A 72,089-nucleotide genomic window follows, 5' to 3' on the forward strand; every position below is an offset into this window, starting at 1 on the left:
TCAGGGTCTACTGCTGCCACGGGGGCATCTCTAGTCTTCCTTCTGCAGAAAGGGTACATGCCATCTGAGGGCCAGGTTGTGGAACATGCAGCATGCCACTACAATCTGGCAGACCTTCCCGGGTGAGTATCACAGGGATCCACCTGTCAGATGGAAGCACCTGAACCTGGCCTTCAGGAGGCTGAAGGTTCTCTCAATGATCCTTCTGGTTCACCCATGTGCCTCATTATAACGTTCTTCTGCCCCTGTCCTGGCATTCCTCACAGAGGTTAGCAGCATGATAGGTTTGGGTAGCCAGAGCCACCTGCAAGTATGGAGGGACAACACTTAGCCTCACACAATGCTATAGGGATGACATCTGAAGGCATACACTAACATACAGTGGGTGGGGACCATGGCTCACCTATTAGCCACACCCTGTGCCTCTGTAATTGGGCCATCACATTTGGGATGCTGCTATTCCTCAGAACAAAGGCGTCATGCACCGACCCAGGATACTTAGCATTGACATGAGAGATGTACTGGTCCACCAGGCACACCATTTGCACATTCAGTGAGTGCAAACTTTTCCTATTCCTGAACTCCTGTTCATGCTGGCAGGGGGGGGCAAACACAATATGTGTTCCGTCAATCACCCCAATAATATTGGGGATATGTCCCATTGCATAGAATCCGGCCTTCACTGTGGCAAAATCTTCCACCTGGGGGAAAGAAATGTAGCTGCACATATGTTTTACCAGGGCAGACAAAACTCTTGCCAGCACGATTGAGAGCATTGGCTGTGACATTCCTGCTGCCAAGCCCACTGTCACTTGGAGAGAACCTGTTGCCAGGAAATGGATCACTGATAGGACTTGCACAAGAGGGGGATCCCAGTAGGATGACAGATAGCAGTTATCAGGTTAGGCTCCAATTGGGCACACAATTAAGTTATTGTGGCCCGGTCCAGTCTATAGGTGAGTATGATGTGCCTGTCCTCCAGTGTAGCCAAGTCCACAAGGGGTCTGTACACCGGGGTATGTCTCCTCCTCCTATTCATCCACAGCAGTAGTTACCTAAGGGGCACAAGAGTGAGTAGGCTGTCACAATTTGAACATTGGAACCACATCTTCAGTGTACATAGTGCAGTAATGGGATGGGACAGTGGGAATGGCGAGGTATGTGCAAATCCAGGCTGTGACACAGTTAAGGTTGATATGACCCTTGTCCGCCACCATGAAATGGCTACCCCCTGTCCTGTATCTCGGGAGAGGTGGAAGAGAGGTAACTCCACTGACGTTGTGCGTCGTGGCATAAGGCGGGCTTTCACCATCGTGCAATTACTCATTGGATAATATGGGGCTCTAGGAGTACTGTGGCCAATGGGGATCTAAGCCGGCTGTGACGGGTACACCGGCGTGGATGTGACCCCCATTTTCTATCTGATTCCTCATTTGGTTCCTCGCCTTCAACGGGGGAACACCTACACTGCGTGTGCTGCTGTGACCTGTGTCTGGAACTTACCATGGCCCGTGTGATTGGGGAAGGCCCCTGCCTTCACATCGGAAGAGTTGGAGCAATTGGTGGATGGGGTCCTACCTCAGTACAGACTGCTGTATGCACCTCCAGACCAACAGGTGAGTACACTTAGGGCACGATGCATGTTAGAAGGATGCATGGAGATGTGTGTGCAAGCATCGTGTCATCGGGGGAAAGTCTTGTGGTGCTGTACATGGTGTGCGCCAGCTGATGTGTGTGCCAGTGGTGATGGAAAAGGGATTGGTGGGCCATATGTGTGACAGGCTGGATTGTATGGTTAATGGTGTTCTCCTGTTGGTATTACCACTATAGGTCAGGGCCCATCAAAAGAAGGGATTATAGCGTGAGGACCTGAGACACTGGGTACAAAAGACTGCGGAGGCCCAGCTAGAGATGGCTTTCCAATGAGGAAGGGGTGCCCGGTGGAACCTAAACCCCCTGATAGACTGCATACTGGCAGTGGCCTACCCAGAGCTGGATGGGCGCTTGAGGGAAACATAGCAGCCACAAGGGGGTGAGTACAGTGGGCATTACTAAAAATGTTGGCAGGTGGCATGGGATCCGGGGGGTGGATGTCAGTTAGTGGGTGCCTCTAAGGCCAGGCCAAACATTGCAGCGTGATTCAACTGTAGGGTAATGGGTGTATGGCAAATGCAGGTAACCTAGATTGTTAGCATTCCATGTCAGTCAGGGCTTTGTGGGTCCCAGGAGGGGTGCAGTTGGTGGTGAGTGGCCTTCAGCTTGCCATGGCATTTACCCAAATCACTGGCAGTGTAATGCATAGTGCTGAAGCCTGATCCCTGTGTGTGACCGTACTGTGTATGCCAACTGTGGTGCAGTAATTAGCCCAGTGTTTCCTTTTTCTCTCCCCTCCCTTTCTTCTTCTGTCATCCTGTCCATTTGTGCATTAACATCATCTGGCGGAGGAGCAGGGGCACCGGCGAGAGAGGGAGCTGCATCCCAAAGGACTCAGGAGGTAGAGTCCACCGACGCTGAGGGAACCAGTGGGACGGAGGGGAACACCTCGGCAGAGACAGGAGGTGACAACACAGACTCAGATACCTCCTCCGATGGAAGCTACCTTGTGGTGGCGGACACCTCCTCCCAGTAGCCCCTCAGCGAGTTAACCTTTCCCGCTCACCCAGTAGAGTGGGCATCTCCTTCGCCTCAGCACCTCAAGCCCTGCCCCAGTGAGCCCTGATACCCTGAGTGAGGAGGTTATTGACCTCCTGAGATCCATCTCTGTAGGGCAGTCAACCATTGTGAATGCCATCCAGGGGCTGGCATCCCAGATGCAGCAATGCAATGCATCCCTGGAGGGCATCCATAATGGTTTGAGGCCCAAAAGAGATCAATTCAGGCTCTGGCCTCCCCTCTGATGGCAGCCATTGTCCCTGTTTCTACAGTCCCCCCTCCAACTACCACTTCCCAGTCCCAGTCTCCTCAACCCCAACTCATCCAATGCACAAATACAGATGAGCATGCATACAAAACAACACCCAAGAGTGGCACAGTCAAACACAGGCACCACACTTCATTCCACAAGCGCTCAAGCAAACATGAGACATTTGCAGACACAACCACATCACTGCCTCCACTGTCTCCCCCTCCTCCTCCTCCACCTACCTCGCAGTCACGCCCACACTCACACCTGCATGCACTGCATCAACATCCACCACCAGCATCACCACACCAAGCAGCATACACACCTCACTAGCAGACACCTCCACAACATCCATGCACGCGTCCCCTGTGTCCTCACCCACCCAGTCTGCCCCCCCTCCTAAAGGACACAAATGTAAGCACTCACACACCCAACAGCCATCCACCTCACATCAGCACAATGCCCATGCACCTGCACCCAAATCCAGCAGACATACACCTCCTACAACCTCTCTCTCAAACTCCACTCTCATCCTTCCTCCCTTCTCCCGCCCCACCGTCCCTAAGAAGCTTTTCCTTGCCCAACTTTACATCTTCCCTCCACCTCCCCTCCATCCTGCCCGTAAGAGCAGGTACCCTACGACCTAGCCCAGCACCTCATCCAAACAGTCCACGCGGACAGTGGTGGCACCACCTAGTCGTGGTGGCAAGTCAGTGAAGAATCCCACTCCACCAGTCAAGAAGGTTAAGGATCCTACACCTCCTGCCATGAAGGGGAAGGAGCCTGCACCTCCTGCCATGAAGGGGAAGAAGCCCTCGACCCCAGCCCGGAAGGCTAAGGAACATGCGCAATCTGCCATGAAGGGGAAGAAGCACTCATTCCTTGCCAGGAATGGTGAGGATCCCACGCCTCATGCCATGAAGAGGAAGAAGCCCTTGACTCCAGTGGAGGCTGTCAGGATGACACCTCCACCACCATCAGTGGTCACAGGGACCCCAGCGCCAGCTGAGGAAGTCCATCCCTCACCACCAGCAGAGGCTGGCCAGGAGGCACCTTCACCTGCCAGCAAAGTGCAGCCCTCACCTCCAGATGACACAGTGCAACCATCACCACCAGCGGAGGGCATGTACGCCACCCTCCAGGGGCTGCTGTATGAGTGGCCCCCTCGGGGAGCAGTGGGCATGTTCTCCACATTAGATACTGTGGCCCTGCACTCCCCAGCACTGACAAATGGGCATGGAGCCCCCGCCAGAACCAGTGAGAAAGACACCCACTCCAGAGACGGTGGCCTTGCACTCCCAAGCACTGCCAAATGGGTATGGAGCATCATCCAGAAGCAGTGGAAAAGACACCTGCTCCAGAGACTGTGGCCTTGCACTCCCCAGCAGAATGCATCGAGTCCCCTCCAGAACCAATGGGAAAGGCACCCACTCCAGAGACTGTGGCCTTGCACTCCCCAGCACTGACAAATGGGTATGGAGCCCCCTCCAGAACCAGTGGGAAAGACACTGACTCCAGGGACTATGGCCTTGCACTCCCAAGCACTGACAAATGGGTATGGAGCCCCCTCCAGAACCAGTGGGAAAGACACCCACTCCAGAGACTGTGGCTTTGCACTCCCCAGCATTGACAAATGGGCATGGACCCCCCCTTCAGAACCAGTGGGAAAGACACCCACACCAGAGACTGTGGCCTTGCACTCCCCAGCACTGACAAATGGGCATGAAGCCCCCTCCAGAATCTGTGGGCTTGTTCCCGTATTCGGCTGAGGTGCCGCCCACCCCCATCCCCCTGAGGTGCCTGCCCACTTGCAAACTGATGCCCCTGCAGAGTTCTATCCGGATGAAGTCAGGATTCGAGTTGGGCCTTGGACTGTGCCCTATGGCCATGTGGGCACTTAGTACAGTGGACTGGGCAGTGGCCCTTTGTGTACATTTGTACATATCTGTTTCACACACAATTGGATTACTTAGTAGCTGTTTATATCAATACATTCTCATTAGTGCATTCTTGTTGTCCTTGCATTATTCTGCCGTGTATCGGGTGCAAATTGTTTTTCGTCTGCAGCTGGTTATGTGTATGGTGTGTGTGTGTTGGGTGTGTGTCATGCATGTGTGTGTCACTCTTGTTTTCCTCCCTCCCTCCCTCCCTTGTGTACTAGGCGGCTGTACTCACTGTCGTCATCTTCGTCGGCATTGGCGTTCCAGGTGAAGCATGAAGTAGATGCGTTCCGGTTCCATGGTGGCATTGTTCTTCCCTGTGTCTCCGATGGTGAGTCCTTGCTCTTCTGTGATGCGTTTCCGCCAGGCTTTTGATGGCGTTGGTACTGCCCCGGAAAACGTGGCAGATTGATGGGTCAAAATATGGTGGGAGGTACTTTGTCTTCCACCTGGCTGTTGATGGCTACTGCCGTGGTGATTGTTGTCTCTGCCCTGGTGGTTGGTGTGGTACATTGGCTGTCTATGGGAGCTATCAACTGCCATGACCATAATATGGCTGTAATTACCCCCAGCTTGTTGGCGTTATTACCGCCACTTTATCACTCACAGCCTGGGTCATAATGAGGACCATAGTCTTTGATCTGTCTGTACTACTCAAACAGACTTTGCAACATGAAATAGGTCGAGTTCCAGTGTGTTGGCACCTCCTGCATGAGGGCTTTAACTGGTATTCTATTAGCATGCTGAGTGATCCTCAACATCTTCAGGGTTTTAAAAGAATGACTAAAACTAGTTCAGATCCTTCTGCAGGTGGTCAGTATGTTGCTGACTATGTCTTCTTTTATTTAAAGTCCTCCACAATATGATTGAGGCAATGTGCCAAACACAGGACCCTGAAATAGCCATCATCTATCATGGCTTGGCTATATTACTGCCATTGTCCATGGCAACAAATCTAGTTCTGAGACCTCCAGGTTGTAGCCATTCGCACACCTTGCTGTTAAAGTCTTTCAAGATGTTTTCAGTTGTATGTGATTTTCCATGTGAATATAGCTGCTGTTGCATGCTGCCGAATGCCTTTAAAAATATTTAAGTGCTGAGACCTGTAAATAGCTGTTGCCTAACCTCCATAAAAGAGATCCAGTGTGCAGTGATACACATGTAATCAGTTGTATGACAACTGGTCCACACGTCTGTCGGCAGGTGGATAGTGTGAATGGCACTTTGCTGCATAACTTGTCCAATCAATTGCATCTTATCTTGATGGAGCACTGGAACAACAACTTTGGCAAAATAGTTCTGACTGGAAACCTTCAATTTCGAGCAGATGGCTGCTACAAATGCTAAAAATACCACTCCTGGCACAAAATTAAAAGGTGGAAGGTCCAGGGCTATCATTTTAGCCAGGTTCTTTTTGTACAAATGTGTCATTGGTAGTTGCATTCGTATGGCTCCTCCTGCCTAAACATGGCAGTAATAGTAGCTTGGATTGCTTCCTTTTTTGGTGTCACTGACACAGACAACATCTGAAAAGAACCAAGAGGTTGTAGACTCAATGTGTGTTGTGGAGTAAACATCACTGTATATGGTGGTGTCTTCACCTGAGTTTTGTGCCATGTAGCGGTTGCTGCAGCGGGTGATGCTAGTACACTGCAGGGGACGGAGCAGCTTTGTGTAATGTTGTTATCTTCTTCTTCCTCATCACCTACTATCACCGTTATTAGAGCTGATTCCTCTCTCTAATCACCATCACCAGCTACTTTTTAAGGTGCTCCTCCCACTGGATTGTGTGATTTTTTTTATATGAGTTGTTTGGCCTCTGGTACGCTAGTGTGAACTCAGCTTACCTCGACTAACACTCATGTGCCAAATGCAGCATATTGCAATGTTATCCCCCTATTTGTTGATTGTGAAGAATTTCCAAACTGGGAAGGAGAACCTTTTTAGTGTGCCACTACCAATACCTGAAGGACTGGAGGTAGATGTGGATGCAAGTCTCAGGGGGGAACTTACAAAAATGGAAGATGACTATGGTGGTGGAACCAGTGCCACAGCAGGTTGAATATGATGGGTGATCTCTGTGTCCTCTGAGCCGTGTTCTATACTGACAATCACTGTCTCGTCCTCATTATTGTCCCTTTCTATAATTCTAAGGCCCAGATTTAAGAGGGCTTACTGCCACTCCAACACCACATTAACGTCATTTCTTTCACGCTAATGTGGCGCCGGAGGCCAAAAACGCTGTGCCATATTTACAAAGTGGTGTAATGCTTGCATAGAGATATGGCCTTAGGCTTAGGTTGGGGTGTTGCCCTTGATGCAGGAGTGCCGCTCCCAACTTTCTGCCCAGAGAATGGTGTGAAAGGCACACCACATTTTCTGAAAAAGAGAAAAGGGCGGTATACCAGTGGTGACTTCTCCTCCTTGTTAGCTGCTAGCAAGACCACCTTTCTTCGTTACGATCGTCAAGGTCTGTCATTTGCCCTGAGCTACACAATCGGAAGCAGGCAGGGGAGGACTCAGGTAGTGTGGTGTGATGTAACCTAACTTTGTGAAAGCCTTCTGTCTGGCAGTACTGTAGGTGGTGTCTCTTGTGCACCTAAGCAAACAAACAAGCAAAACATTCAGTGAAACACAGCATTTTTACAATTTGAATTATTCATACAGACAATAATGAGATTATCCCAAATAATTAACAATAGTGTATCCATTACAATCCAAATCCTATAATAATATTTCAATTAGGGTAGCAACAATATACATATTTAAAAGTGTGCTTTATATGCCTGTAAGGGGAGACGCCTGCTGCAGGCCGATGGTTGCAAGAAAAAATGGAATAATCAAAACAAATTAATGCTGGTGAGCAACTATGGTCTAAGAGACATAGGGCACACAGGAGGTGTGGGGAAAAATTAAATACTAATCCTTTAAAAAGTGAATGCTAGTATGCACCTATGACCTAAGAGACCTATGGCTATAAAAGACAGGGGTCAGGGAAAAATTAAATAATATAAAAAAAACATTTGCTAGGGTCTCACTATGGATTATGAGAACTCCTTTGGGAGGCAAGGATGTGCAGGGGAAAATGAAAACAATATATATAATGTTATATAAACACTATCCATACATACTACAATGTTCCTCAAGCACCTTAATCTGATATCAGGGAAAAAGTAAAAAATTGAACAAAAATCAAAAAGCCATAGCCCTCTTCTATCAATGTCCCTAGAAAATGGCTTTGACAACTGGAAAAGGGGATTTATCACACTGACTGACTACACAAAATGGTTACTATCTACATTTTCAAACACCAATTAGCAATGAAGCATGGACAAAAAAGAACACATGCAGGCCTATGGGGAAAGCACAGTGGCTGACTACACAAAATGGAGCCCAGCTAAATGGTCAAACAACAAGCCAGGAGACAATGACAACAAAGAACACATGCAGGCCTATGGCAAAAGCACAGTGGCTGGATACACACAATGACCCCCAGCCACATGTGAAAAAAACAATAAGCAGTGAGGCACGGAAACAAAGAACACATGCAGGACACTGACAACACAAAATGGCCCCTATCACCATAACATGAAGAACATAGAAGAAATGGGGGGCTATGGCAAACAGACTTCTCTAAAAAGAACATTTTAGTCTAAGGTTTTCAACATTGTTGGTATTTTTTTGCTTTTTTTAATTGCATTTCAATACCCAGGATAAAAAAGGGACTCAGAACTTGAGTGCACCAAACTCCGATCTCCTGATACTTCTGATCCACCACTGTCTTCATAAAACGAGGCATACATTGCTCCCAAATTTTCACGACTTTGCTGAGGATAAAGCAGCATGTCACCATCGTTTGAAGCTGGGGAAGCCTTTAGAGTTAGCCTTGGGGAGGTGGCTTGGCATAGGGTCTCCAGGAGCTAAGGGTTGTACAGCAGATAATGGTGATGCCTGCACAGCATTCCATTGTAATTCTGCTTTTGCAAGCTGCCCGGGTTGAATTGTGCGCAGGTGATTCATCATGCTTGATGTGCTGTGGAAATATTGATGAAAAAACCCACACTAAATATTGCTTTTTTGTAAGGGGGCTCTTCTTGGTCTTCCTCCTTCTCCTGATGTTCCCTCTCCTCTCTGAAAGTCATTTGGATTGTGGAAATTAAAAAAGAATCGCCCAAAAAATATGAATGGCCTGAGGACAAAACTGTTCCTGGGTTAGTGGCACACACAAATGAGAAAGTGTATGAGGTAGGTGCCTGCAAAAGAAGGTGGAGACTGTTACATGTATATTTACATTATTCCCTAAAAAAAAGCCCATAACAGATAGCTATTGCCTTTGGTAAGTGAATCCAACTCAGAGTTCAATGCTTTACAACATGTAAAGACACACCCTTCGCATTAAAACCAAATTAAGCAAGAAAAAATCATGTCACAGTTTAAAATGCACACTTGTTGAACTGTATGTAGGTCTGCATTATCTCCGGAGTCCCTTCCCACAAATGACTAAAGAAAGCTTTCATCCTCTACATATATAAGAATAGGGAGGCCTATAGAAGACATCATCCAACTACTCTCGACTAAAGCAGACCTGTTTGCTTAGTCAAAATGTCAAACTCATGCAATTATTCAGATGGAACTCATTTAACCACATGTATTATAGATTGAGCACAATTACGGTTGTATAAAAAACACAAGGGAAAATCTGTATGCCTAGTGGGCTTCAGTAATCACATTTATGTTTATTGTGCAATATTAAAACAATAGTAAATAATTTTGTGTGTGGCATGAACCCTAAGTGAAATACCATCATTGAAAAACAATGTGCCAAACAGTGAATATGGAACAGGTTATTGTTTACACAAACAACAATACAATGTATGATTTCCAACAATGTGACAGCTCAATGTATAGTTCACAAAGTGATGTAATCATTCGTAGTTTGTTTGTGGAGATGTCAATGGACAAAAGATAACCTGAGGAAATCGACCAAAAGATATAAAAAGAGGTTACGACTCGATCACTCTAAATTGAATAATGAGTGATTACTTGGTAATGGAAACCTACTTTATCCAGGAGGACATACAATTTATAGGGAGCCAAGGCTTAGTATGGTAAATTAGAGTTGTGTAAATTAGAGTTGTGTATTAGAGGATAATAATTACTAACGGGGATGAGCTTTGGTTAAGTGAAAAAACAAATAACACAAAGAGTATGGGGTTTCATGTAGGTACAAAATAAAGTTAAATTGTACTAGACCGTCTGTATCTCCTGGACTTCGGGATCTATGTGTGTGCTGAATGTGGTTATCACATAAGGCTGAGGGGAATTTCTCCTTACGGACTAGGTGGTGTCACACACTATATAGTGTCATGCTTCATCATATGACCACCTGCCCCCAGCCAGGTAGGATAGTACCACCTGGACGGACTCAACCTTGTCACTAAAAAGAACTTGGAGGGAGTGTTGAGATAAAGTTTATCTGGATAAAATCGGGATCCAGTTGTACTACATAGAGTCTAAAATCACCTAATCAATCTCCTGTGTAACATTACACCTTTATTGGCGGGAGTTGTTGGTGAGATTAAAAACACAGCGGGATGTTTCTAGAGAATAATGACTCGAAGAGTCACCAATTAATCACTAACCAACATGTTTCTGCCTACTACTAGAGCCGAAGATGGTCTGGGGAATTCGCCGGGGCCTAGGATCCCTATGTTCATGCACTAAAGAGTCATATGCTGAACAGGGGGGCCTACCTCGATAGGAGGTGGCTAAGTGTATATAATGAGAAGGGCCGACGTGTGGGTTGCTTAACAGGAGGGGCCTGAGGGCGAAAGAGAATAGTACATTAAATATGACGTGCAAATTACATATACGTGAGATTAAACAACGCAAACCACTGCACACGGAAAAGTGAAAAAAACATGCTGTACCAAGTGAATAACCATGCTGTTCCTTACACCCATTCACACTAAGTAATCTAAAGTGTAGGGTATCAGTCCTAGGTACTACTAGAAAAGAAAGTATGTTTTCCTACCCTGTAATTATAGGGCAAATAGCCCCTGGTCTAGGGCAGGGGGGAGAGTCCCCTTGTAGTCACAATCTATATATAGGAGAGAATCGAATAGAAGTAAAACTTAAGTGAAACCCATACAGCGGAGATAAGGAGATAAGCACTGTTAACACACTAGGAAAACAGAGAGGTAAACGCAACCAAGGACCTGAAGGATACCAAAAGCATACCAAAAGTATTTGGGTGAATTTCAGTGAGGCCCCCACCTAATTTGGAGGGATCATTGTGACTTTAACATTACCATATTTACTCTTGAAATCCTGATAATGGTAATGACAATACATTAAATTAAATGGAGGAATAAACAATATAAATTGGTTAAATCAAATAAATCAGATCTTATCTGTCAGGTTCGTGGTTGCCACGCAGGGACGCTGTGGATGAAGCCCCGGCAACTTACTACTCCAAAGGGTGACGCTCGCTGGTGCACCTAATCCGACTTCCTCCCCAGCCGTGGATGGTAACTGGCCAGGGAGCGTCAGAAGATAAATGGCCTGCCGCCCTGCCGACCTGCAGCCCAGCACCCACGCTGACATGCAGGAGAGCGTTGGGAGTGTGGGCCGCAGGCCGTTACAGCATGCCAGAGCACCCAGACCATGTGTGCATGGGACATGTAGTCCCTAGTGTCAGAAGGAGGACACAGGGCACAGCAGCGCCGCAAGTGCCTCACTCAAAGAAGAATGGGACAGGTAGTCCCATGCTTCCCTACATTTGTAGAGGATAGCGCTCTATAAAGAAAAGAACAAAAAAGGAGAATAGACTGAATGGAGAGGGAGAAGGAGAGTTAGAAAAAGCAAAGAGAAGGAAGAAAAAACATAGAAAAATGGGGGAAGGGGACTCGGCAAAAATAGGGGTGGGGGAGAGATACCAGGGGTGTGGGAGGGAGATAGAAATCGAGACAGAATGCAGAGGGGAGGAAGAGCAGAGAGGCAGTGAGAACAAGTAATAAAGAAGAGAGGGAAATAGGGGTAGAAGAAGAAGAACTTGGAGAAAAGTTAAATGGTGAAAAGAAGGGGAAATTAAAAGGGGTACAGAGAGGAGAGAGAGAAAATACTGAATAGAGTGTAGTACAACCCTCTTATTTATTTAATGAAGACCATGGTATTTCATCATTGAGTCCTATTTCTTCCACTGGTTCTGGAGGGGGAATTGTGCCCTGTGATGCAGATCTTGGGGAGTGCATGGTCACAGTCTCTCACCTGGGTGCCAGACCCACAGGATTTGCTGGGGCCAGGCTGCACAACAGCCCATGGAGGCAGGACTACACACTGTCCGTCGGCAGTGACGGCTGCTCAGTGGTGGTAGTGGTGGTGCTGGTGGCGGTGCTGGCAGTGGTGGGGGGAGGCTCTAGCCCATCCCCTGCAGCCTCAGACGGCTGCCCACTGGGGCTGCTGCCATTGGTGCTTGTGGCGGTGCTGGCAGTGGTGGGGGAAGGCTCCAGCCCTTCCCCTGCAGCCTCGGATGGCTGAATCACCATGGTTGGAGGTGGGTGCCAGCACCAGTCCTCTTGTCCTTTCTGACTGCTGGTGCAGGCCCCTTGCCCTTCCTTTCAGCAGCTGGGGGTGCCTGCTTGCCCTTCCTTTCAGCAGCTGGGGGTGCCTCCTTGCCCTTCCTTTTAGCAGCTGGAGGTGCCTCCTTGCCCTTCCTTTTAGCAGTTGGGGTGCCTCCTTGCCCTTCCTTTTTGCCGCTGGGGGTGCCTCCTTGCCCTTCCTTTTAGCAGCTGGGGGTGCCTCCTTGCCCTTCCTTTTTGCAGCTGGGGGTGCCATCTTGCCCTTCCTTGCAGCTCTTGGTGCAGGCACCCTTTCAGTGTGGCTGCCTTGTGCCGGGATCTTCTCCCACCTGGAGCAGCTGTGGACACTACTGTGCCCGTGGACTGGTTGGCTAAGAGTACTTGCCTGGCATTTGACCACCCTGGCCTGAAATAAGGGATTGAGGGGAGGGGTAGGGAAGAGGTCAAGGGCTGAGAGGAAAAGCTTCTTAGGGACATTGGGGTGGGAAGAGGGAGATGGTTTGGGAGTGGAGGAAAAGGGAGTGGTTGTAGGATGTGTAGTCTGCTGTGTTTGGGTGCAGGTGCATGGACTGAATGCTGTTGTGAGGTGGATGGCTATTGGGTGTCTGAGTGCTTGCGTTTGTGTACTTTTGGAGGAGGGGGCACAGACACAGTGGGAGAGGACACGGGGTACGTGTGTCTGGAAGTGGGGGTGGTGGCTGCCAGTGAGGGGTGTGTACTGATAGGAGTGTGGTGCTGGTGGTAGTGGATGAGGATGTAGTGCATGCAGGTGTGAGTAGACACGCAACTGGGAGGGAGGTGGACGACAAAGAGGGAGGGAGCCACAGTGGAGGCAGTGGATGTTGCTATGTCTGCTTCTGGATGGTGTTTGTGGGAGTCCCTGTTGGATGAAGTGTGGTGCTTGTGTTTGCCATGTCCACTCTTGTGTGTTGTCCTCGGTGCATGCTCGTCTGACTGTGTGCTTGGGATAGGTTGGGGTTGAGGGGAATGGGATTGTGTAGAGGAATTTGGAGGGAGGAGGCTAGAAACAGGGACAATGGCTGCCATCTGAGAGGAGGCAAGAGCCTGGATTGATCTATGTTGGGCCGCCAGGCCAGTGTGAATGCCCTCCAGGAATACATTTGTCTGTTCATTTGGGGTGCCAGCCCCTGGATGGCATTCACAATGGTTGACTGCCCAACAGAGATGGATCGCAGGAGGTCAATAGCCTCTTCACTCAAGACAGCAGGACTAACTAGGACAGGGCCTGGGGTGCCTGGGGCGAAGGAGATGCCCACCCTCCTGGGTGAGCGGGCACGGGAAACTCACTGAGGGGCTGCTGGGAGGTCGGTGCTGGTACAGGGGTGGCGGCTGTACCTGTAGCTGGGGTGGGCACAGAGGTGTCCGCCACCACCAGGGAGCTTCCATCAGAGGAGGAATCCGTGTCAGAACTGTCCCCTCCTGTCTCCGCTGTGGTGCTCCCCTTGTCCTCCGTCCCACTGGTGCCCTCACCATCGGTGGATTCGCCATCCTGGGTCCTGTGGGATGCAGCTCCCTCCATCACAGGTGCCTCTGCTCCTCCACCAGATGATGGTAATGCACATAAGGACAGGGTGACAAAACAAAAAGGGCGGGAATAGACAAATGATACACTGGGTCAATGGCGGCACCAACACCACTGTTGGCGTACACAACACACTCACACACAGGTAACAGCCCTACGCACTAGACAACGCACTACCAATCACAATGCTAGTCACCACGCCATGGATAGGGACACCTAACACCAATTGCAGCATATCTGAGACCTACAGCCCCCTTCCCAGTAGTGGATGCCTACTAGCTTGATTGGAGTACATTCACATCAGAACCCTGCCCAACATGGGACCAACCCTGCTATACCAGGTCTGGCCTAGGGGTACCCACAGGGCCCACACCCTCCTCCTGGATCCCACCCCACCAGGTGCAAGTTGTATAGTAGGGTACTGTACTCACCCCCTTGTGGCTGCTGTGATGCCACCCAAGTGCCCATCCAGCTCTGGGTAGGCCACTGCCAGTATGCAGGCCATTAGGGGGGTCAGGGTTCGATGGGCACCCCTTCCTAATTGGGAGGCCATCCCCATCTGGGCCTCTGCGGTCTTCCATGCCCAGCGTCTCAGGTCCTCCCACTGCTTCCGACAATGGGTGCTCCACCTACCGTAAACCCCCAGGTTCCGCAAGCCCCTGGCTATGGCACCCCATAGACCCTTCTTTTGATGGGTGCTGACCTGCAGGGAAATGGACACAGGGAAAGCTATTAGTCTGTCCGTCCTGCCTGTTACACTCATGGCCCACCGTGCCTCTTCCCTTCTCCATTAGCACAGACATGGCCCAGCATACATGCTGTACACTGTCCATGGCCCACCCCCTACATATGGCCTTCACACACAGCACTCCATGCATACATGCACCATGCATCGTACTCACGGTGTACTCACCTGTTGGTCTGGAGGCCCGTACAGAATTTGGTACTGGGGTAGGACCTCATCCACCAGTCTTTCCAACTCTGCCAAGGTGAAGGCAGGGGCCCTTTCCCCAGTCACACGAGCCATGGTAGATTCCAGACACAGGTCACAACAGCACATGCAGTGTAGGTCCTCTCCTGTTGAAGGTCAGGTAGCAAGTGAGTGAACAGATAGAAAATGGCAGTGACGTATGCGGCGGTGTATACTGTCTCCGCTGGCGTACATCACCATTGGCCACTATACCCTCTAGGGCCCAATGTTATCCAATAAGGAGTTGCACAGTGGTTTCCGACTGCCTCCCGCAATGGAGCACAACGTCAGCGGAATGAACTCATTTCCACCTGTGCCTCCATACAGGACAGGCGGATGCTATTTCGGGGGGGGCATGCCATGGATCCTAACTGCATCACAGTACACAAATGCACCATTTGGACATCTCCAACAATATAACATTACAATCACTACATGCATTGAACTGTAGTGGTTGGAATTAAGAGATAATGACCAACTGCTCAACATTTTGCCCCATAGATTGGAACCGCTGCAGATGAATAGGAGATGGAGAAATCAAAAGCGCTTTCACTCCATGAATGTGCAGATGGTATGCCTGGCGGACAAATACATCTCCTACGTCAGCGCAAAATATCGTGGGTCTGTGCATGATGTCTTTATCCTGAGGAATAGCAGCATCCAAATTGTGATGGCTCAACTCCAGAGACACAGGGTGTGGGTAATAGGTGAGCCCTGGTTCACACCCAGTACATGTTGGTGTATGGTGTGGGCCCTAAGGCTTAGTGTGTGGCTAAACGTTGTCCCTCGATATTTGCAGGTGACTCTGGTTACCCCAACCTCTCAAGGTTACTGACCCCTGTGAGGAATTCCAATTACAATAAGGCACATGAGTGAACAAGAAGAATTACAGAGAGGACCTTTGGCCTCCTGAAGGCCAGGTTTTGTTGCCTCCATCTAACAGGTGGATCCCTGTGCTACTCACCCTAGAAGGTCTGCCACATCATCGTGGCAGGCTGTATGTTGCACAACCTTGCCTTGCGTCGCCAGGTGCCTTTGCTGCAGGAGGAAGAGGCTGGAGATGGCCGTGTGGCAGCAGTGGACAGTGTGGAAAGTGAAGATGAGGAGGCAGAGGATGAGGACAACAGAAGTGCAATAAATCATAAATACTTCCAATGACACACAGGTAAGACGGTGTAAATTCACATTTAATTGACAGTTTTGTGTTTGACATTGTCACTGGCAGGCAGTTTTTTCCACTTCTGTGGCCACTCACTGTACCCTTCGGCATCTCTATTTGCAGATATTTGTGCCACACTCTGGCTCCTAGTGTGTTGACTGCAGACAACCACAGGTCTTTCCTATGTATACATTACTTAAATCATTTTACATACTCCATACCTGTATTTTTTCAAAAGGGTGTTTATTTAAGTGCTAAGAAGTATAGTGGGTAGTGGAATGGGCTGGGTTGATAATGGAGGAAAGTCCAGGGTAGAATCCAGTCTATTTGTACCACAGGTGCATTGTCCAAGAGGGCATAGGAAGGGGAGCAATGGCAGTTCAAGGTGGACAGGGTGACAGAGTGGGACGCAAGGGGGACAATCAGGAGAGTGTCATTTTCTGGTGGGGGTCTCTGGCTTCTCCCTGGATTGCAGGGAATGTTTGGGGGTGGTTCTCCTTCTGCAGGGGGAGGGGTGATGGTGGCCTGTTGTTACTGTGGTGGGGTGTTGGAAAATGGTTATTGGAAAGGACAGGTAAGTACCTACACTTAGCAATAGGCCACTAACCTCCACTTAGGTCCAGTTAGGTCTCAGTAATTAAACCTAGCTCAACCCTTGGTAGCTTGGCAACGAGCGACAAGGCTTAACTTAGGAAACAAAGAGTAAAGCATTCAAATTTCACAAAACAGTAATTAAATGAAACACAGGAAACATTTTAAAAATCGGAAATCAATGTATAAAAATAGATTCTATTTTTATCTTTAAAATGACACCAAAAGGAATAATTTTTTAAAGAATTGATGCTCCTAGCACATAGAAGCAACTAGTGCTCGAAGGGTTAAAAAAGGTCACACTAGAAAGGAACAAAGTCCAGAGTTCAGGCCACCCATGAGGTAGCACTGTCACACTTACTTTCAGAAGTGTTTGATTCAGGAAAGTGATCCAAAGCACCAGCCAAGGGTTCAAAGGTTCTGGTGTGCCGCTTGGGGTCTGGGACTACAACTCCCACAATGCACCACTTCAACTTATGGCGTTGCTCCAAACGTCTCCAAACTTCTGGATCTTCTTCCAGAGGTCCTTTTTGTGTCCTTGAAGTGTCCACAACTTTATTCAAGGTTCCAGAAGCTCTGAGTTTCTCACTGGGAGTTGGGACTACAATTCCCAGAATACCCCTGGTCAGAATCCTCAAATGGCCACTGGACGATGGTCAGCTGGGCTCTGCTTGCAGGACTTGATGCAGGGGACTCTGGGCAGAGTCTTTGTACCTGTAGCAAACAAGGAGTCCCTTCTTGAAGCAGTAGAAGACAGGTAAAGTCCTTTTAGTGGTGAAGCCCAAGTGTGCAGCTGGTGCAGGCCTCCAGAGTGCAGTGTCCAGGTGCAGGTAAGGGGTTCAGCAGGGCAGTCTTTCTTCTCCTGTAGTTCTTCCTTGTTGGAATCTGATGGGGATCTGAGGTGTGGGTGCAGGTTTGTCAGTTGTATCCTTGCTCCTGGGTGAAAAACAGGGGGGTCCCGGTTCTCCAATCAGGGGCAGGGTCCTTCCGCCTGTGGTGACTACTTTCAGGAAGTGTGGCAAAAGTCAATCCCAGGGAGCAACATTCCTCAAAAATCCACCATGGCTGAAAGTGATTTTTGGAGGTTAAACAAGTGAGCTCACCCACTGGTGTGGCTAAAAATCCAGAACACACCCCTCTCCTGCCCTCTCCTAATCTAATCAAGGGGGCACTTAATTGTCTGGGTTTGCAGGATGTGAGGGTGTTGCTGGGTTGCTCCAAATGTCCTTCTTTGCCTTTGAACACCAGTTTGGCAGTCCTCACCCTTCCTGCTCTCCCACCTGCTGAGGGGAGATCTCCTCCCCGGGCACATCTCTTTGTGCAGAGCCAGGCCACTTCACACCCCAGAGGCTGGCCAATCAGAGCACAGCAGCAAAAACACTTTAGGGCTGAAGTTGGCAACTTTTCAGGTAAAGTTTAAAACTCTTTACCTGAACAAGTTATATTAAATCCAACAACTGGAAGTTGTGGGATTTGTTATAACAATTAATTTGATACCAAACGTCTGGTATCTGTTACTTAAGGGGATTTTTATAATTAAAATAAAGTCTCCCCATTTTAGCCTATTAAGGCCATTCACTACAATGAGGGAAAATGAATTTGGCTATTTTACCTCACCAGAGCTTATACAATTATTTGTGTAATGTTCCTGCTTATAGTTACATGGTACCCAGACTTAGGGGCACATAGGGCACACCTTAGGGGTGACCAATATGTAAAATTAAGGTAGTTTAAGACTTTGGAACTACTTTTAATTCCAAAGTAGAATTTGCACGTAACTTTCATTTAAAAGCAGCCAGCAAGGCAGGCCTGCCTTTAAAATGACACTGGGCACCTCAGCAGTGCACCTATGGGTGCGCTACCTATGCTAGGGTCCCTCAACCCACATGCCCTACCATATACTAGGGACTTATAGGTAGGTTGACTTAGCCAATTATAATTAGCCTAATTTACATACTGATTTTACACAGAGCACAGGCCCTGGGACTGGGTAGCAGTACCCAGGGCACCATCAGAGTCGGGAAACACCAGCAAAGAGTGGGAAATGGGGGCAAAAAGTTGAAGGGCCTCTGCAATCAGCCCTGTTCTCTCACACGGGGCCTCCTGTCCACTAGCGGCAGCGAAGGTGGAGGGCTGTTCAACGGTTTGGCTAGTGTCAGGGGCCTGGTGATGTGCCACTGCCTCCCTCATACTGTTGGTAATGTCTGCCAGCAACCCTGCAATGGAACACCAGGGTGGTGTTGATGGCCTTCAATTCCACCCTGATCCCCAGGTTCTGTCCCTCCTGCAGCCGGATGTTCTCCTGCAACTTGTCCAGAATCTGGCCCAGCGTATCCTGGGAATGTTAGTATGCTCCCAGGATCGCGGTGAGTGCCTCCTGGAGAGTCGGTTCCCTGGGCCTGTCCTCCCCTGGCACACATCAGTCCTCCTAGCATCCCTGTTGTCCTGTGCTCTGTCCCCTGAACTGTGTGCCAACTGCCACTGACCCCAGGTCCCTGATCATCCTGTGTTTGCAGGGTGGCCTGGGGTTCCTGTAGTGGTGGACATACTGCTGATTGACCTGTCCTGGGGACAGAGGTATGGGCCCTCTGGGTAGGTGCTGTGGTGGTGTTTCCTGGGGGGGAGGCTCTGCGGTGGAGTGTGACTGTGCCTGGGTATCCGACTGTCCAACGATCCCTGATGGACCAGGTTGGTCATCTAGACCCAGGCAAGCAGAGCTGCTGTCATCATTGTGGGTCTCTTCTGTGGGGGGACTGGATGTTGCTGGCACCTCTTCTCTGATGACATTAGCTGGGGTACCTGTTGTGATGTGAATGCAGTGTTATTGTTTCTGCGTGTGACATATTGTGCATGGGTGTGTTGCCCTCTATGGTTGTTGTTGCCCTGGCAATTTTTCCATTGTGTGAGTTACTATTTGTTCGGCTAGGTGATTCTCTCCAGTGTGCATGCAGTGATGATAGGTGTCCATGCAGGTCTGTGAGGGGTGTCCATGCACTGGTGTTTCATGCAGAGCTTGGTATTGGGATGAGTGGGTTGTGATGGTTGGGTATGTGAGAGGTGGTGAAGTGATGGGATTGAGGGTAAGGGTGGGGGTTTGTGATGGCATACAGTTGGGGGGTGATAATAATAGAGAGTTGACTGATCAAAGTCCAGTCCTCCTGCTACTCCTGTCAGGCCCTCAGGATGCATGATTGCCAAGACTTGCTCCTCCCATGTTGTTAGTTGTGGGGGAGGAGGTGGGAGTCCACTGCCAGTCCTCTGTACTGCGAGTTGGAGTCTTGCTGCCATGGAACATACTTTCCCCCATAGGTCGTTCTACTTCTTCCTGATGTCATCCCTTGTTCTGGGATGCTGTCCCACAGTGTTGACCCTGTCCATGATCCTCCGCCATAGCTCCATCTTCCTAGCAAAGGATGTCTGCTGCACCTGTGCTCCAAATAGCTGTGGCTCTACCCTGATGATTTCCTCCACAATGACCCTCAGCTCCTACTCAGAGAATCTGGGGTGTCGTTGTGGTGCCATGTGTGTAGTGTCAGTGGTGTGGGTGAGGGGTGAGGGTGTGTGGGGGTGATGTGCTGGGGTGTGTGATGTAAGGTGTGGATGGTGTATAGATGATGATATTATATGGCTCTGGTTGTGTGGGTGCTCTTGCTGTATCTCTCTCTTGTGGCATTTGTTTGTATTCGTAAAGGGGTATGGTTAGTGCTGTTGTGTGTTTTATAGTGGTGTCGGTTTATGGGTGTGATGTGTGTATGTGTGTCAGGTGTGTGTAGTTTGAATTGTCCAATGTGGTGTAGTTTTGTTTGTGTGTGTATATTTTGAGCGCTGCGGTATATCCTGCCAATGGTTTACCGCCATTGAATGTCTGCTGCGGTGATTCGTGTTCGTAATGTGATGGGCGTAGTTCTGTTGGCGTATCGGTGTGGGTTTGGATTCTGCCAGTTTATCACTGACCTTTGGTCTGGCGGACTTGTGTGTGTGGCTGTATAGTGACGGATTGGTATGTGCGTGTCATAATATGGTTGGCAGTTATCCGCTGCGGCGGTGTTATGTTGGCGGAAGTCGACATGGCTGTATGTGGAATTTACCACTAATGTCATAATGAGGGCCTATGTCTCCTAGATAAAGACGCTGTCTCCTTGTAAAGTACAATAAGATCGGGGGTCACGGACCACAACGGGAAATTGCTATCACAGCTAACTGGTGTTCAAATCATCTTAACACAACAGGAGAGGAGGGGAGAAGAAGTTAAGACCCCATACTGCTTCCCATGGGAGCGCAACAAATAACACAAAGAGTATGGGGTTTCTTGTAGGTACAAAATAAAGTTCAACTGTACTAGACTGTCTGTACCTCCAGGGCTTCGGGACCTATGTGCCCTCTCCCGTTGTGTTAGGATAAGTGGAATAAACAACATGAATGTAGAGGTTACTGTAAAAATCAAGAAATAAGGCCTACCCAAGAGAATATGGAAACTGCTCTCCGATATGGAGTAACCGCTGGTGTGAGCATTAATAAGAAATCAATATTGATGGGAAAAGACCTGACCTGCCAAATAAATCAACCAAGTTTTGAGGTCAGTGCCAATTTACAATTAATAGTCAGAAAGATCAGAAGAACAGGAAAGGGGAGTATACCCTGGAAATAGATACGTCTATATGAAATTAAAAGGCTCCTGGTAGACCCTCATAGAGTGTGGTCCAACCAACCTTCACTGTCAGTGCTGTGGTGAATGCCACCTACAATTATGTTGCTCACAAGAAAACGAGGCGAAGAGCGTGTAGTGTCCTCAAGGGTCGTTGTGGTCCAAGCATAGGGCTCAATACTTCAGGGAGGGACGGGGCAATGGTTAACAACAGTAAAGTGGGATCTCAGAGAGCTTCACAAAACTACTTTCTCTACACGTAATGAAGGTCTCTTAGAAATAATGGTGAAAAAAGGGGGGTAAAAGAAGGAAGTGTGCTAGAGGAAACTTGTTAACCTTTTTGATGTTAGAATGATCAAGATTAATCTTAATATTAACACCAAGTTTTGAAGAAGCGGACAAGGCAATTATGGTCGTGTTAGAAACAGAAATGAGAGGTAAAAGAAAAATTGCAGATACACATTAATGTGGAGATTCTTGTTAAATAAAGACGAAAGGAAACATGTCAGCAAATCTAGTACTCACATAATGGAGAAAAAAAATAAAAAGGAATGATAACATATTTTTTTACAAACTTCAAAGAGACAGAAAAGATAATTCAGGAATAACAGGCAAACTAAGAATGTGTGGATCCAAAAAAACACAAATTTACAAAAATGACTAGTATCTTTATATATGTTAAGGCACCAGAATCAATACGATCAGGTAAGTGTGTTTTGCAAAAAAAATATTTACAGTTTTGAAAATTTTACACTGCAATATTTAGAAAATGCAATGTCATCCTATGGAGAGAAACACAAGTACTGCATTCACGTATAGTTCAGTGACTTATGGGACCAAGTTCCTGGACTTAAGGTAAGTATTGGGTAAGGGTCAGGTCCACACCAACAGGTCACACTTGGTGGTACTGGGGCGGCCGAGTGCAGACGTGTAGTGCGGCATCAGGTACCTAAGATTAGTCAATGAGAATCGGTCCGGATGAAAAGAGGCTGCAGGTTTGAATAGCGAGTCCAGTCGAGGAGAGCCAACAGGTGGGTTCCAGTGTTGAGATGCTAGGGACTGAGGGACACCTTCGGTCCTCTTCTTCATGGGCCAGGGGTGATGAGTGCAGAGATTCCCTAAGGCATCAGGTTTTCTCCACTTTAAACATTTGCGGTTGAAGGGGCATGCAGCCAGAGGCTGCAGGTGTCTTTGGTGAGTCCACAGTGGGAAAGTCCATAGTAAGCTTTCTCTCTGAAAGGCTAGGGGACCACCTTGGCACCGTTGGCCCACTTCAGCTCGCTCTAGGTGGCACAGGAGTGGCGGTCCTTTCAAGTGTCACATTTTTGCAGTTCAGAGTCCTCTCAGATCTCTTGGGGTGACTGCAAGATATAGATAAGCAGCTCCACTGCTTTACAGGAGCTCCTGGGTCTTTACTAAATGAAGGCAGGCCTCCGAGGCTTTTGTAAGCACAGTATCTCGCAGTATGAGTCGACTTTGGCGCAAATCGGTGGGAACAGCAGAAAGGCAGGCAGTGCAAGTCAGGTATCTTCCTCTTTCTTATGCTTTTGCAGCACTGGTGTGTCCCTCTTCCTCATAGGTCAGCAGGAATCTGATTTCCCTGTGCCAAGGGCTCCCCCAAATACTGAATTTAGGGGTGTTTTGGGGAGAGTAGGGCAGTAACCGATGGGCTACTTATCCCTGGGGTTACTACACCCCCTATATGACCACTTCCATTGGGAATTGGACATAACCCTGTCCCAGAGTTCCTAAATCTGCCCACACTAAGATGGCAGATTTCTAAGTGTGTGGGCATATTCATACTCTGTTTGTGCCGAATGTGAGTCAAACATTTTTAAGCACATTCGGCGCAAACCGTGCACCATATTTATACAATGACGCCCGCGAATGCCAAAAGTCCGCCGTGTGCATCATTTTCTGGATGCGGGAAACCACCTTGCATTAATGACATGCAAGGTAGCCATTCCCGTCCAAAAAATGACTTAAACACCTGTGTGCCATATTTATGCTACCATGCAAAAATCCTGCATGGCCGGGAGGCGGAGTCGGAAAATGGCACACAGACAGATTTGCGTAAAAAAATAACGCCTGGGTGAGGCCAGGCATTAAAATGGGGCAAACACATCACTACTTAAGGAAAACACACAGAAACAACAGCAGAGCTCCAAAAGGAAGATATGGAGGTGTTTTTCATCCAGTATGCATGCCGATGCAGAGCACAGGACCAACAACAGCAGCTTCTACAACACCAGCAGGGACCCCAAAGGCAACGCAGAAGGCAGGAGAGGAGATTCCGCACAAGGACAACCCTTCTGGGACTCCGGCAACAAGACATCATCCAGAGGAACAGACTAAACTGGCAAGCCATTCAGCAGCTGCTGCACAACATCGAGCCACAGTTGGCACCCAGCTTGCAGACACCCCACACCATTCCACCAGAAACAAAGCTGCTAGCTGTACTCCACATGTTGGCAAATGGCTCCTTTCAAACCACTGGTGCCATGATTGCCGGGATCTCACAGCCCTCATTCTCTGCCTTCCTACCCAAGGTATTGGATGCCATCATCTCCCTCACACCCCACCACATCAGCTTCCCTAAGACACATCAGAAGCAGCAGGAGACCAAACAGAGCTTCTACCAAATCAATAGCTTCCCGCACGTACTTGGTGCCATTGACTGCACACATGTACGCATTGAGCCACCTTCTGCAACCGAGCATCTATACCGCATCAGGAAGCACACACACTCCATCAATGTGCAGGCCATTGTCGATCACCGGGGATTGATCACCAACATCGTGGCAACGTATCCTGGGAGTGTACATGATTCATTCATCTTCCGTCACTGCACCATCAATCAACACTTCCAGGATGGACGATATGGAAATGGCCTACCTGTTGGTAAGTACAGAAACCCAGTTCTATACACACTGCACAGCAACCCTGTAGGACACACAACACATACAACACTACATTGACACGTGGCCAGGAAGACACTGAGGTTGTGACACTGCTAGGCATGTGTGAAATCCTGACCCATTTGGATACACACCTATGGACAAATGACAGATCCAAATAACAACAGATGCCACTCCACAGACACAAGGGAACAATTTAAAATAACACAATGACAATGACATGGCCTTAGCTGGCAGTACAACTTGGAAGATGACTCTTTCAATATCACATCAATAACACTCAATCAAACACCCTTCCAAGCAATAAGTACTGTGTTAGGGGTGTGTAATGTTTTTCGCTGTAGGTCAAACTCCATGAGAAACATAGCATGATGACGATGATTCTAATGAAGGTAACATGGAATCATTGAGGCAGTACCAATATCTCACATCACTCCTGCTCTGACATTGCCCACTACTAATAAGCAAGTGGACTGTGCTAAGAACACATATTGATGTGACAATATTGAAAGTGCACATTCCTACACATACGGTTTGAGACAATTACACATATACACAACAGATGTACAGGCATATGGACCTTCTGACACTGTAAATGGCAACCTCACAACCAAGTTAGCCAGCTGAAGTGGAACAGGTTCAGTAGTATAGGTACACGTTTGAACCTGAGTCAACTTGGCAAGGGCAGAGAAATAGGTCTGCAGAGAACTTGTCACACATGGGATATTTTTGCATAGTCAATTGTCAACACTTCAGTGCTGACAACTTATGGAAATGTGTTGTACAGTGTCACCTTGCCAAATCTAACGGCCTCACTGATGTTTAACTAATTCTATTGCATATGTTAAATTGGATGGGATGTCCAGGCCATATAGATGCAACTGTGTTACCACCACTGTAGAACTGATTCTGTGTATGGAAGTATCATCTCACCCCCAGTTAAGACACATGGACACCTCTTTCACATGACATAATGCAAGGGAGTACACAATGTACTGCAACTCTACAAAAATACAGCTGACATCCGGTCAATCAGCCAAATACCAGTTCAGATAATGAAACAACCCAATGCTGATGGTACATCCTAGAAGCCTAGGATTCCACACAATAGCACAAACACAGATGAGTCACAGACAGCACAAGAGAACAACTGCCATGCAAAGTAATAATCATGGTGCAAGCAACATCAACATTTTCTCACTCATTTTCTCTTTCAGCTGATCAGGGGTATGGGATCCAGCCATGGATCATGACCCCATTTGCAAACCCAAGCACAGCATCAGAGCGTGCCTATAATGAGGCACATCGGAGGACATGCACCATAGTCGAGAGGACCTTTGGCATCCTGAAGTGAAGATTCAGGTGCCTCGACATCACCGGAGGCAATCTCCTATACTCACCAGAAATGGTCTGCAAGATCATTTTGACCTGTGCCATCCTGTACAACATATGTGTAAGGAGGAACATTCCGCTCTATGAACCCAACCCACAAATGCCTGAAGATGAGGAAGAGGAGGACGTTGTCCATCAACATGAGGGGGACCATCCAAACACAGCTGCAGGATTGTGTCGGAGACAACACATTGTCCAAAATTTCTTTTAACTCTACTCACCATCACCACTGTCTTACCATATGTCAATAAACACCTATTCTAATCACTATATCATGATCTGGGTAATCATTTTTGCATCACATTATCCCTAAGAATCATAATCAGAGAGTAGCCTCATGGAGCATTGCAGAAATACATATTAGGATACTGAAAAATCAACATCACATTTGATCGGTATGAATAAACACCCAACTTCACACACCTTGTAATGACATATATCCTTTCCATTTCACATTTGAAGGGCAATAGCAGAGGACCATCGCTATTTCACACATACATGTTGACAACATGGTTCATTGCAGCATATGGAACACAACTAAGACACCGTCATTCACTAAGGAAATAAAATGCCTCATGCATGAAGCAGTGGATGTGCTATGGCATTGGTAACAAGAAGTTATGACTAGACCTTTGACAGCAGTAAGTGTGACATCAGCTATCTTTGCAAGGAGTATGTGTGACAAGAAATCCATGTAAGCAGCAAATGGATAGCACGAGTCCCCCAGGTATGACTAGCATTGCTCACAAGACATCTACTGCACATGCCATCCCAGGTCATAAGTCCTGTCACTGCCATGTTCTCAGTCTCACCCTACACTTCTTCAGGGGGCCATGGAAAAAGAATATTTGTACCCAGACTCACATTCCGACTCAAATGTGCTTCCCTCTTCAGTATGGTATGCCATAGTCATTGTTCTTCTGTCTGCATGGACTTCTGGTCGAATAATGCACTGCCTTGTAGTCTGTAGGACCTGTAATCACCTGTCCATTGCTTCCCATGTGAAAGATACTGTTGGCTCTTTGAACTTGATTCTCACCTACAGGACTTGCGAGAGACTGAAGCTGCACACAATAGTGTGCACCTCCATGCAGACCAGCCAATTGAACACGCACTGCCTAGCAGCTTCCTGGAACGGCATAGAAACTGCCAGTATATGTATAACACTGTTATGCATTGCCGTAGAAATCACCTGGGTAACACAGACCTTGGGTTATTGTGTTACGTTCCAACACACAGAACAAATACAGTTTTCATTTTCCACAGAGTTGTTCCTGCTTTGACCAGTCTCAGTCTGCTCATTGTATATTTGCCTTGTTTATTGTCGTTCTTGATTGACCCTGCATTCTGTTAGCCTGACTGGTCCCTGTCTTTGGTTCACTATAAATGTTCCCTGTGGCTACATTTGTCTCATAGTTGCTTTTCATGCCCTCGCTCTCCTCCTGGGGTATTGTGTCATGTAGGTCTACAATGAATACTCAAATACATTGTATAGCGTAATCAGTTTACTTATCATATAATGGGGTGGAGCTTGTCTTCAAATAGCCTAATCATGTCCCATCCCTTGTCTGGGTTTCATGTATGCATGAGTGACAAATAGTGACAGTGTACCATGGCTGTATGCATGGATTGGGTATGGTGCCTCCAGCACAATAAACAACTTTAGATAATGTGCATGAAATGTCAACACATGTTTGTACCCTGACAGTCCACGCACTGATTCACATTGCCCCTAACAAATTGAAGGGATTTGCGTGGTGAATAGCTGTAAGATTAATTAGTACAGAGACAGTGATGTTCCCGGCTGCAGTGTGAATTTTAGAGGCCACCCTACATACAAATGTTGTGATAAAACCTGCCAGTTTAAAATTCCTGATCCATTAACCCTGTGAGCACACCAAGGTTGCCCTGTTGTCAGTCTCATAAAACGTCTGCAGTGCCATAGCCGGACTATCCCCATGTGTGTTCTCAATTCCTCTTCAGACTTCCTTCAATTCAGCTGTGAAGGATACTTTGTTAATGCAGGAAATGGCTCCACAGACTCATGAGTATGCCTGCACGTAACTGTGACAACATGGACCCCAATAATGACACAGGGTACACATGGCCCCACACACTTGAACTGGGCACCTTTGGTCAATTAACCACTGGAAATATGTGCACACGTGCTTGGTCTGCTGATCCTCCACTGCCACAGGAGAAACATAGGTCATTTATGTGACTCAAACTGTGGTGTGACATTACATTTGTGGATTGGTTTTGGGACTCTGTGTCACAAACACCGTACCCACGTAGCATTTTGCAATGCTTGACTCATGGGTAGTATACAAACAAGTGCCCAGGAAGTGGTATCCAACATTCCAGGACATGTGAGGGCCTAGTCTTGGAACTTTGCCATGATCAACCGTCTTCTATCTATCCTGTGCATGGTTTGTCTTTGGAGATGCTTATGTCCCAAAAAGCCTGGGAAGTTCACACAGCATTTGTTGCTAAGTGTATGACAAACACATTTCCTTTCTCATTTCCACACTGAATAGCATCTGATGGTTGGCCACATTGAGAACACATGCATACAAGCACATTTAAGAAAACACGTCTTGTGATGTTCACACAGTGGGACAACTACATTAGTAAGAGCCAATTCACACACATTGACACACAGGCAATGAGTTACTGTATTGAGTTCCGTATTCTTGCTATCCTCTATTGACACACAACATGCCCAAACTGGGTAATACCAATTTGTATTCCACACACTTGGCCATCTATTGCGTCAGTGAAGAGTGCAAATCTGGTGCAACAACTAGAGGATCATGGTCCGCAGTAGTATGATCTGTCACATGTGCCCATACACCGGAATGCACAATGTAGTTGCAAACAGTGTATCTCTGTATAGTCACACCTGTAATGTACTATAAAAATTGAGAAATGACCCAAACCCAGTAAAAGACAGAAAGTTTGACACATATGCATCAAAAAAGACACACATGTGTCAAAAAATGCTGCGTATGCGTTGAAAAATGACGTTCACTGCCATGATACATCCATTGGCCCTGAGCGGTAATTCCCACACTGTACCCCATGAAATTGGTTAAGTGTGAAAAATGATGGAAAAAATGGATGCAGGGTAATTTCTAAGCATGTGCGTAAAAAAAAATGACGCACAGACCGTAAGCGTTAAAATATTGTGATGCATACGAATAAAAACGCACTGCATTTGAGGCAGGAAGTGATGTAATAGGATATTCTGTTTACAGAATTGGTACAGTGGGTGCACTTTCACTTTCACTTAGCAGTCTGTGATTTTTCTTGACAGTGTGGCTGTGTTTGGACTTGTCTCTCCGTGCATATTGTGAATTTGTCTCCTATATGGTCTTTATATTGTCTTTTGGTGTTTCCTAAGTGTCTGTGTTATCCGTGTAAGTGTATTTTTGTCATTTCTGGTGTTTAATTTTGTCTTTGTACTGCTAGGAGTCTGTTGTGGGTAGTGTTAGTTTGGGGATAGTTGGGCTGTTTTACTGTTAGCTAGTTTTCTTTTCCCTCTCCTACTTTCCCTTCATTATCCTCTGTACCCCTTTATTACTTCTTTTTTTTCAGGCATGTTGGGTAGTCCACGTCTTGGTAGGATGGGAGAGGAGGAGCTGGGGGTATTTATTTGTCTGGTGTGCCACTTCCCCCCATTAATGATTGAAGCAGGTGGTCGTGTGATACGGGGTATCACACAGAGGCAAGGGGGCTCTGGTGGGCAAATGTCCTGTATCATCTAAAAAGAATATACAACACACTGCGCAACAACCACCAGCTAAAACGCTGTTGGGCTGACCTGGTTGCCAGGGAGCAAGACCTGCTGGACCACCTGGGGATTGTGATTGGTGGCCCTGTTGGTGAGTACAATTCAGAGTAATGTGCACATTTAAATGATCTGTAGTGACAGTAGCAGATTTGTTCATCTGCTGCAGGCAATGTTCTTGGATATGTGGAATGCAAGTTAAACATACAGTTGCCGTGAGTTATACAATAATTCCTACACATTACCATCATTTGTTGATGCAACAGCTGCACTAACTTACAAAACACAACAGGAGCCTGTAAATTTGTGCTGCCTTATGGTCAATCGATGATGCAAATGTGGCTCTAACCTATGTTTTATGCATGGTCTGTGAGTGTACCAGGAAAGACGTTTTTAATCCAGATATTTTCAAGAAATAATGTGTCTCCCAATTATTTCTGATACATCTCTGAAATGGATTCTGACACATACGTAACAAGTTATATATCTGACCTCAGGTAACATCTTAGGCTGATAATTGGACTTGGTTGTGCTGCAATTAAATTAGGGATGGATGCCAAAAGTAATGCACATGGGTTCATATCAAAATGTTTGGTACAACTTACCATAGCTGTGGCACATAACATGAAGCAAATGATACAAATTGAGGGGTAACAACTATCCATGGCCCTCTGTCCATTCTACTGTGTGTTTTACATCGGTCTTAGTCACAATAGCTGGCCCAAGCTAATGCATTTGCCATCTGTGTTACTCTATTGCCATGTACTTCTCATAAGTTATGGGATCATCATGGGATACCTGACATTGGGGAATGCATGTTCACAATGGACTAAGTGCATGATGTCATGCAACGGACCACTGACCAATTCCATCATACATATAAAGTTGACTAATACTTAGCTAGTTTAGTTTGACACACCCATGTTGATCAAGTGCATCATATGTTTAATAACTAATCTCCCAGTATGGAGGCTATCACTGACATGGGTGTATGCTAAGATCAGTAGACCAGCATCCCTGTGACTGCTGTCATTCCAAAGGTACATACAAATTGAAAACTACATCATCATGATTGACACACTGGTACATTTGCAAAACCATGTATTACTAATATCACAGTGTCAGTTTGCTGTATATCCGCTGATCAACCAAATTGGCAAATGTAAGATGATGAATGTGGCTCATCTGTGATTTCCGAACCCATATTGGGTAAACAGGGCAATGAGAGACACATTTCAGGTGCAATGACTACACCTGTGTCCATGCAGTCTGTCATGGATGAATATAATATACACTGTCAACATATATCTCCTTGTTGTATCCAAATATGAAAACTGGACAATCCATGGCTAGCCTCAAACTGTCACGAAAAAATGCACAGGATCCCTGCCATCATGGTGTCATAGGGGGCATATGTGGCTCAGGGTACCCTTTTAATGTAGCATATGTAACCTAGACACAACACAGGGCCCTACATGTAAGGGACCATAGAAAGCATGATAAATCATGACTAACTTAACTTAATTCAACCCACAGGTGTGTCACACAGTAAAGGATTGTCCTTTGATGCCCAAGCCACAATACCTGAGTGACTGGTAATGCAGTCCTCCAGGAAAGTGGCTTTGCATGTCTCTCATTGATACACATGATGAGAGGAGTACACTCCATAAATGAGTCTGCAAACAATTGATGGAGCATGTTTGCCACCACATGATAGTTAGGGCCACTGCATGTGTGCAGATATGTGTGTATCACTCACTGGAGTGCCCCGGTCTGTACATGTTTGCAGTGGTATGTCGGTTGCAGTATCATCATGCCTGAGAGGCTAGACTTTCTGATTAAACCTTACACACAGTAATTATATTTGGAATTGTTGTACAGTGCACAGACATGAAGCACATTTCTCCCTTCCATGCTTTACAGGTGGACCAGCCCCCAACACAATCGGAGAGGTGGCTCGATTTGCGGACCCAGACATCTCCAGTAAGTGTTGATATTTTTGTTCTGTGTTGTCTGCTGTTGTGTGATTGACTCCTGTGTGTTGGACACATAGCATGTGTTGATGGGCTGGTAAATGATCGGATATGTTACTTGAGTGGAGTATAATTTTGTTTCCATCTTTGAGTTGGACAATCATTAGCGTACAGTCATATTTTGGGATTGTAGTAAACATATATTAAGTTTGCTTGCAGATATTCAATGGGATTCAAACATGTTTATGGCTACTCTGGATGTGGTTGCTTTATATACCAGTATTAAACATGAGATAGGTATTCAATTGATTAAGTATATGTTGAACAGGAGATCAGCAAGTTTGATGGAACACACTGAGATGATATTACAAATGATTGATCTTATTCTCAATCACAATTATTTTCTTTTTAAAAATGATTGGTACAAACAGAAACAAGGGGTGGCAATGGGGTCAAGAGTTTCTCCCTTGTATGCAAACTTATTTATGGGATGGTTTGAAGATGGGTGTGGGGTCCAGGAGCAGCGGAATGGCAGACACACATCCTATACAGGGGGAGATATATAGACAATTGTTTTATGATATGAACAGGGAATGAAGAGACCTTAAAAGAGTTTTGCAATCATCTAAACAACAATGAAGTTAACATTAAGTCTACTTACAAGTATAGTCCTAAATCTATAGATTTTTTAGATGTGGAATTATTTGTAGAAGATAATAAAATTGAAAGTACACTGTATCGTAAATCAACAGCATGTAATACTGTATTACATGCAACTGGTGCACACCCGAAGACACAGCTAGATGCAATACCGTTTGGTGAAATGGTCAGAGCCAGACGCAATTGCACTGTATTAAATACATGGGGCAAAAACTCATAGATAGAGGTTATTCACCAGATGTTGTTAAAAAGTCTCAGCTTAAAGTATCTAAGATACCACGCTCACACACGTACAATGTACAAAAGTGGAGAATAAAAGTAGAGAATAAAGAGAATATAGATGATAAAAAGGTGAGGGTAATATTGGATTATACGGACAAGTCAGCTCTACTACTCAAAATTATGGATAAACATTGGCCAATTTTACTACAAGACCAAACTTTAGAGAAATACATTGGATGGAAACCGGACATATCATGTGGGAGAGGAATGACACTTAACAATATTCTTAGCCCCAGTTAGTTGAACGATAAAATTAAGCCAAATTGATGTAATGTACACAACTTAGGTTTTTACAGGTGTGGTAGTTGTGCAATGTGCAGTAAGAATTTCAAGGAATTGACAATACAAAATTTGGTATAAAAACTCACATTAATTGTAAAACTAAATTTGTTATATATATGTTGATATGTAAATGTGACAATATATATGTGGGCAGTACTATTTGTCCCCTTAACGTGAGAATTGCAGAACATTGGAGAGCCATAAGGCAAGAGGATGAACGTTACCCGATAGCCTCACATATGAGATCCTGTAAGACACAGGAAGTTCATAAAGATTTTAGTTTTTTTAGATTTGATTACTGTGAAATGAATCCAAGAGGTGGGAATAAGGAATTGGCATTAAGAAGGAAAGAATCAGTTTGGATTATGCGCTTAGGAGCAGTAGAACATTGTCTAAACTCTGACCATGAATTAGAATATTTTCTTGGTGATAGATAAAAAAGGAGTCTGTAAGAATTAACAATGATAATTGTGAGATTTGCATCTGCACAGGGACAAACTATTTGTATCTTAAGATATTAGGGATGTTAGTTAACAGTATATAGTATGTGTTTAGAAAGAGCAAATTACTGTACTTAATTGACTCAGTATGCATCCTGAATAGCAGTATATAAACACTTTAAGGGAATTTTCCTTTGGTGATTGCGTGTAATTCGTAATATATATTGTTCGCATGAATGGCGCGAGGAGATAATAGAAGTTATTTAGTACAAGGGCTTTAGGACAAACTAGAGAATACCCTGTTATTTAGAGAATAGGGTACTCAAATTATTTGTTACCTTGATTGCGTTCAGTTGATTTTAATATATGGAATAGTCTGTCTTTTATGTTTGTGGCTATAGGGGGCCGATTAAAATATATTTAATAGCTCAGTATATTTTGAATGCGTGTATCCCATTATATTAGGGGGATTTATGTAATAATTCTGACCTATTTAGATGGCAAATTCTTAAGCACAAAATATTTTCAAACGAACGTGATGAGAGCGCAACATCAATGCAAGTTCGCTTTCTATCATTACAGTTCTAAGGGGCGGGCTTATAAACACGGAAGAACAATGCGTTTTCTCTCTAACCCATTTCTCTGTAGTACTCACGGAGCGCAGAACGCCTGACTGCAGGTATGAGAATGTTACACTGGTAATGGGAAAAGGAATGGAGTAGCAACTAATATTAGATAGTGAGTAATTACTATAAAACCTCTTTTCTTAGGATACGCTCGCTTGATTCAAGGGGCATCCACATTAATAATAGCACTGAAACAAACACAAGAAGGTAAGCGAGGTGAACACCACCATACTAATTGTAAGCACAGGATATGGTCAATATAGATAATATTAATTTACTATACAATTCCAGATCACAGAAAAAAATCATTCAATAATTACCAGCTAATTACAAATCTCTGCGTGTGACATCATCCTTTTTGAGATAAGGTATCAGTCACTATATTTTCTGTAGATATGGTCTCTTTTAGGCTTCTGGGATTAAGTTTATAGAAATATTTACAATACATCATTTAGCAAGACTTTCACGGATTGACTGTATGTATAATTGAAGGAATCTATGTATAATGATGGGATGTGTTATGCGGGTTTCGCACAAATTGGTCTTTTCACACAGAAATGAGCAGATTTGGTATTAGAAGTTTGAAACTTGGAGATGGTCACAATATTCAGAATCACGGTTTTCACAAAAGAATCGATACTAGCCACATTGAATGGTGAGGGGTTAATTATAAATATATGTATTATGGAATGTTATTGTTTGTTGTAGAGAGTCCTGAGGAAGTCAAAGGGGTATTCCCCAGACGAAACACATGTTGACTGGGACGATGTGTAGGGACTGTGATATGAACACTTTTGGACATAAGAACTACAGAGAAGAATAAAGAACTCTGTGGTTTAACTTATGGAAGAATATTTCATGTACGGACAGTTATAATTATCATAATATTGTATCATAGGGTTATTATTGAGTTCCGCTCAATTTCATTCTTGGTTAGAATAGGCTGTTAGTTTAGTTAGTAATAGTGGGTGGGGGGTGGGTGTATGATACTTTTAATATATATTTTTTTATGTGTGGGTTGGTGGGTGTTGGATGATGTTGGGGTTTTGTGTTAAAAAAAATAATAATAAAAACAATATTTAAAAAAATAAAAATCCCAAAAAATATCTATTTGTTTAGTATAAGATAGTATGTGTTTAGGTTAGTATATGTTGTCCTCCATGTCTTATAAGGGGGTGGAGGGTTGATGGTTAGATCGTTTAGTTAAATGTGATAAGTAAGTTTAGCTTAGGTTAGTTAGGGCCTGTTATGGGTAATGTGTAGTTAGGATAGTTTAGGTTACGTAAGGTGTTTCCCCAGGTTTTAGCTTCCTTTTTTACTGTTAAATAAATATTTAGGTAATCGCTTACAGTATGTGTCACATGCTTGGGGATCAGAGCCTTGGCACGGGTGAACAGTGTCTCTTTAGTATTTGCATTTGTGTCCCATCCTGCAAGCAAATCCCAATTGAGCTGTTACATTGGCAGCTACACCAGAGCTACTTTGCTAAGAATCTGCCATCCATTGCAACCACCACTCAAGGTTACTATGGATCCCAAAGTGTTGTTATTTTTTGAAGTATGTTTTCAATCTGACGTACTTTGCGACCAGATTTGGTATTGAAGACACTGTGTTAAGTCTGCCTGCAGCCTGATGTTCAAGTGAAGCCTTTTAAGGTGAGTGGTAGTATGATCTCATGTAGTATGGTATACATACCTCACACCTATCATTTGTTACATTGTTCAGCCAGATTACATATTTGTACGTACACTCATATACATCCATACATGCTGTATGGTGTGTGTTAGGAAAAATGAGTCAAATGTCACATACAAAAAGATTGGCTTGAAAAAAAAGTGGAAGGCAATAATTTTGGGCTTAGACATCCCTTGAGGAAGCGTTATTCTGTCCAACACAGCCTTATACTGTATAGTTTCTATTTCTCTCATAATTAACCCTCAGGAAGGGCGCATGATGGTACAATCCAGACCACAGTGCATAGTTATAAGCCAACATTCTTTCAGGTCAGTTGTATTGACATTCTAGAATTATTGACCTGAGGTAAACATCACTGATCTCCATCACGGTTGATGTGTCACATTACACAGAGACAAAGTTGTGGTGTAAGTGCTATTGTCCATGATTGTGAGTCCATTAGTGTGACAAATTCCATTGTGATCCTACATAAGTGCAAAAGGACATGTCATAGGACATGCTGGGGTGAAATGTCAGACAGTGCAGAGGGACAGGATGTGCCAATGAGTTAGTGAGAGACAATCAGAGGGCAGGGTGACAAGATAAACAGTGAGCTGGAAAACAGTGCTTGTGAGCAACTGTTGCAAGACTGGCATGTTACAAAGCACAGGACCTTGGTTATAGGTGGCCATGCGGCAGGGACTAGTGCTACCGGGTACTCTTAAGGGGGAAGGTGCTCTGTTCCACGTCTTCATCTTCTGATGTGTGTGTTGTCTCCTCTGCCCTTGGTGGTGGTGGTTGTGAAGGGGCAACACACACCTCAGTGTTTGAAAACGTGGAGTCAGACATCCCGGTAGCTGCCAACTGTGGGGCTATTAAGGGCAGTACTGCAGCAAGGTGGAGCTGCTGGTTCTTAAGTATAGCAGCCACATCACTGTGGTAGGCAGCCAGGTTGGCCCTGAGGGGGTCAATATTGCATTCGTGCACACATTGACCGGATTGTTGTTGGAGGTGTTGTGTCAACTCTCTTGCAGCTGTGCTGATTTCCTTCACACTTTTTCGAGTTCATGCAAGATTGATGTTCGCCCTTGCATGGCTGCTGCCTGTTGTGCAATTGACATCATGCACGAATGCACCCCCTCTACGCTGGCTGCCATATTTTCCATCCTCAACCACACCTCCTTAGCCAGCTCCCGCTGTACTCCAACTACAGTTCTCTCAAAGCTGGTGCCAGTGTCGTCAAAGTCCTCAGCTGGGTTGGAGTTTGCAGGTCGTACAATTGGGGTGGTGAGTGGGTCCTCTGTGATGGCTGCTGTATCTGTGCTCCTCCTTGCGACTGAAGGTGGGTTCTGGAGGGTCCCAAGGACATCTTGGAGGGTCTGCTGGTTTGTCAGCTCGTCATCCATGTCATCAGGGAAGTCCAGGACAGGCATAGCCCCAGGAGAGCCATCGTCCTCTGCAATGAGATATGGTACAATTAGTGTGTCTGTGTTGTGGGATTTGTAATGTGGCATGCCTGCCTTCCTATTTCTTGCACATTGTGATCTTGGTTACGGTTCAATACTGCTATCTTTCATATTAGCATTCTCCCATGGCCTTTGCCCCACCTGCATGTAAAATGTATTGTGGTCAGTTTGGGGACTTGTCAGCATCACATCCTCTTGGTTTTGGTTCTGGCCAAATTGTGAATTGCCACCTTCTTGTCCGACTCAACCCTCCGTCTACTTCCATTCTCATGGTGAGGCCTTGCACTGGCTGTGGTTGTTCTGATGGTACTAGCACCACACATCACAATCTGGAACTGACACAGTCTCAGATATTTCACATCCAGCTATATGTTGCTGAGACCTAGCATATACTATGTATAGCATTGGCATGGCACACTACAAATGTCAGCACTGGTAGTGTAGAATGTTGATGTTGGGGAACGTGTGCTACATTGGATTGCACTGATGGTCCTAGCAGTACTCCATTTCCTCTTCTGACTGTGAGGGTGGATTTCACTAGCCGGTGACATATGTCCTCCCCCTCAATGCTGTTGTCTGAGCAGTATGATATTTGGGATGTTGCATGGTGTCATTGGAGCTATTGTGACCCAGGCACAGAGTGGACCCCGACATATGCAGCATGGGTATGACATTAGTGCTGTGTACCTCATAATGTTTATGACAATGGCTAATGTTTGTAGCAACTATGGACAATCACATTTGACAGGATTAGAACATTTTTGTTGATTACAGGGGATTGATAAAGTTGTCATCCTGAACCCTCTAATTTGGGTGTGTTTGATCCATGGGGACCTTACTGGCATTAGCTACTTGACCTGCACCCCCACAGAGGTGGTAGTGGCAACTGTTGTCAATGTTAAATTCCACTTGCAGATATGGCCTGAGACTGTTAATTGAGCCCTAGTTCATGTAGGGAGAATACCAGCTGACGTGTGACAGCAGGCCAGTTTTACGTTGTACCCTAGCCTCCTGGACTGGCTTTACCTTTCCAACATCCTTGGCATGGCAGCATACCCCCATGCAAAGGTTGTTGGTGTAGTGTAGTACTGTGCCCCAGGATTCCTCTGAATGGGCCATGCCCCGTGCCTTGCCCCTTTACCCATTCTACTCCCTGAATAGCATGACTTATATGCATTTTGTAGTAGGTATGTCTCCCTGCTTGCAGTTAACATTTGTGCATTTTAATTCCCCATGCGACTTACCCTGCATCTGTGTTGTCTCAGGTACTCTGCGCTGTCATGTACTTGAATCCCTTTGATGATCTTCTCAGGGATGACGGCTGCCACCATCTCCTCCATGTGGTCCCAGGCCTCCTGCGGTGCTGGACTCCGACCTCCAGTCTGCAGTGCTGCCTTCCTGTTCCTGGCCATCTTTTCTTTGGTCCTGCGCTTGCAGTCATGTCAGCGTTTCTTGCACTCGATCACTGTTCTCCGTACTTCTGCCACACTGTTTATTTTGTCAAAAATGTGTTGCCATATTTCCTCTCTCCTACTGATTGGCAACTTTGAGGTGACAAACAGTTGGTGCTAGTGTTCCGTCACCTCTTTCACCAGAACTTCCTTCTCCTCTGCACTGAAGTAACACTATCTTTTCTTCTTCTCCCTGTCCTGGGTCTTCTGTGAGTATTCCTGGCTGGTTCCTTGTCTGTTGTCATCTTCCAGGGGTCTGTGCAAGCATCTGGGATCCATTTTGTTTCTCCTTAGCATATTTTGCTGTTGTTGTGCCGCTTTTTGACGCAATTGCGTCAAAAAGGCCCATATCTGGTTTGCGATGTCGTAAACCAGCTCACTCGCCTAGTTAACGTCATTTTTCTTCACAATGTGACTCATTGGTTTGAGTACAAAAAAATTACTCACACCAGTGGTTTGCGCCTCTGTGCGTCAAAGTATACATTTGACGCCTGAGCACCGCAAAGAAATTGCGTTAGCGGGCGGTAAAGTTTTTGAAGCAAAACTACGTTGGTGCAGTTTTGCATCACAAAGTATAAATATGGCCCGTAGTGTCTACATCAGGCAGCAGACCTTAGGAGTGGAATTAACCTGAGGGGTGGATACATCTCTCTGAGTACTTAGGCCCTGATTTATACTTTTTGAGGCAAAACTGCACTAACGCAGTTTGGCACTAAAATGTTTAGCGCCGGCTTGCACCATTTCTGTGCACCAGCCGGGCACCATATTTATGGAATGGTGCAAGCCGGTGCAAAGGGTGGGCTAGTGTAAAAAGAAATGCCATTAGTCGGGTGGGGATGGCGGTATGGAAGAAGGGGGTTTTGCACCAAAAAATGACGTTAGGCAAGTTAGAGTCAAAATAAATGACTAACCTGCCTAGTGTCATTTTCTGACACAAAACCATCCACACCACATGACTCCTGTCTTAGAAAAGACAGGAGTCATGCCCACCACACCATTGGCCAGCACAGGGGACCAGGGTCCCCTGGGCATGGCCATTGCACCCTGTGCGATGGATGGGGACCCATTCCAGGGCCACCAATGGCACTTTAAAAAATAAAATAAAATAAAATACTTACAGTACTTACCTGTACTTACCTTGGATGGGGTCCCCCATCCTCCGCAATCCCTCTGGTGTGAGTGGGGGTGTCCCTGGGGCCTGGGGAGGGCACCTGTGAGCTTACTCCACGGTGTTCCACCATGGAAATAGGCGCACAGGTCTCCTAACGCCTGCCCTGACCCAGGCGTTAAAAAATGGGGCAAAGCAAGCTTTGCACCATTTTTTGATCCCTCCTCTCTCCTGCGCATGATTTTTGCACATGAGTATAAATATGGCATTAAGGCCATAGAGTCTTTTTTTTGCATACGAACGCCTACCTTGCATCTCATTAAGGCAAGGTAGGTTTCCACGTCCAAAAATGACTTTAACTCTATAACTTTCACGCAAGACGGGTCTAGCACCAAAGTATAAATATGGAATTAGTTTTGCACCGAATTAGAGTAAAAAAAAATGACGCTAATTCAGTACAAACAGAGTATAAATATGCCCCCAAATTCCCCACCTTTCCCAGTGCCAGTGGGGCAGGGGGGTCTGAATCTCTCGTTTGAGTGAAGGCAAATCTCTATACGAAGGGTGGTGGGCTTTTTTGAAGCCCTTGTCTTGGAATGCAGCTTTACAGGTCATCCTTTTGGGTTGGGTGTGTAAATCCCTCACCCAGAGCGGGCTTTGCCTCTGACTGCCCAAGAGCAAAGGCTGTCACCCTGGGGGGGGGGGGGCAGAATCTTGTCTGGTGTGGCAGGCTGGCTAAAACTAGCCTCTCCCCGCAGGGTAGTTGGTAGCTTTTCAGGGGGCACCTCCAAGATGCCCTCTGAGTGTATGTATTATTAAATCCAAAACTGGCACCAGAGAGGATTTATTATTATGAGATGTTTGATACAAAACATCCCTATTTTATTTTTGATAAAGCCAACATGAAGCTGGGCAACTCGTATTGACCAGTCTCCAGCACATGTACTTTAAGTGGCTGCCCTGCTCACTCACTATGTCTAAGAATCGACAAAAACATAGTAGGGGCATATCTGCTCTTGCAGATATGCCCTCACATGTAATATAATGCACCCTGCCTTGCGACTGTAAGGCCTGTTTTATGGGTGACTTATATATACATTACACCCTGTGTTTGCGGACAGGGCCAACAAACTATTTGCCATGTTGTGTTTTTACTTTTAACTGCAGCAAGACACAGAACCTGCAATGACAGTCTGCATGTGCTAGGATAGGGGTCCCGGAGGGTGGCACAATACATGCTGCAGCCTTTGGGGAGCCTCTTTGGAACCCATGCCCTAGGTACTAGGGTTACCATTTACTATGGACTTACAGGGTGGGCAAAGATATTGCCAATTGCGGAACAATTGACCAGTTTTAGGGAAAAAGGTCTGGCACTGGGTCCTTGGTTAGCAGGCACCAAATGAGCTTTTAGTCAAAATTACACCAATTACCAGGCAAAAAGTGGAGTGATCATGTCAAAAAAGGGCACTTTCCTACACAAACCTCACCAAACAAAAGAGAATGATACTAAACTTTCCCAAGAAAGTCTTCATTGTCTCAGTGGAAGAACCTGAAAGGTCATCTGCGTTTGCGTGATGAGTCCTAGGTCTGTGTTCCACTATAAAGTCCATTTCATGTAGGAATATGGACCAACTCAACAGTTTGGGGTTTTCATCTTTTTCATTTGCATCAGCCATCTGAGAGGATGTGGTCAGTTAAAACCATGAAGTGAGAACCAAACAGGTATGGTCTCAACTTCCTCAGGCACCAGACCACAACAAAGGCTTACCTCTCAAAGGCACTCCAATGCTGCTCTTTAGGGTGTAACCTCCTGCTAATAAAAGCAACAGGTTGGACATGGCCATCATCAATGGCCTGGGATAGGGCAGCTCTTATCCCATGTTTAATGGCATCTGTCTGCACTATGAACTGCTTAGAATAATATGGAGCTTTTAGAATGGGTGCTGAGCACTTTGCTTCTTTCAGAGTGTCAAAAGCTTTTTGGCAGCTTACTGTCACATTTACTTTCTTTGGCATCTTTTTGAAGGCCATTTCTGTGAGGGGTGCCACAATGGTACCGTACCCTTCCAAAAACCTGCTGTCGTACCCAGTCAAGCCAAGGAATGCCCTCTCTTGGGTCTGGGTAGTTAGAGCTTCCCAATCCAGAATTGTTTGGATCTTGACTTTTAGTGGTTGAACTGGGCATCCAACCACCAGGTACCCCAAGTATACAACCTTGCTCTGCCCTATCTGGCACTTGCTTGCCTTGATAATGAAGCATGCACTTCACAGAGCTTCAAGGAACTTGCTGAGGTAGATCAGGTAATCCTGCCAAGTGGAGCTCAAGACAGCAATAACAACAGGACATGCTGCACTAAAGGCTTCCATCTCAGCACAGACTTTATACACCAACCTTTGGAATGTGACAGGGGCATTCTTTAAACCAAATGGCATAACAGTGAACTGGTGAGGTCAATCAGGGGTTGAGAATGCTGATCTTTCTTTTGCTCCAGGGGTCAGACTAATCTGCCAGTACCCTGATGTCAAACCAAAAGTACTGAGATATTTGGCTGCCCCTAACTTGTCAGTTCATTTGCTCCAGGAATAGGGTGTGCATCTGTCTTGGTGACAGCATTAGGAACTCTGTTGTCCACGCAAAACCGTAGCTCTTGTTCACCTCCCTTGGAATGAGGTTTGGAGTCTAAGACCACCGGGCTGCCTAGGGACTATCAGAGGGCCCAGATAGCCCTGAATCCAGCCTCTTGATTATTTCAGCTCTGATGCTATCCTTCACTTGGTCAGGCTATCTGTATATTTTGATTTTTATAGGCATATGGTCACCAGTGACCACAACATGGACACACCAGTTAGTCTGACCAGGGATGATGTAAAATAACTCAGCATACTGCTGTAGGACTTGCCTGCAGTGAGCTTGGTGCTGGGCAGTGAGGGTGTCTGGAAAGACAACTCCATTGACTAAACCATCTTTGAAGCTGTGGGGGAGGAGGTCAGAGAGAGGCTCACTCTCTTTTTCTCTCATCCTCATCAGTGACCATCAGCATGGCAACATCAACCCTGTTAGGGGAAAGCTTTAGGAGGTTCACATGGCTCACCCCATGAGGGTTACTGAGAGTGCTTAGGTCAACCAGATAGGTGACTTCACTCTTCTTTTCAAGTATAAGGTAAGGTCCACTCCATTTGTCCTGGAGAGCCCAGGTTGTCACAGACTCAAGTACCCACGCCTTCTGTACTGGGTTGAACTCCACCATTGCAGCCACTTGGTCATGTCAAAGCTGCTGGAGCTCTTGGCTGGCCTCAAGGATTTTGGATGCTTTTTCCATGTACTCAGCCATCCTTAAACATAGGCTAAGCACACAGTCCACAATATCTTGTTTGGGCTATTTCAGAGGTCGTTCCCAGCCTTCCTTCACTAGTCAGTGTGGTCCCCTTACAGGACTGACCAAACTGAGGTTCAAATGGGGAAAAACCTACTTACATCCGTGGCACTTCTCTGTAGGTGAAAAACAAGCATGGTAACAGGATACCCCATCTCCTTTTGAGTTTTTCAGGGAGTCCTGCAATAATGCCTTTCATGGTTTTGTTGAATCTCTCAACTGAACCATTCCCTTGTGGGTGATATGGGTAGTGAACTTATAAGTCACTCCACATTCATTTCACATTGCAAACATTGTAGACAAGTTACTACCTCTGTCTGATACCACCTCTTTAGGGAAGCCCACTCTAGTGAAAATACTGAGTAGGACCCTTATAACGGCAGGAGCAATGGTAGTCATAAGGGGTATAGTTTCAGGGTATCTGGTCACATGATCCACTACCACCAGTATAAATCTGTTCCCTGATATTGTTGTAGGATTCAGGGGGCCAACCACATCAACCCTTACCCCTTCAAAGGGAACCCCAACCACTGGAAAGGGAATTAAGGGAGCCTTTGGGTGGCCACCTGTCTTGTAACTGGCTTGACAGGTGACACAGGAGATACGAAACTCCTTCACCTTCTGGGATATACCTGGCCAGTAGAAGATAGGTACCAACCTACTCTAGGTTTTGGCCTGGCCAAGATGCCCATCTAAGGGGATGTCATGTGCCAAAGTGAGTAGGAACTCTCTATACAGCTGACGTACTACCATTCTCCTAGTGGCACCAGGTTTGGGGTCTCTGGCCTCAGTATACAGGAGCCCCTCCTCTCAATAGGTTCTGTGGGAGCCACTGAAATCTCCCTTTTCCTGGTCAGCAACTTTCTGTCTCAAGCTCTCAAGTGTGGGGCAGGTCCTCTGTCCCTGCACAGCTCTTCCTCAGAGGATCCCGCTGGGCCTAGGAACTCTGCTGTGTAAAGCCCAAGTTCTTGAGGCTCAATTCCCTCAAGGGCTGATAGGTCTTCTCCCTGAGGAGAGGGAACCTGAGCTTGGGGCTCCTTGGAAACTGGATTACCAGATGTCCTGCTTTTTCTCTTGGAGGGCTGTGCCATTATTCCAGGCTCCAGTACTTCTTTTTCACCATGGGCTTTGCATTGTTCTCTGATTTTCACACACACCCTTTCAGGTATAGCCAGTAGAGCTGCAAGGTTCATTCTTTCAACGGACTCCAGATAATTTCCTACCATCATCTTTTCTGTCCAGTATCCTCTCCCCACTCTAAAGACCCACACACAACAGGCATGCAGTCGGTCGTCGCAGGGTACCACTCTTCAGCAACTTAAAGATACGCTTGCAGGAACACAGGATGGAGACTCTAAACTGCATGCTACACACTGCTAGAGAAATCTGTTGTGCACAGGAGTATTTTTTGCACTGGGAAGGGACCGCATACCCTTTCTGCATCATGGCTGGCCTGGACAAGCTACTTGCTGCAGTGTGGCACTCTGAAGTGTGTTCTCCAAGGGCTTGTTGGATTGCCCCCTGTTCTACGTGGAGGTCCCTGTGACATCGATGACCTCCTGCGAGGGACCTACAACTTCTACCTGTGTCAACTGGAGAGCATTGCCTCCTACACATCTACATTGTCTGCTGGATTCCAACAGGTAACAGCATTGTGAGCGTAGAACTAAGTATTTCACCTGGAGACCTGTTTTCCTGGTGCGGAGCCTTCAAAGTACTGCCTGCAGTCAAGGAGTGTGGTTCTTCATTGTTGGGCCACAAAATGCATAAGCTTCTGATCGGTAGTGAGTGTATCACCAGTTGCCAAACCCTGCATGGCCTGCTTTTCTCGAGCATGCAGCATTTCTCTCATGCATTCTCATTGTGTGTGGTGTCCGTGTCATTGGTTGCGATCCTCGGAGGTGGGGATGTACCTGGAACAGTGCCACATTCACTCTCATGCAGAACCATTGAACTTGCCTCTCCTTGTGTGTGTGACCAGATTTTTCTGGTGTGGTTCAAGTCATTGGGGTATCACCGCCAACAGACTGTCGGTGAAGACCACCACATTATGAGTGTGGTGGGTTGGCAGAGGCCAACCCACCACATCTCCACTCATACTGCCATGGTGGTCATAGCCACTTTGCCAGAGATGAGCATCTCCGACCCAGCAGTCCACAGAAGACTGCTAGCGGTATTAGTAGATGCCTTTCCTCCAGTGTTTTCACAGCTGCAGCACCGCCATGAAAAAGCTGGCGGAAAGGCTACCGGTGACAGGGATTTCTTCCCTGTCACCGATAGATGACTCACCCAGACTACCGCAGGAAGCACTGAACCCCCACGCCCCCTCCAAGCACAGCATTCACTCCCCCTTCCAGACACAGTGACCAACTTACCTGGTCTGGGGAGGAGGTCGTCTGGCAGGGAACGGGAAGGTCTGCTTTCTCCACCGGCAGCGCCCCGCCTTCAGGACACCGCCAGGCTGTATTACAGCTTTAAATACGGCTGGTGGAGTGCTTCTGGGGGTGTGGGGACAGTTGTGGAACCGCCACAGCGTCTCTGCCCACCAGCACGCCTACTGTGGACTTCTGCCCAAAGTGTGGTAGAAATCCAGCAGTACCCGTAACATGGTGGGCAGAAGACCACCAGCACTGGTGGTCTGCTGGCACCCACGGCTTTGGCGGTCTTCAAGGAAGACCGCCAAAGTCATAATGACCACTATTGGGCCTCATTCCATGGAGGAGCGGTATTGAAACTAATTGTGTGTTCAGAATTGTCTGGTGCAGATCAAGTCATTGCACACCAGACGTTGTGCCTCTTTCCAGAGAGGCACTGCATTGATAACTTTTCGTGTGCAAGCAGAATTGTCCAATGTGACTTAGTTCATCATGCACCAGATATTGTGCCTCATTCCAGGAAGATACTGCATTGGTCACTTTGCAAGTATGACCGTAAATCATTTGCTGTGACTCATGTCATCTTGCACCCAACATTGTGCCCATACCAGGAGGACATGGAAATTGGCAACTTTTTGTCGGTGATCGGAATCGTCTAGTGCACCTCAAATCAGTGCTCACACAACACATCCTCTGGTGTCCCTCTGGTGGGGCTAGGGAAGTGCACCTGTGGGCCCATTCCTTGGTTTATGACCATGGAAATAGGCCCAAAGCTCCCCTTATGCCTGCCCTGTTCCAGGCGTCAAATAATGGCTCTAAGCAAGCTTAGCCCTATTATATAAGGCCCTGTTCCCCAGTGCTTGATTTTAGCATGGGGAGATAGCAATGGCGCTAAGGCCATATCGTCACTTTTTGACTGGGAACACCTATCTTGCATCTCATTGACGTAAGGTAGTTTCCAGCAGGCAAAAAATGACTTTAGCTCCAAAGTATAAATTTGGAGTTAGGTTTGTGATGAATTTGTTTAAAACAAAATGACTCAAATTCGGTGCAAATGGGGTATAAATTTGCCCCCTGGTATATTACATTTTTGAGATGTGCCCTTTTGGTAGGATTGCATGCTGTTATTCCCAACTCATGAAAAAATGCCTATGTACAGAGAGGTTGCATCCATGGTAAACATGTGATAAATGTTTTACCAAGTCGTATTTTGTAAAAAAAAAAAGTCTTTGGTATATTGTAAGTAGGAGCTGAGTTGTTTGACATTGGGTGCTAGAAAGATGTCAATAAATTTAGATTTTTTAAATAAAGATCCCATGCTGGATCCCCTATGCATGTTTCTAGCATTTTTTCGCTCCTGGGAAGAAAGTATATAGTGGGCATAGTGGAGAACTGTACCATTAAAACCTATCTTCCTCCTCACTCAATACAAGAGATTTATTAAAATGTTCTAGTGTCTCAGTATACATCACTGTTATTTGTTTGAACAACTGTATCAGCATTTTCTTATAACACTTCTCACCATTTAGTTGTCTGTAAACCTCTTGTATAGTGCTCATTTTAGACTAAATGACAAAATTACAACCTTTATCTACATTTCTTTTATGATGATGTTATCATTTTTACGTTAAGGGGCCTTGCATTCAGAGTTGGTCTCTGGTTTTTAGTTTCCCATTGTTATATTTTTTTCCAGATCCTTCATTGCACATTGAACAACTCAATGTTGTTCTCCGGTGGCAGAGTGGGGCAAAATGTGGATTTTTCCTGCAGCCTGATCAGTCACCCTCCTATTTGTGCATTGTCTAATTCTTGACACACCAGTTATTTTTTGTTTACAACATATTTTATAGATTTTTACAAAACGTACTCCAGTAAATATCTCTGGACTAGGTTTAGGTCTCTCCCTTATAACAAGACAGAGCATATTCATTTACAATATGCCAATCAGACCGAATCTTTGCATTTTTGGGAAGTCTATAGATTTGTGCACTGGCAATTTTAGTATCATACAGTTTTCTAGTCCCATGGCCCACAGCTGTAGCAACAGGCAAGACATGATTCCCTATTCCCTCCCAATGTACCACTTTGCCACCAAAAGTTCCAAGTGAAGAAAAACTGACTGGACTATGCTGAATTCTAGCTTATCATTGACGTGTAGTAGTGTAAGTTTTGGTTCAGGTTGTAATGGTCAAGCTTAAACTCCTTTCACCGTCCTCATCACCCACCCAGCAATTATTGAAGTGCAGTGCCAGACCAGATAGTGGGGAGCATCTAATATAATTAGGAGAATAATAGCCTTCAAAAGTGCTATAGTTTACTCTGAGAAATCACCAAGTTCCCTATCCAAATCCACCTGAAAGGGATCAAAGTCTTGTGTGAGTTTCTCATGAAAGTTTGGTTAATTCTGGAAATTTGTTTGCATCAAATCTCTCCAGTGAGTATCATGGCCTCTAAAGGGTTGTGGTCTGGGAGGATGGTTAGATTTCTAATGTTAGGGTGCAGGACATGACAGAGTTTGACATATAGAAAGAATTGTTGTTCATGCATCCCAAGGGAAATCTGTAAATGCTCAAAGGAAATCTTTCTTCCAGTGTGGAAACGCCTATTAGATCCCAGCCTTAGAATTTCTTGAGGGATGCAACTTCCATGAGCATGATCCCTGCCCAAACTGGAGCACCCAGAGTGAGATGGCCATGACACGCCAGGTGTCAAGAGTAGCAAACCAGAGTTCCAGAACCTGTCTTTTCATCCATGGCAACAATTGTGTAGGGTGTGATTCATGAATATAGTGAAAGAATTGGGTGTTGTCCATAGCCCAACTTTCAGGTGTGAAGCCCAGGTCAAGTTGTGAGGAAGGTAACCAACAGCCTAATATGGAAAGATGTGCCTCTATATAGTAGAACTGTGCATCAGCCGCACTTCACCCTATGGTGACTTGTAGCACTTAGCTCAGAGCAATTCAGTGTGTCCCCCCACCACTGGAAAGATCTTCTAGTGTCTATGACTCAGGTGAAGATGGTGCTAACGATTTTCTATGGGTAGTGCTGTACCTGATATGAGAGTTGTGCAGTGAAATTAATTTGAAGATGGCAGCTCTACCCATTAGGGACAAAGGAAGAGGGGGATCAGAATGTAATGTATGCCTGTAGTCTAGAGACCTGATGTAATATATTTCTTTACCAGGCCCTCCCCTTGCTATCCATGATATATATTCCCAAGTACTTAAAGCCATCTCTTGATAGCCAAAGCAAGGAGGCCAATTTAAAATCATCCAGTTCTGTCTTGACTGGATAAACCATTATTTAGTTGTGCTAGTAGTAATGCAATAAATTCTCCAAATATTTGCATGATGTGAAGTACCTGCTTTCCAGATTCAGCAGGATCCTGAAGAAATATTTGTAGGTCTGCGCATAGTGAGACACTGTCCGACATCTCATCTGTCCTTTCAAAGTCCAAAACAAATGCATCTATTCAGAGGCACTTGGTGAGAGGTTTTGTTATCAGGGGGAAAAGTAAGGGTGAGGTTGGGCAACCCTGCCTCTTTCACTTCTCTATGGGGAATTAATCAGAGAGTTGAGCCCCTAGACGAACCCTGGCATGTTGTTTGGTATAGTGGAGAAGGAGAGGATATAAAATGTTATCCCTCTAATTGGGCTTTGGAAGAATTGCAAATAAGTAATTAAAAGTAATCAAGTAAAAGGCCCAGACCACTGAAGCCCCAGTGGGCCTCAGAGATGTCCAGTCGCAGCCAACACTATACTAAGTTTATAGATATAGGCCCATATTTATACTTTTTGACGCAAAACTGCGCTAACGCAGTTTTGCGCCAAAAACATTAGCGCCGGCTAACGCCATTCTGAAGCGCCATGCGGGCGCCGTATTTATTGAATGGCGTTAGCCGGCGTTAGCCGACCGGCGCTGCCTGGTGTGCGTGAAAAAAAAACACGTACACCAGGCAGCGCCGGAGTAGGGAAAAATGGCGTTTGGGTGTCCAAAAATGGGGCAAGTCAGGCTGAGGCAAAAAAATTGCCTTAACCCGATTTGCGCCATTTTTTTACGACGCCCATCCCCCATTGAAATGACTCCTGTCTTAGCAAAGACAGGAGTCATGCCCCCTTGCCCAATGGCCATACCCAGGGGACTTCTGTCCCCTGGGCATGGTCATTGGGCATAGTGGCATGTAGGGGGGCACAAATCACGCCCCCCTATGCCACCAAAAAAAAAAAAAAATACCTACCTGGACTTACCTTAATGTCCATGGGGTGGGTCCCTCCAGGCTTGGGTGTCCTCCTGGGGTGGGCAAGGGTGGCAGGGGGTGTCCCTGGGGGCAGGGGAGGGCACCTCTGGGCTCATTCTGAGCCCACAGGTCCCTTAACGCCTGCCCTGACCCAGGCGCTAAAATCCGGCGCAAATGCGGATTTTTTAGACCCGCCCACTCCCGGGCGTCATTTTTGCCCGGGAGTATAAATCCGACGCAATAGCATCGGAGTCATTTTTTAAGACGGGAACGCCTACCTTGCATATCATTAACACAAGGAAGGTGTTCACGCAAAAAAATGACGCTAATTCCAGGAACTTTGGCGCTAGACGCGTCTAACGCCAAAGTATGAATATGGAGTTAGTTTTGCGTCGAATTTGCGTCTAAAAAAACGACGCAAATTCAGCGCAAACGGAGTATAAATATGCCCCATAATGTGATGTGGACTGTCCTTGTATGAGCCCACATTGGCGTCTACAGACCAACACGCTAATTACTGCCAAAAGCCAGATCAATAGGACATTGACTATCAGTTTCACTTTAATATTGATGAGGTAGATAGGACGATGTGGTGCACAGATTTTGGTGGGGTTATCGGTGTAAGGATCATGATAATGTATTAGCAAATCAGGGATAGTGAAGTAGAATACCACTCTCCAGAGCCCCATTAAGCATTGCTTTAATGGCATGTCTGGAGTGGGAAGTTGTAGGCCTGAAGAACTCAGCAGGAAACCTATTTGGACTGGGTGACTTCCCACCCTGCAATTGTTAGAGAGCTTCTGTCCCTTCCTCCTCTGTAATGCTTGCTTCAACCTGAGCCCTCTCTGTCCTGGAGATGGTCGGCACTGATAGATCTTGTATGAAGTAATCCACTGCAAGCAGATTAATTGCTTCATGCTGGACACAGAGGGAGGAATAGTGGATCATAAATTCCAACACAACCCAGCTGGCTGACGACCAATAGATCAGTCGTGGATCGTGGTTCTATACCTAGGGGCTTCCTTCTGTTTGTAAAGCCAATCTAGAAGTTTAAAGGATTTTTGCCCCATTGATAAATTCTGCTTTTGGAGGGCAACCAAGCAGCCCTTACCTGCTGTAACAGAGAGACTCTGGTTCTATGGTAGTCCATGTTGCGTGGCAGAACTTTGTCCTTGCTTTGCTGATATTGGTTCTCCAAACTAACATTAGCATTCTCTAAGTCAGTGATCTCCAGTAACTGTTTTTTGTGTTGGAGACCAAATAGTCTTGCTCTTCCCTTTAGTATGTGCTTTAAAATATTCCCAGAACACCATTTGAGACTCTACTGAGCTAGCATTTTGACCTAAATATCCTCCAGTCTCAGTAAGGATGTAAGTCTTAAATTTAAGGTCCTTCAGCCCACATCGTGACAGTCTCCACCCTCCCTGGGTTAGATGCACTGCACAACCCATGCTCACCCATACAGGGGTGTGGTCTCACAGTCCTCGGCTAATATCTCAATATTTTTTACTTGACTTGTGTGGGATTCAGGAACCAGGGTATAAGGTCATTCCTGTCCTCTGTGTGGAGTGCCTGTCATACATTGAAGAGGCCTGTGGAGCATCATTTTTTCATTGTCATTAATGTCATTCATTTCAGCCTCCTGTGGCAAATTACACCAATGATGTCATTGAACATGTCATGAGCGATGTGATAGGTGAGGTCATAAGCAGTTAATTATAATGCCACTTTAACCATTGCTTTTTCCAGGTGAATTTCTAGGGTTTTGCTTAAACAAATATGTAGATATTATTACCATACTTAAGTGTGGCATCACTTTAACCTTTTTTCAGGGTTCTTTGTTACACAAGTATACCAACTTTGCAATGGTATCTTTAAATCCAACAATTTTCCCTTGAATTTTATATACTATCTTCAGATACAATGGACTTCCATGGGTACTCAAATTGCTTTATATTAGCTTCATATTAGGCAATTATCTTCATGGACAAACTACAGCACTGTATGCTTGCTATTTTTCAAACCATGAGTGTGGCTGAGATACATTCCTGAAGGGGAGTGAAAAGCTATGAAAGGGATACCCTCTGCCTCATAAATTATATACAATAATTACAAGCAAGGAGCGTTACCTTTCTCTGATCCCTCCGCTGCGAAAGAACTTTATTGGGATCCTAGCATATCTTAGATATTTCTGCAGGATCCTCACCCACAGATAGCACCTGTGGCAAACTTCATCATCGGATCCTCACCTACTGCACCTAGTGTGAGTAGGTAGGGTCAATGCAGTTTGTTAGTGAAGTACTTTACTAAGAAGAAGGGATTTGAGTTAAAATTGAAATTGCCTTCTGGATCCTCTAATATTTTAAACTGAGGCCCTTTGGAGAGGTTAAAAACAAAATGATATGTCTGGATATATTGGCCCAAAACATTTGCGGGTCGACATATTTCAGCCTTCTATATGTCTCTAAGGGTCAGCAGGTTTTCTTCAGGACCTATGTAAATTTATTCCCTACAGTAAGTAACTTGGTATCAATTAATCAGTTGTGTGACTCTTTCACACATAGAAGTATAAAGCATGCATGCTAACACAGATAATTGCAGACTTTTTCCTCTGTATTATCTAGAATTAGAGAAGGAAATCTATTTAAAACTTCACAGGGAGCATATGCTCTTTTCCCTCTTACAATGTCACATCATGCATAGTGTGCGTGTCAGAGTATGCACACACATGAGATCACCCCACTTTCACAGACGGGACACAGAAGATGGGACACAGAAGAGGAAATTAGGGTACATTTGGCAAGAAGTTGATTCAGGAGAATGACCTTGGCCACTCAGATGAACATCTTCTTATTTTAGGATATGTTATATATAATTTAATTAGCCTTCATTGTATGCTTTTATGAGATTGAGGATCTGTTTGTGTAGAATATTATTATGTTTGTATTTGAATTTTGTTCATGTTATGTTGTCTTCATTCATTCAGAGAAGGAAAGGAAGGGAAGCTCTAACAAGACAAACTCACCCTTCTGAGTTGGATCATCCACCTACCCTTTTCCTCGATTAAGTATGAGAATCAGTGGGAGGAATCAAGGTGCCAGATAGGAATATTTTTTGTTATTTTTGTGGATGGGCTTGAAACAAAGCTTGCCCCTCTGGGCTTAGAGATTTATTACTATTTATTTGTTTTATATCCATTTTATGTTGTCATCTCCTTTTATTGATTTGCCCACTTGAGGTGTATTGTGTTGTGAGCTATTGGATGCAGTGGCTCTTTCTTTCATGAACCAATTTGCCCCTGATGCTGCAATTTGTTTCTAAGGTATTTGCCAGGATAAACGTTTGTAAATATACTGTTTTATAAATGTATTTTATTTATGCAGCCTCTACTTCACCCTCAGGATGAGTAGCATTTGATGCACTAGCTTGCTTATATTTAGATTACAGGTGAAAAATGGTCCTTGATATTTGAAAGTATTATCTAAGAAGCTTTGTAGATGGGTTCTGACATATTTCTTGTTGATTTGCCCCTTTTGCTCACAACATTGAGAAAGTAAGTTACCTAGTTCAAAATGGCAAGTGTTTTACATTATACTGTTGTGGACTGTTTTCCCCTCTTTTATGTACACACCAGGATTGAGAAATTGTGTTTTTTGTGCCCTTTGTTTATCTTCACTATATTTCATATACTGCACTGTTTTGAGATTTGTGGTCATGTGATGAAGGTTGTGTAGCAGAAATATGTTGTGTAATCATAATCAGAAAAAATAATACTGCTGCACTACTCTGTGCCCCTCTCTCTCTCTCTCTCTCTCTATATATATATATATATATATATATATATATAAATATATACACACACTTAAAAACAAACAGCTACAGGGACGTTATAGTTAGGCTCACATTTTAAACTCACAACACCAGAGAAATTCAGCAGTTAGAGTTATTTTAAGTGACTATAACTTGTGTCCTAAGGTAACTATAACTCACTCCCTCATCATGCACATTTTTTTATGAACAATATTACAACAAATGTGATGTCAATGATTCATAAAAGATGTCATGAGTTCTGTAATATCAGGGATAATTAGCATTGCATAGCGACGCCACGAGTTACAGTTACCTTGGGGGCAAGAGTCTCAAAAAGGCTTCCAGTGTTGTTGGCAGCAAATTAGATCTCTGCATGAGATCAGCAGTATTCACACATGCATACAACTATCCCAAAACAGTCAGTTATTGCAAAATACACTCACACACTAATTTACTTACTCATGTAGCAAGTCATACAACCACTCACTTTGCCATGCAATTACTCACACTCCAACTTATACATCCATAATGCCATTCAGACCACTACACAACCACCTACACAGGTAATACAATGTTCACTTATTCCTGTATACAGCCAATGACTGATCAACTCACACACCCATATGCCCACTCATACACCACCTCACTCAGCAATACAGACACACAGACACCCCTTACACAGGCCTACAGCCTCCCAGAAAATGCCACTCACACATAAAACTATTTGTTCACCAACTCACTCACTCACCCATAGACCTAATAACACAACCAGTCACTCACCCACATAGTTACTAACACACCCACTCTCTTACTCTTATACATACTAACATATATGCTTTATAGTCAATGACACAAGTACACACTCACCCAAATAGTGACTGACACACTCACTCAGGCATACAGTTACTAATACACACTAGCTCTCACATACGCATAGTGACTCAGCCTGTTACTGGTTCAAAGACCTGTCAGAAAAACCACTCACTCAGCTATGGACCCACTCAAACAGTCACTCACTTACCACTACAACTACTGAGAAAATCATACACTCTCACATACATCTATTCCTACTGCCACTTGTTTACCCACTCAACTTCATACAAACCCAACCACTCAGTAAAACAGCTACTGCCACAGCTAATCACTCAACTGTACAGCCACTCAGAATCAGCTTTATTTGATTTTTGTTAAAATCATAAATGCACACAATAAAAAAAACTGTAATAAATCATTAAAACACCAATCCATTTACAACTAGGATATAAACTAACTCCCGCTCTCTTTAAGATGCATCATCTTTCTATGCCTTAAAATAGCCCATAAAAACTTAGACATAACATTACAAATATAAATGGTTGGCAAAGATTGTAAAAAAACGTAAGCTGGAGGATATTGTACCAAATCTGAATATCTCAACTATGGTAACAAGAGTGCCTCTCTTTGTATCTTGTACAAGTTACAAAATATAATTGTATGAAAGGTGCTTTGGTCAGTTTCCTTGTCACACGGGCATCTTTCCATAGGCCGCAACCAGTCATTCATAGTTGGAAAACTTACCAGGTGATGAAAAGTATCCAGCTTAAACCTAGTTAAAACAAATCTGTGCTGGTCGTTGCTCACCTCAATTAAGTACAATTGCATGCTTAGTGAGGTTAAAATCAGCCATTGTTTTTAAAACGCTTGGCTTGAGAAGTTCAGGAGATAACCATAATTGTTCCAAATGTGACAAGCACTCAATCTTCAGGGGTTTCCTTGCCACAGACTTTAGAGATTCAGGTTTATAAAAACAGTCATGATGCCCCGGTCGATCATAAAGTTCTTAATGTATTCTAACCGCTTAACTTTTCCTGTTTGAATGGAACTGAGGCAGTTCCTAATAATCTCTTGATTTAACCTAGTATGTTCAGAAGTCCTTACCTTATGCCATAACTGAATCCTAACTAAACTTGAAATAAAAGAAACCCCTAATTCAGCATGGCATACATAAGATGAACTACTCACAGGAAAGAAAGGAGGTACCTTAGAAAAGCATTTTCAACAACTTGCAATGATTTACTATTTGCATACTTCCATAAGCCTGCCCCATACGAGGCTTTCGACATAGACTTAGCCTTATAGACTCTTAATAGCTCCCTAAGGGGGTTCTTCCTCAGTTCATAAGCAAACTATGTAATGCTGTGATAGTTTAGTGAAAGTGTAACCTCCTGGTCTCTGTCGCCATTGACTATGACCCGTCCTGGTCAAACAAAATCCCTAGATATGAAAAGATTTAACAAAATCAATTCTGGTACCATTTATCATAAGATTGTGAGATTTTGATATTGCTTTTCCACGCCTGATAGCAAATGTCTTGCTCTTATTGACTAGTAGCCCTGGTTCCTCCATATAGAACACAAATTGCGGAAATAACTGCTGTAATGCAAGAGCTGTACGGGTCATAAGCATGGCATCATCAGCATAAAGCAGCGTAGTGTGGTGTCCTACTTGGGGCAACCTTTTACAATCAGCACTTAACGTACTACCCAAACTATCAATATATAGAGAGAAAAAAAAAGGAGCCAGGATACATCCCAGCCTTACCCCTCCCTCTGTATGCTAAAGAACTGGGTGCTTTCACCCAATAATCCATACTGCACTCTAGCCCTGCAAACCTGATACATTTGCCTAAGGAACTGTATATTCGGTGGATCTACCCCAAGATCCATCATAATAACCCACAATTTATTGTGAATTACACAATCAAACATGGCTGACAGATCAACAAAAGGTAGGTATAGTCTCACTTGTTTGATTATGCAGTATTTCTCAATCAACATCTTTAGATTGAGATCCTGCTCAACAGTTCCCACTCCTACATGAAACCCATACTGTAAGTCAGATAAAGCATAAGGCCAATCCTGCAATCTTTCCAAGGCAAAGCGACCAGCCACTTTCACTATAGAATCTAACAAAGACATTGGCTGGGAACAAGTTGGATTATGCCTGTCCCACTTTTAAAAAATTGGCACAATGAGAGATTCTGACCAATACCCAAAAAAAAACACCTTTACAGCATGCATTTAGAATTTGAGTTAGCAGTGGTCCCCAAAGGTTGACCTTTAAGAAGTCTACAGGGATCAAATCTGTCCCGGCACCTTACCATCTTTACTTGCATTTACAGCTGTAAGGACTTTCTCCAGGGTAACTACAAGATTACTTGGAAAGTTCACAGGGGCATGAGAACAGCTATCAAAGGCCTCATCATCGCCTAAACTTAACCTATCAGAAGGATTTGAATAGATGGCTTAAAAGTGCAAAACCAAATAGCCTCACTAATTGTAATTTCCAGGCGTGGTCTATCATCTGAACTAAGATATGGAGAGTTAATCACACGCCAAAAGGAAGCAGCAGCTTTACTAAGGCTGGTTTCTCGCAATTTATCCCACATTTCTTCTTTCATCACTTTTTTCCTCTGATTTAAAATGTGAATATAATGTTTCCTAGCAGCCCAGATTTCATGAATACAGTGTGGGTTTATTTTTATGAAGCTGTTTTCAATATACTAGGGGCCTTGGTGCAGGATCCATCAAATCTTTTCTTATTGTTACTACCCCTAATGGCAACCACTAGTCCATCCTTAATGCCCCTAGAAATCCTCTGAAAGCCCTCTATGATATCTTCAGAACTTGTGCCCATATCTAAATGTTAATCAAAGGCCTTTTTACTACCAGAAATCAGCTTTTTTAAGAACTCTTGATGATCAATCTGGGACCACTGCAAGGTGTACCCATTATGCCTTGCAATATCCACATCACCCACTGTGCAATGTAACACCTGGGGTATCAAATCCTTGGACATAAGTCCAAGTCAGTACTCAGTGGGTAATGATCACTACATGCAATAGTGTGGGTAGTGAAATTTCCAACCCTTAAGGCATGTCTGTTTGTCATTAATACATAATCTAGCACCAAGTTTTTCCCTTGCCCATTAAGGGGGTCATTCTGACCCTGGCGGTCATATGACTGAAGCACCGCCAACAGGCTGGCAGTGCTTCAAAGCCCATTCCGACCGCAGCGGTAAAGCCGCAGTCGGAAAACTGGGTCCGGCGGTTTCCCGCCGGATTTCCCCCGGCTGGGCAAATCCGCCCGGGCAGCGCTGCAAGCAGCGCTGCCCAGGGGATTCTGACCCCCTTCCCGCCAGCCTGTTTCTGCCGGTTTTTACCGCCAGGAACAGGCTGGCGTGAACGGGTGTGCAGGGGCCCCCTAACAGGGCCCCAGCCTGCTTTTCACTGTCTGCCTAGCAGACAGTGAAAAGCGCGACGGGTGCAACTGCACCCGTCGCACACCTGCAACACCGCCGGCTCCATTCGGAGCCGGCTTCAGTGTTGCAGGCCGCCTTCCCGCTGGGCCGTCGGGCGCTAACAATGTTAGCGCCCGCCGGCCCAGCGGGAAGGTCGGAATGGCCCCAGCGGTCTTCCGACCGCGGAGCGGCCATATGGCGGTTCCCGCCAGGCGGGCGGCGCCCGCCGCCCGCCGGGGTCAGAATGACCCCCTAAATGTATACATAAATGGAACTGGTGGGGAACAGATCTCATTACAGAAGGCCAGGTCAATATTTAAAAAGAAACTCATTCAATCTGTCACTGTAGGGTGTGTGTATAAGTGTGAATGCCTGTCGTTTGCATTATCACTTAGGCCACAGATCTTATATGAACCTTTAGTACATAATTCAACATTAAAATCGCCACCCTACAAAAATACCACATCCTTATAACTCCCATTCCTAATAGTTTCAATATAATTTTTTAACTGGTTCAAAACTGATTTTACCTCTGCCTTCCGGAAATTATTATAAAATTAATAAATGCCAACCACATGTAGCTGACAATTTAACAATTACAATTCTGATAAAAAAATTGTGAAGCCAGCATAGTTACGCAAGAAGCCGTCAAGGAGTGTGAAATATAAATACAAATTCTCCCATTTGCTCTAACAGAATTCAGTGGCACAGCAGGGGTGTGTCAGGTTCTATAGCCATTTAAATGAATTGGGTTTATGCAGGAGAGTACCATCTTGCCTGGCATGTTACCCCCATTTTTACATGTATTTCAGTTTGTTTTTCCCTGCCTCACTGGATCCCTGCTAGCCAGGACCCTAGTGCTCATAGTTTGTGGCCTGAATGTGTATACCTGTGTAGTGACTAACTGTGTCACTGAGGCTCTGCTAATCAGAACCTCAGTGCTTATGCTCTCTCTGCCTTTAAATTTGTCACTATAGGCTAGTGACCACTTTTACCAATTTCAATTGGCACACTGGAACACCCTTATAATTCCCTTGTTTATGGTACCTAGGTACCCAGTGTATTGGGGTTCCAGGAGATCATTATGTGCTGCAGCATTTCTTTTGCCACCCATAGGGAGCTCAGACAAACCTTTACACAGGACTGCCACTGCAGCCTGAGTGAAATAATGCACACGTTAATTCACAGCCATTTTCACTGCACTTAAGTAACTTATAAGTCACCTATATGTCTAACCTTCACATGCTGAAGGTTAGGTGCAAAGTTACTAAGTTTGAGGGCACCCTTGCATTAGCAAAGGTGCCCCCACATAGTTCAGGTCCATTTACCCAGTCTTTGTGAGTGCAGGGACACCATTACACACGTGCACTAGATATACGGCCAATACCTATATGTAGCTTCACAATGGTAACTCCGAATATGTCCATGTAACATGTCTAAGATCATGGAATTGTCACCCCATGCCAAATCTGGTATTGGGGTGCCAATTCCATGCATCCCCGGGGCTCCACTATGGACCCTCGGTACTGCCAAACCAGCTCTCTGGGGTTTTCCCTGCAGCTACCGCTGCTGCCACCCCACAGACAGGGTTCTGCCCTCCTGGGGTCTTGGCAGCCCAGTCCCAGGAAGGCAGAACAAAGAATTTCCTCTGATAGAGGGTGTTACACCCTCTCCCTTTGGAAATAGGTGTTAAAGGTTGGGGAGGGGTAGCCTCACCCAGCCTCCGGAAATGCTTTGAAGGGCACAGATGGTGCCCTCCTTGCATAAGCCAGTCTACATCGGTTTAGGGAACCCCCAGTCCCTGCTCTGGTGCAAAACTGGACAAAGGAAAGGGGAGTGACCACTCCCCTGTCCATCACCACCCTAGGGGTGGTGCCCAGAGCTCCTCCAGGATGTCCCAGACCTCTGCCATCTTGGATCCAGAGGTGTGAGGGCACTCTGGAGGCCTCTGAGTGGCCAGTGCCAGCAGGTGATGTCAGAGACCCCTCCTGATAGGTGCTTACCTGACTAGGTGGCCAATCCTCCTCTGTGGGCTATTTACCGTCTCTCCAGTGGGCTTTTCCTCAGATAACGACTTGCAAGAATTCACCAGTGTTCCTCTGCACCTCTCCCTTTGACTTCTGCCAAGGATCGACCGCTGACTGCTCCAGTACGCCTGCAAAACTACAACAAAGTAGCGAGAAGACTACCAGTGACATTGTAGTGTGTAATCCTGCCGGCTTTCCCGACTGTTATCTGGTGGTGCATGCTTTGGGGGCTGCCTGCCTTCATCCTGCACTGGAAGCCATGAAGAAATCTCCAGTGGGTTGACGGAATCTTCCCCCTGCTCCAGCAGACACCAAACGTCAGCATCACCTGTACTCGGGGACCCCTCTCATCCTGACGAGCCTGGCCCCTGGAACACAGTTGGTGGACCCAAGTGAACCAGACTGTCCAGTGGTCCAACTGTCCAAATTTGGAGGAGGTAAGTCCTTGCCTCGCCTCGCCAGACAGTAATCCTGTGCACCATGTGAACTGCAGCTACAATGGCTTCTGTGCACAATTCCAAGAACGTATTCATGCACTGCCAAGCTTAGATCCCCAGCACTCTGTCCTGTAATGCTCAGCTCCCTGAGTTGATCTCCGCTGTTGTGGAACCCTCTTTTGCAGTGTTGAGATGACTGTTGTGTTCAGACTTCTTGAACCCATGTTCAAGTGCTTCTGTGGGTGCTACCTTCTTGTGCATGGGCTCTCTACATTGCTGAGGGCCCCCTCTGTCTCCTCTCCCAACTGGCGACATCCTGGTGTTTCCTGGGCCCGGGCAGGACCCTTTTTATTCAGCTGTGACTCTTGCAGCTTGCAAGGCTTATTTGCGGTATTTTGCCAAGGAATCAACTCTGCATCCTCCAGAACTCCGTGAGACATCTTCTGCGTGAAGGAGAAGTTCCTAGCATCTTTTGTTGTTGCAGAATCTTCAGCTTCTTCCATCCAGAGGCAGCTATTTTGCAGCTTCATCTGGGATTTAGTGGGCTCCAGCACCCCCTGGACACTTTCACGACTCTTGGACTTGGTCTCCTTCCTTTGCAGGTCCTCAGCTCCAGGAATCCGTCCTCAGTGCTTTCAAGTCTGATGTGGTCTTTGCAAAATCCTCTATCACAACTTAAGTGTGTTTCTGTGGAAATAGTAGTACTTTACTCATACTTTCCAGGGTCTTGGGGTGGGGTATCTTGGACACCCTTAGTGTTTTCTTACACTCCCAGCGACCCTCTACACACTACACTAGCCTAGGGGTCCATTCGTGGTTCGTATTCCACTTTCTTAGTATATGATTTGGGTTACCCCTTGGCCTATTGCATCCTATTGTATTCTACAGTGTTTGCACTACTTTCTGACTGTGTAACTTACCTGATTTTGGTTTGTGTGTATATTTTGTGTATTTTACTTACCTCCTAAGGGAGTATTTCCTCTGAGATACTTTTGGCACTTGGTCACTAAAATAAAGTACCTTTATTTTTAGTAACTCTGAGTATTGTCTTTCTTATTATATAGTATTGGAAACATCCTGAGCAAGAAGATCCTAAACAACTACTTGCCTAAACCACTACTGCTAAACAACTAAAAAGTCTCTACAGCAAAGTACTGAACAACTACTGTCTAAACAACGATTTTGCCTGAATAACAATTGTCTGAACAACGAATATTAAGGTAAGCTTATTTTTTTATGGTTTATTAGTTGTTTAGAATTTTTTTTTAATATATACATATATCCAAAAACAAACAGTTGCAAGCAACTTCACCACCGCACTCCAGGAGGAAATTATTTCTTTTTATTGCAGTCAGGATTAAATCACCAGGATTGCAGGAGCTTTTCATGTCTAATAGTTCAGCCTAAGCTGCTCTGCTACAGCTACCTCTAGACAGCCTAAGCTGCTAGAACACTGCCTACATTTCACTAATAAGGGATAATTGGACCTGGTATAAGGTGTAAGTACCTTAGGTACCCACTACAAACCTGGCCAGCCTCCTACAGATTGGCACTGCACCTCGCTAGACTGAGGGTTTAAAGTTAGTGGAGAACCCCTGACCATTTGCCTCATCTCAGTAAGATGGCAACCAGTGACAGCCATAGTGGGTCAAGCAAATTTGCTACTGCAGGTTAGGCTGGCAGCAAGGAGCAAGTGTACGACACATAATTGTCTTAGAGTGCTGAGAGACTTAACTCTGTGCCACATTAGGAAGGAGACAAATACTGGGTGATTGTCATACCAGAGCAACGCATGAGTTGGGGCAAGCCAGATGAGGCAACTGGGAGACCTAAGCATCAGAGTCCGATAATACTGGTACTACCTCATCTGACCACTAGTGCAAAGGCCTCATTTCTAAGCCTTCCTCCTGTCCACAAAGGAAGTCCAAAAAGGGGTCCATCAAAGAAGAAAGTCAGGGTGCACTAATATATAACTGGCCTCTCGTTCCCCACCAACCACCTCAAAAATTACCCAAGGCTTTCCTACGAGCCTATAGAAAAGCTCCCTTCTGATGCATGTCGTGGAGAGAGAGAGAGGGAGCGCGCTCTTGATAGTTTTCATTTTTTAGGGTCGCGCCTTCGTCGCATGCGCTTGCGCATGTGTTTCGCTAAGCGAGACGCTTTAGGAATTAAAAAGGGCTCAGAGCCCTGTCCATGTCACATCAGTGTCTTTCATTTGCTCGTGGGCTTGCCTGTTAGAATCTGCTTGATTTCATTAGTGGAAGGCATGCATAAGTCATGCCTTTTCCGGTGGATAGCCCTCCTCGAATGCTTCGACCAAGTACAGAAAACATGCAGGGCTCGCTGTTTTCCTTCCGGCTTGTGGAATACTTTTTCTCTATTTTCCCAGCGCGATCTCGCTTGGCAGAAGTCGAGCGCTTTACATAATTTCGACCCTGTTACACAGTTCATTGCACTTTTTCCGGTTAAGTACATAATTGCACTTTTGCCGATAGGTTTCATTACGAGTGAAAAGTCCAGTTAGGAGTTTACCACGCTATCAGCTAGGGTGACCACCCGTCTGTAAACTTCACGGACTGTCCGTAATTTCGCCCTGCCGTCCGTTGTCCATGATGAAAGCCTTAACGGACGGCATTTGTCAGTAATTTTAGCCTTTCACCTAAAGGGCAACAGAGGCAGGGTGAAATTACGGGCAGATCAGTTTCCCCAGCTGGGATGGAAGGCAGGGAGTTTCCTGTGCTCTGAGGGAGGGAGGGGCAGACATATAAGAATCAGACCTTCTTGGCAAGGGGTCTCCTTCCCTAAAGACATGCAAATGTGCTCACCTGGTAAATCTGCAAATACAAAGAGGCTTGAAAACCTGCATTGACTTTACTAAAAGGAGTCACTTGAAGTTTTCTGGTGGCAAAGATATTTCTTTTAGAGAGGTATTGTAATGGTGTTCCGAGGTGAGCTGTGGAGTGTGTGGTTTTAATGGAGTGTTATACATTTTTTTAGTACTAGGTATAAACTGTATAATATTCAAATCTGTGTTTGAGAAGCACTTTTTTTTTTATTTAACCGAAATGTATTTGCGCATTTTGTAGCAGCCTTTATTATGATGTAATTGTATTTTTCACAGTTCTTTCAGGTACCTCGGTACCTCATAGTACTAACAAACATTGGCAAAGCCAATAGGTCTCATCTACGAAAGAGTTATTGGCTTTGCTAATGTGTTTTAGCCATTAGCCATGTTATACACCAGAGTAGCTGCTGTTCAGCATGGCTTCAATTTAGTGGCATAGTTGTGTGGAGGGGAGTAGAGTGGCATAGGAGCAGTGGCGTAGAGCCCAGTGGTGCAAAGTACAGTGCAGTGGGGTACAGTGCAGTTGTTTAGAGTGCGTTAGCGTAGAGTGCAGTGGTTTAGTGTGCAGTCGCATGGAGTGGCGTGAGACAGAGTAGAGTGGCATAGAGTGCAGTGGCGTAGAGTGGCATACAATGGAGTTGCAGAGAGAGCAGTAGTGTAGAAGGGTGCAGTGGCATAGATTTCAGAGTAGACTGACGTTGCAGGGATTGCAGTGCCGTAGTGTAGAGTGGTGCAGAGTATAGAAAAGTGCTGCAGAGTGGAGTGATGCAGAGTAGAGTGGCATAGAGTGCAGTGGCATAGAATGCAGTAGTACATAGTACATTGGTGAATAGTACAGTGGTGGAGAGTGCAACACTGCAGAGTAGAGTGTCAGTGCAGTGATGTAGAGTGGAGTAGAGTGGCACAAAGAGCGGTGGCGTAGAGTACAGTGGTACAGAGTAGAGGGCAGTGGCGTACAGTGCAGTTGTTTAGAGTGCATTTGCGCAGAGTGCAGTGGCATAGAGTGGCATGGGGTAGAGTTACATAGAGTGCAGTGGAGTAGTGTGGCATACAATAGAGTGGCAGAGAGTGCAGTAATGGAGAGTGGTGCAGTGTCAGAGTGCAGATTAGACTCATGTGGCATAGAGTGCAGTGGTGTAGAGTGGTGCAGAGTGGAATATTGTAGAGTGGTGTAGAGTAGAGTATAGTGCCTATAGTGCAGTGGCATAGAGTAGAGTGGTGTAGAGTGCAGAGTTGCAGAATAGTGTGTCAGTGCAGTGGTGTAAAGTGGTAAAGAGAACAGTGGCATAGAGTACAGTGGTGCAGAGTAAAGGGTAGTGGCATACAGTGCAGTTGTTTAGAGTGCACTGGTGTAGAGTGCAGTTGCATAGAGTGGCATTGGGCAGAGTAGAGTGGCATAGAATGCAGTGGAATAGAGTATATTGGTGCAGAGTGCAGTAGTACAGGGAAGAGTGGTGTAGAGTATAGTGGCGACTAGTGCAGTGTTGCAGAGTGTCAGCTTGCAGTGGTGTAGAGTGCATTGAACTAGAGTGCAGTGGTCAGAGTGGTATAGAGTACAGTGGCATAGAATAGATTGTTTCACAGTAGAGTGCAGTGGCATAGAGTAGAGAGGTGCAGGGTAGGCGCAGTGGCATAGAATGCAGTGGTACAGAGTGCAGTGGCATAAAGTAGATTATTTCACAGTAGAGTGTGGTGGCTTACAGTGGAAAGGTGCAGGGTAAAGTGGAGTTGCATAAAGTGGCATAGAATGTGATGGCATAGCGTAAAGTGGTGTTCAGTGCCGTGGCATAGAGTGCAGAGGGGCAGAGTAGATTATAGTGATGTACAGTGTATTGATGTAGAGTGCAGGGGCATAGAGTTGAGTGTTACAGAGTAAAGTGCATTAGCATAGAGTGTATTAGCTTAGAGTGCAGTGGCGTACAGTGCAGTGTTGCAGAGTGGCAGAGAGAGGAGTTGTGTGGATTAGATTGGTGTTGCCTAGACGGAGTGGTATGGCGTGCAGACGATCAGAGCGCAGTGGTGTAGAGAGGCGTAAAGTGCAGTGGCATAGAGTAGAGCGGTACAGAGTAGAATAGAGAGGCATAGTGTGAAGTAGCATACAGTGCAGTGGCATAATGTGGAGTGGTTCTGAATGAAGAAGAGTGCAGTGGCATTGAGTGGAGTAAAGTAGAGTGATACAGAGTAGGGTGCAGTGTCGTGTAGTGGTGCAGAGCAGAGTGGAGTGTAGTATGGATGGTATGCTAACACACTGCCATTACAGACAACACATTTTTGATTGAAATGACCATTACATTTGCACAGATATACAGTTTTTCAAATCAAACTATACTGTGCACAGACGATGACGTGTGGAAATTGCATCACCTAATGCAATGATTTGTTTTAATCATGTAAAGGTATTTGTTTCCAGCACAGTTCAGTATTAACAAAAATGTGCTTGATTTGTACTTCTAATTCTGATATATTGTGAAGTTTATTTAAATCGTGTCATGTGATAGAAAAAACTCTTTCCTAACCCCAGTATCCAGCAAGATTGTCGCATAAATCCTCTCACTTTGAAGTCAGAGAAAGGAAAGTAAACACTAAGGGCCAGATGTAGAAAGCTGTTTGCATGGTACAAACTGCAAAAATCGCATTTTGCGCCATGCAAAAAGCCTTTTGCGATGCACATTCACAATTTGCGAGTCGGTACCGACTCGCAAATTGTGAATGCGACTCGCAAATAGGAAGGGGTGATCCCTTCCTATTTGCGACTCGCATCGCAATGGAGAATTGCTTTGTGACCGTGAATGCGGTTGCAAAGCAATTCGCAGTTACCACCAGTGTCACACTGGTGGTAACCCATTCGTAAAAGGGAAGGGGTCCCCATGGGAATGTTGCCAAAAAGGGTTTTTCAGAGCAGGCAGTGGTCCAATGGACCACTGCCTACTCTGAAAAACCGAGACCAAACGGTTTCATTATTTTTTTTATTTTGCAACTCGCTTTCCTTTAAGGAAAACGGGCTGCAAAATTAAAAAAATAAACTGCTTTATTTTTTAAGAAGCAATCTCAGACATGGAGGTCTGCTGACTTCAGCAGGCCACCATCCCTGTGAGTGAAGGGACTCGCTATGGGGTCGCAAAATGCGACCCACCTCATTAATATTAATGAGGTGGGTCTTTGCGACCCTATAGCGATAAGCAGACGGTGTCTGAGACACCGTTCTGCATCAGGATTTGCGATTCTGAAATTGCGAGTCTCACCGACTCGCAATTTCAGAATCGCAAATACTGACATTGCTACATCTGGCCCTAAGTTCCCACCAAAGACAGAGCCTGACATTTGACTTTGTTCTTTGAATGCACAGCAAATATGATAAGATAAGAACAAGATTTACAGGCCTGTTTACAGAAAGGGAGCACTCAGCAGGATACTGTAAATAAGGTTTTATCAAGGGCAGGGACGAATTCAAGCTGCACAGCCTAAAACAAATAAAGCCAGCAAACTGAAAGCAACAAATTGTGAGTTACAAACTACAAGGCCAAAGGCAAGCAACGGGCAGAATGCATTCACAAGGAAGCACTATGAATTTACTTAAAGTGACAGCTGTGGGATACTTTGTGGGGAAAGTCCAGTATTTTAGTCCATATCATGCAGAGGTTTAGCCACATCAATCACCCAGGTACTATGATGAGAAGACCTTGAGTGGTTTCCATGTTGTAGGATAGGTCTGTACACCCGTTCTATCAGTTTGCCACCATTTCCTATGGTACAGAGTTTCTGGCACCCTCTTGTAGGGTTAGTGCTAGGTGGCAGACATGAAATAGGGCATTTAATGATTATTTAAGGTGGTTGTAAGTAAGGAGTTGACCAGGGTGAAGATGGTAGTCTGCCACAAGGGTTTGGAAATTTAGTAGCTCACTGTTCAGAAACAAAGTCCCCAATTTTAAGACACCTGCAACATGCCACTGATGGAGTTGCTCTGAGCAGGGCCATCCTGTGCGAGTGGGAAGGCTTAGCAAAGGTAGTGCAGGAGCATAGGGTTTCTTCGTGTCAGCGAGTTTACAGGTTCTGGCAAGGCAAGAGAAAGCCGTGCATTATAACCCCGAATGGTGATCCGTAGAATGGTCAGTAGGAAACAATGAGCAGTGCATTAAGACTTTCTTAAAAGTCTTTACTGGTAAACCCCATTTCATGCAGGGAGGTGGGCAGAAAGCCAGCGCGCCACCTATTAGACCTGTGCAGCTGAATAATAGCATTCTAAGTCCAGAAGACCTAATCCACCCGCAGTCACAGTTAGCTTTAGAGTGGAAAGAGCTCCGGATGGCGCCGCAGTGACCAAATCAGATGTGTGGCCTGTCTGAAGAAGGAATGAAGGACGACCAGGGGAAGGTTTGCAAAATAATACTATCATTGGGATAGCACACCATCTTCACTAGTGTCACATGGCCTCTACAGAAAGCAGAAGAGAAGACCAAAAAGCAAACTGGGCTTGGAGGGACCGTTCGCTCTGCCGAGATTGTCATCCTGGAAATCAGTGTAAGAATGGTAGATATTAATCATTAGGTATCAAAAGGTAACTGGTTCCCAGTTCAATCTGAGATCTAATTGTATATAAAGGCAAAAACAGTGCCATATGTTAAAGAAACACTAATTACATTTTTAAATTTTGTTTTTGCAATTTACATCCCAAATATTTTGAAGATTCTATTTGCACTTGCTACTAAGTAATAACCCAGATCTCTAGTTTGGCTTTTGCTCAATTTCAAAACCATATAAAGACATGGACAAAGCAGGCAATTGCCTTGCACAACCTTGCAAGGGGTCTGGCCCCTGCTCACCCTTCAAAAGCACTAACAGCAAACCATTGCACCAGAAGAGTTTGCCAAGGTGGATGGGTGTTGCTTGTTCAACCACTTGACAGTGCCCTTTCTCTTTTGCTCCAGTGTGCAGAGACAACTCCCCAGGTACCCAATACCTTTGAATAGTCTTGGTGGACCCATCTTGTCTGATTTTAGGAATTGTCCCACCTTCTTCTTCTCTTCTTTATTTATCCAGTTTTTAGCAACAACCCTTTGAATTACTTGCCGCGGATCTCCCATTTGCTCTTGATTTCATCCTCCTCTTTTATTATCTTTGATTGGTAGTCCGGGCTCCCCTCTCTGAGATAAATGTAGAGTCCCATACATACACTCTAGTGCAGTGAGACTACAGACAAGTTATGGGTACATCACATCCTGACATTAGGTGTGAGACTGTCACCCACACCATCTGCCCTGCCTCTTTAAAAAAAAAATAGGTTGAAAGTCCATGGGCGGTTGGGGTAAGTCAGATGCTTTTGTTCAATTTGTTTAAACTAGCATAAGGTTAATTACCTTAATGTTTCCCAAACTGTTTGCCAGGGGTTTTAAAATGTTCAGAAACATAATCAAAATTTTGCTGTACTTTCTCTTCAGGAAAGATCGGGTAGATTTGGGTAGGGGTGATGGCCTTGCCGCAGTACTGAGGGGCATTAATTTACTACTGAACAAGGACGTAATTTAACACCTGAATGTAGCATACCAGGAGGCAATCACAAAAAGACCACAGTGAATAAATAGTGCTAAGTTAAAAAAGAGTAAATAAATGCACTGACAACACAGTGAGGCATGGCCTCTCTTGCGTGTGTCTGTAAAACTGAAGTTTGTTCTTGAATTTTTGTCCTGAATTTTGACCCTTTGTCCTGAATTTTTGTCCTGAATTTTGACCCTTTGTCCTGAATTTTTTACAGTCCTGTCCAGAATTTGCCTCAATGCCAGGTGGTCACCCTACTATCAGCTCTAACACGAGCAAACGAGAGACCCGTTCATTGCAAATACTTGTTTGTTATTCTGTCGAAAGGACAAGCGCTGCATATGACCATCGGTTTCTATGCACGCGTGCCCACGTTCCAACTTATCACTCAGGGACCATTTGTGCCTTGACAATATGTAGACCTGAAATATTTCTTAATGCTTGAGCTGAAAGGCTATAGTTTGTTGCAAACACTTTTCCAGCACTATACATAAACACACAAGAACAATTTAGCGCTTTCAGGCCCGTATTTATACTTTTTTTAGCGCCGCATTTGCGCCGCTTTTTTACGTAAAACGGCGCAAACCTACAAGATACAATGGTATTTTGCAAGTTTGCGCCGTTTTTGCGTCAAAAAACGACGCAAATGCGGCGCAAAAGTATAAATACGGGAATGTGCTGCGATATTATGCCAACTCGCGATTGTGCTGGAAGCCCTTGGACGCCTGGGAGACTCTCGAATAAAGCAACGTAACTCTTTCCCTGAATATTGCCAGAGAATTAAGACAGATGGTGGTTTTTGTATCAACATTTCTTGAACTATTTCAGTGACCCAATTGTTCTTGTTATATTGGTACACTGCATCATATATCATGCCCTGCTGACAAAGGTGAGGAAATACTTTATAGGTGGTCTTCAGATTAACGTTTCGCCAAAATTCATCAGATATTTTCAAATTCATCGAGGACGTGATAGCGCATCTTATTGCGTTAGTCCCAGCTGAACCGGTACCGTATTTATACTTTTTTTGCGCCGCATTTGCGTCGTTTTTTGACGCAAAAACGGCGCAAACTTGCAAAATGCCATTGTATTTTGTAGGTTTGCGCCGTTTTGCGTCAAAAAGCGGCGCAAATGCGGCGCTAAAAAAAGTATAAATACGGGCCTTTGGCAGACTGTGCAGACTGTTATTTTCCCTGCCTACGCTAAGCCTTTACCGTGTTTGCTGGGTTTGACCTTGTGTTTGCGTGGGAGCGTGTTTGATTAGACCATAAAATTAAAACTGCTGATATTAAAACAAAAAAGTTTGCAATAAGTCCGCGTGTTAAAGGCGCTGTTACCAAACAGCTTTTACATGGAAGAAATCTTTCTTAAATGCATTCACTTTATTATATTCAGACACGTCCGACTATCGCCATAGTCCCAGAAAGTAGCATTCATTTGGCCTGCTATCTGTTACAAATGAAGGTTTTTGTTTTCACGGCATTAGACACTAACTTAACTTTTACTGTTTGGCATTTCATTTTAAGTATACTTTTTATTCGAACAAGTTACAGGGCCTATTCAAGTCTAATGTAATAAAATAAAATAGACTATATCACAACTGCCAATACCAAATGTTAACTGCTTAACTAAACATTAACCTAAACATTATTTAGGATAATTATAAAACTCCTGGTAAGCCATTTTATATCCATTGTCGATCATGAAATTATCTATCAATCTATCTATTTTGCAGTCTGTCCATGCGTTTGTTTTTCTGCCTATCTTTCTGTGTATAATGTCTGCAATAGTTATGTTTTCTTACACTAACCATGTTTCAGACTCATTCTCTATTCAAACAGCACTTATACCTTGGACTCCTTTGTGGCCTGTAGGAAGTTAGCCTCTTTCTAGCCTTGTTACCCCCACTTTTAGCCTGTTTGTGAGGATATGTCAGGGTGTTTTTACTGTCTCACTGGGATCCTGCTAGCCAGGGCCCAGTGCTCATTGTGAAAACCTTATGTTGTCAGTTTGTTTGATATGTGTCACTGGGATCCTGCTAGTGTGGCCTGTATATGTTTCCTGTGTGGTGGCTATCTGTATCACTGAGGGTCTGCTAACCAGAACCTCAGTGTTTATGCTCTCTCTGCTCAGCATAGAACCCGGGTACTGCCAAACTGCCTTTCCAGGTTTTCCACTGCAGCTGCTGCTGCTGCCAATCCCTCAGACAGGTTTCTGCCCCCCCTGGGGCCTGGGCAGCCTGGTCCCAGGAAGGCAGAACAAAGGATTTCCTCTGAGAAAGGGTGTTACACCCTCTCCCTTTGGAAATAGGCGTGAAGGGCTGGGGAGGAGTAGCCTCCCCCAGCCTCTGGAAATGTTTGATCGGCATAGATGGTGCCCATCTCTGCATAAGCAAGTCTACACCGGTTCAGAAATCCCCCAGCCCTGCTCTGGTGCGAAACTGGACAAAGGAAAGGTGAATGACCACTCCCCTGACCAGTACCTCCCAGGGAGGTACCCAAAGGTCCTCCAATGTGTCCTAGACCTCTGCCATCTTGGATTCAGAGGTGTTGGGGCACAATGGACAGCTCTGAGTGGCCAGTGCCAGCAGGTGATGTCAGAGACCCCTCCTAATAGGTGCTTACCTCTTTTAGTAGCCAAGCCTCCTTTCTCAGTAGCCAAACCTCCTTTTCTGGCTATTTAGGGTCTCCCGTCTGGACAATTCCTCAGATAACGAATGCAAGAGCTCATCAGAGTTCCTCTGCACTTCCCTCTTCGACTTCTGCCAAGGATCGACCGCTGACTGCTCCAGGACGCCAGCAAAACAGCAACAAAGTAGCAAGAAGACTACCAGCAACATTGTAGCGCCTCATCCCGCCGGCTTTCTCAACTGTTTCCTGGTGGTGCATGCTCTGAGGGCTGTCTGCCTTCACTTTGCACTGGAAGCCAAGAAGAAATCTCCCGTGGGTTGAAGGAATCTTCCCCCTGCCAACGCAGGCACCAAACTTCTGCATCACCTGTCCTCTGGGTCCCCTCTCATCCTGACAAGTGTGGTCCTGAGAACACAGGAGCTGGGTCCAAGTATCTCCCACAGTCCAGTGGCCCTTCTGTCCAAATTTGGTGGAGGTAGGTCCTTGCCTCCCCACGCCAGACATCAAACCTATGTACTGTGTGATTTGCAGCTGCTCCGGCTTCTGTGCACTTTTTCAGGACTTCCTTTGTGCACAGCCTAGCCTGGGTCCCCAGCACTCCATCCTGCATTGCCCGACTCGCTGAGTTGGACTCCAACGTTGTGGGGCACTCCTTTGTGACTCTGAGTTGACCGCTGTCCTCAGGTCTTCTAAGTGCCTGTTCCAGTACTTCTGCGGGCGCTACCTGCTTTTGTGGGAGCTCTCTGAGTTACTGAGCGTCCCCTCTGTCACCTCCTCCAGGGGGTGACATCCTGGTCCTTCCTGGTCCCCATCAGAAACCAAAATCTTTAATCGCAACTCTTGCAGCTAGCAAGGCTTGTTTGCAGTCTTTATGTGTGGAAACACTTCTGCAACCTCTAGCACACAGTGGGACATCTTCTCACCAAAGGGGAGGTTCCTGGCACCTTCTGTTGTTGCAGAATCTTTGGCTTCTTCCACCAGGAGGCAGCCCTTTTGCACCTTTCATCTGGGGTTTTGTGGGGGGCTGCCGCCCCTGGACACTTGCGTGACTCTTGGACTTGGTCTCCTTCCTTTACAGGTCCTCAGGTCCAGGAATCCATCTTCAGTGTTTTTCTGGTGCTTGTGGTTATTGCAGAATCCCCTATCACGACT

The sequence above is a fragment of the Pleurodeles waltl genome, chromosome 10 (assembly GCF_031143425.1).
Source record: "Pleurodeles waltl isolate 20211129_DDA chromosome 10, aPleWal1.hap1.20221129, whole genome shotgun sequence".
Taxonomy (NCBI): domain Eukaryota; kingdom Metazoa; phylum Chordata; class Amphibia; order Caudata; family Salamandridae; genus Pleurodeles; species Pleurodeles waltl.